This window comes from Carassius gibelio, chromosome A14 (genome assembly GCF_023724105.1).
Source record: "Carassius gibelio isolate Cgi1373 ecotype wild population from Czech Republic chromosome A14, carGib1.2-hapl.c, whole genome shotgun sequence".
Taxonomy (NCBI): domain Eukaryota; kingdom Metazoa; phylum Chordata; class Actinopteri; order Cypriniformes; family Cyprinidae; genus Carassius; species Carassius gibelio.
In genome coordinates this window covers 22622017-22693132 of record NC_068384.1, presented here as the reverse complement: position 1 = coordinate 22693132, position 71116 = coordinate 22622017, and the positions used below count along the sequence as shown (strand labels likewise).

The 71116-nt window shown below is 41.0% G+C and overlaps 6 protein-coding genes and 1 long non-coding RNA gene across 12 annotated transcripts; 2 read left to right on the top strand and 5 right to left on the bottom strand.

The window, feature by feature from the left end:
* Positions 1-10652: 10652 nt before the first annotated feature.
* On the bottom strand, positions 10653-13989 carry LOC128026897 (rho-related GTP-binding protein RhoG). Of its 2 annotated transcripts, none has more exons than XM_052614167.1 (2): positions 13834-13989; positions 10653-12837 (listed from the first exon to the last, which is right to left on the bottom strand). In XM_052614167.1, exon 2 carries the CDS (start codon positions 12811-12813, stop codon positions 12238-12240), a length of 576 nt encoding a protein of 191 aa, XP_052470127.1. In that variant the 5' UTR covers positions 12814-12837; positions 13834-13989; the 3' UTR covers positions 10653-12237. The 2 variants fall into 2 exon arrangements, with proteins under 2 accessions (XP_052470127.1, XP_052470128.1); XM_052614168.1 differs by having other exon boundaries at positions 13656-13846.
* A 685-nt stretch (positions 13990-14674) lies between these two features.
* On the bottom strand, positions 14675-23553 carry hspa9 (heat shock protein 9). Its single transcript, XM_052614118.1, has 17 exons — positions 23318-23553; positions 22565-22614; positions 22371-22458; positions 21602-21783; positions 21388-21512; positions 20766-20839; positions 20559-20665; positions 19990-20152; positions 19571-19663; positions 18227-18436; positions 17908-18135; positions 17648-17752; positions 16829-16946; positions 16380-16474; positions 16203-16295; positions 15983-16123; positions 14675-15648 (listed from the first exon to the last, which is right to left on the bottom strand). Exons 1-17 carry the CDS (start codon positions 23399-23401, stop codon positions 15568-15570), a joined length of 2037 nt encoding a protein of 678 aa, XP_052470078.1. The 5' UTR covers positions 23402-23553; the 3' UTR covers positions 14675-15567.
* Positions 23554-25169: 1616 nt separating this feature from the next.
* Positions 25170-27500, top strand: LOC128026907 (uncharacterized). The gene is made up of 3 exons (XR_008186559.1): positions 25170-25611; positions 25726-25822; positions 27098-27500. It is a non-coding gene; the product is annotated as an uncharacterized LOC128026907 (long non-coding RNA).
* Positions 27501-27639: 139 nt separating this feature from the next.
* LOC128026881 (histone deacetylase 3) lies at positions 27640-33150 on the bottom strand. Its single transcript, XM_052614141.1, has 15 exons — positions 32930-33150; positions 32257-32339; positions 32004-32146; positions 31736-31817; positions 31369-31425; positions 31185-31240; positions 30917-31050; positions 30704-30784; positions 30293-30366; positions 30140-30204; positions 29956-30045; positions 29662-29720; positions 29507-29586; positions 28062-28219; positions 27640-27984 (listed from the first exon to the last, which is right to left on the bottom strand). The coding sequence occupies exons 1-15, from the start codon at positions 32982-32984 to the stop codon at positions 27915-27917; spliced, it is 1287 nt and encodes a 428-aa protein (XP_052470101.1). The 5' UTR covers positions 32985-33150; the 3' UTR covers positions 27640-27914.
* Positions 33151-37916: 4766 nt separating this feature from the next.
* Positions 37917-48702, bottom strand: hdx (highly divergent homeobox). Of its 5 annotated transcripts, none has more exons than XM_052614119.1 (11): positions 48589-48702; positions 46702-46927; positions 45908-46054; positions 43972-44889; positions 43663-43716; positions 43413-43559; positions 42476-42668; positions 42286-42365; positions 42102-42194; positions 38314-38436; positions 37917-38233 (listed from the first exon to the last, which is right to left on the bottom strand). In XM_052614119.1, the coding sequence occupies exons 2-11, from the start codon at positions 46735-46737 to the stop codon at positions 38087-38089; spliced, it is 1938 nt and encodes a 645-aa protein (XP_052470079.1). In that variant the 5' UTR covers positions 46738-46927; positions 48589-48702; the 3' UTR covers positions 37917-38086. The 5 variants fall into 5 exon arrangements, with proteins under 5 accessions (XP_052470079.1, XP_052470080.1, XP_052470081.1 ...); XM_052614120.1 differs by having other exon boundaries at positions 42102-42191; XM_052614121.1 differs by having other exon boundaries at positions 43413-43553.
* LOC128027099 (ras-related GTP-binding protein A-like) lies at positions 47214-52758 on the top strand. Its single transcript, XM_052614408.1, has 4 exons — positions 47214-47228; positions 51834-51933; positions 52348-52414; positions 52506-52758. Exons 1-4 carry the CDS (start codon positions 47214-47216, stop codon positions 52756-52758), a joined length of 435 nt encoding a protein of 144 aa, XP_052470368.1.
* A 5185-nt stretch (positions 52759-57943) lies between these two features.
* Positions 57944-62255, bottom strand: LOC128026893 (gap junction beta-1 protein-like). The gene is made up of 2 exons (XM_052614159.1): positions 62162-62255; positions 57944-60450 (listed from the first exon to the last, which is right to left on the bottom strand). Exon 2 carries the CDS (start codon positions 60434-60436, stop codon positions 59612-59614), a length of 825 nt encoding a protein of 274 aa, XP_052470119.1. The 5' UTR covers positions 60437-60450; positions 62162-62255; the 3' UTR covers positions 57944-59611.
* Positions 62256-71116: the final 8861 nt, after the last annotated feature.

The following is a 71116-nucleotide window of genomic DNA, read 5'->3' as shown; positions in this document are numbered from 1 at the left end:
TATCCTCTTCCAGATTTGATCAAAAATGCAGCAAAATGGTAATATTGTAAAAATAGTATTACACTTTAAAATAACTGTTTTCTATGTTAGTTTAGTTTAGTCAGAAATGTTTCTCGAGCAGTAAATCATCATATTATCATGATTTCTGAAGATCATGTGACACTGAAGACTGGAGGAATGATGCTGAAAATACAGCTGTGCATCACAGAAATAAATTACACTTCCAAAATATATTGACCTAGAAAATGGTTATTTTAAATTGTAATAATATTTCACAAAATTATAATTTTTACTGTATTTTTGAACAAATAAATGCAGTCTTGGTGACCAAAAGAGACTTAGTTATCCCAAACCTTTCAGTATCAGTAGTGTAATTATAATTATGGATATAGATATGGAAATATACCACTGTACCCAGAACCGCTGCACTTATTGTCATCTTCTTTATGCTCTCCTGCCGTGTTGTGTTTAATGTAGATTATGGTTTTCTATTAGTCTCAGCTGTGTCATATTTAGCTCCTAGTTTTCTTTTGTATTTAAAGCCCTTTGTTTCTTCGTCTCCTGGTCCTGTCTTGTTTCATTAATTTGCTTCTATGTTTTGTTTGCTTTTCCCTAGTTTCTAGTTTTCATCATGTTTTTTTTCTTTCTTTTTCTTTGTTTCTGTATGTTCTTAATAAAATAAACCTCTGCTTGCATAAAGCTCCTCGTTCCCCGTCTCCAGAAAAACATCATACTTTCTAACACTCTTTCCTAATGCAGGGGTAACAGTAAGATGACAAGAAAGTGCGTCTGAAACCTTGCTGAAGAAGACCGTAAGATCAGTTCAGATCCTTCAGATGAATTTACATATGTCTGAACAGTGAATTTCTTTGAATGATCGCATGCACCTCACTGCAGATTTTAGGATAGGACAAAGGCAAAGCAGTCCTGCTTCTCTGGATCATGTAACATTATATCCATAAAAACAGAGATTTCTGAAATGAAAATGAACGCTGTAATCACATTTACCATGAAAACCATCGCCGCAGGCAGGTAGCTATGGAGTATTAATTGCTTTCCGCGTGGCCACATTTGCTCAGGCGTCTATTCCTGTGTCTGCGTGGGCAGATCACTTACACAATCTATTTCAGCGGCAGAGCCTTCTGTATAATTACTGACACCTCGCCGAGAGACGGAGAGCTGGATTCATAAAACACAGTAATACTTCCAGAGCAACACTTATCTAGAAATTAATCTAATTCAGTCACCGCATTAAGAGATTAAAACAAAGCAGATAACTTCCAGTGCATGCTGTAAAAAGACCTTTCCTACTGATCACTGCCTCATTTTTCAATTGGCCAAACTGAATTGGTGTGAATTTAATTTTATAAATTCAATTAGACCAATCGAAAAATTTAGATGTAACCAGCCACTAGAAATGTTTGAGTTGGAGAGTTTTTTTTTTTTTTTTAATTTACAGTGCGTGTCTTAATACACTGTATAAAAAGGGAGAGTTCATTTCAAAGCTGAGGAACTGCTAAAGAGACACAAGAGAAATGCATTCTCAAAAAATGTGAGAAGAGAAATAATATCTCAGAGCTTTTGCATGCAAAGACAAAGTTTCTTGGGGAAATGCAATAGTTTTGCAGGAAAATGCTAATGATTTGCAAGCAAACAAAGTTTATCAGGGGAACACAGTAATTAAATGCAAATGTTTTATGAGCAAATACCAAGTTTCTTGAGGGAAGGCAAAACTTTTGCAATAGAACACAAATATTTCTTCATGGGAAATGAGTGAGAACATAAGTGAATAAAGGAGAGAAAACGGCTTAGACTAAGCTAGGATTAGGCCATAGTTCAATTAAAAGTCTTTTATAAACGTTCCTTAGAAATCTTGAGACAAAACAATGGCACTGATGTATTTTAAGATGTGTAAATGCAAGTTTCTTCCAGTTAAAACAGCTCATGCGTTTTAGTCATGCACTTAAGCCCTGTCTGTGAAATGTCATAAATGAAGAATACGTTAGGATCAGTGTCTGGGAAGGTTTGGGATGTCTGCCCAGATACACACAGACCATTAAAAGCATCCGGTCAGACACAACACTGCACAAGACAGTGATACGGTCAGCATTTCCCACAAAGCAGGACACGAATAAACAATCATCACGGAGCTCAGCGTTTTCTTCTCACTGCTGTGGACTAAAAACATAGAGAAGTTCATGAGTGAAACACCAGATCTAGACACACTGAGCACAGATCAAGTCCAACAACAAAATGTATGACAAATATCTGCATTAAGTCTAAAAACCTTTGAATTAATGGAGGAATTAACTGTAGGCTCTGTAGGAGTACTGTACTGTAATCTGTTTTGCCCCTTGGATTATTATTGAGTGCAATGGTTGGAGTGAATGCAAATCAAATTTAAAGGGACAGTTCACTCAAACATGAGCATTATGTCATCATGTTCTTCCAAACCTTTCATTCCTCGGCAGAACACAATGAGATATTTTGAAGCATGTCAGTAACAGAAGCTTGCAATGACTGCACTCTCAACATGATGAGGAGTTTAGTGATGCTCAGGATATCTGTACTGAGATCCAGAGGACGGAGATGTGACAGACGGCTCAGGATCATCTTATTGTTTTAACAGCTTCATATTGCTAATAATCTCACAATTTTTTTTTTAAATTAAGACTGAAAGAGCTGTCAGAAGATGGCCGAAAGATGGTCACACTTAAGTCATGGGACTGTGATCACGCAAAAGAAAACTTAAGATTTTAGTTTTAACAAATCTGAAATAAGGTTGCCTTTACATGACAGAAATTGTACTAAAAACAGAGAAGTTTTTCCTTTGCATTCTTGAAAGGTTTTGTGTACATATGACAGTGTTGTCCAAATGATCTCTATTCGAACAGTTCTACGAAAACTATTGAAAACGCTGCATTATGCACAGATGGAAAGAAACACACATGCTTGTAAACGAAACGCATGACACTCACACACACAGCATCAACATTTTCAGAGTTTTTGCAGTTTACACGGAGACGATAGCGGTCTCCGAAACACCAGCGTTGTTTAAATGAATGTCAGGAATTTTTGTTTAAAACCATGTCGTGTAAACTCCTCCTAAATGTAAATGCTTTATGTCTAAATGGGTGATCCTCGAAGCCCAATAAATACACATTAGAAAAATAAAGTTACAGAGCTGTCACTGGGACATTATGGTACATATGTGTATCTTATTTACACTTACAGGTACATATTAGTAGTTTATAAGTACATATTGGTGCCTGAAGTGTACATATCTGTGCCTTTTGATAGGGTAGCAATTTTTTCTGAGCGTGTTCAGTAACTCTTACAGATTCCCTTGAACTTGTTGAAATGAAAAGGCTCTAAGATTCAGAATAATCTGAATAAACCTGAGGACTGAGAGGTCGACTGCTGTCTGTAGCGGCGTCACACACAGGAGACGTACACTTGTGCAGACCTGATGATTACTCTGAGCTCAGCTATAATGAAGAACAGCTGCTCTCCGTCAGAACGACAGCTGTGCAATGATACAGACACACAATCAGATGCTGATGTGCAGACTTCCTGATTATATAGTAAGTGAAAACAGTATATGAAAAAACTATGATGTTGAAGACACAGCATTAAAAAGTGCAAACAAATGATAAAATATGTTTATTTTTGTATCATTATTGTATTGATCACCCTTCTCCCGACCCAAACTCACAACATGTGCCAGTCACAATGATGTTTAGATTAAACAGAGCAGATAAAACACAAATATATAATAAATAAAAACAGTCAAATAAAAGATTTCAAAATATATGACATAAATTATTAATCAGCTGCAAAACACCATGTAAATCCACACATTACAACATAATAACAATAATGAATGAATTTTATGATCACTGATGTATTTTGAAAAATATAAAAAAAATTATATTCTGCTTTCATGTACATTTTAGATAACCCTTTTTTTTTTTTATATATGTCTATACAGCATGAGTTTTTTTTTTCTTAAATAGTATTTCAGTTTTAGTTATTTAATACATCAAGTTAAACCAAATGAGAAATGTTGCCTTGGAAAGAATTTGAAATAAATATATATTTTTTAATCATCTGTTCTTTTTGTTTGTTTGTTTTTTGCATAAATCTCATTAATGTAGTCGGAAATATTTGACTTGCTAAAAGCTTCCGATTCTGTCTCTCTGTCTCTTCTCATTCTTTTGGATCTTAGTTCAGCCTGTAATACTTCTGATCATTCGTTGTTACTTTAATCTGTATTTGGTTTGTCAGAGACAGTTTTTGGCTGCTTCAGGTCCTATATTTTACTGACTGCAGTCGAGCTGTTTTTATGGGTGGCTATGGATCCAAGGTTGGTCCTGTTCATACAGGTGTCCCACAGGGGTCAGTACTAGGTCCCTTACTTTTTAGTATGTATATTTACCCACTTGGTCAACATGTGGATGTTGTGCATCTCTGATCACGGAGATCAAGAATTGGATGTCTAGTTCTCTGTCTTTAGAACAGAAGTCGTACTCCTCGGCTCTCCTCATCAACTGCTTCTCTTACTTTGTTGTTTATGGTGTTCCCTTGGAGTTTTAAAGCAAACTAAAAATTCTTGGAGTCATCTTTGATGCAGACAAGCTTCAGCAGATATCCCACAGAAATGAACGAGCTGGAGGTTTTGGAGACACCAGATGTGGACTAGAATCAGTTTGTGATATTGTTAAGCATCTTTTATCTGCCATTTAATATTAAATAAATTGTGAAATGGTGCAATAGCATGATTAAAAAGTAGAGACTGTGAATTATAATCGAGGCAAATGCTTCACCAGGTCAAATGAAAAGAGAAAATCCAGCGATTTAAGTATATCTACTCGACACTACATTTCAAATGACAACAGACTTAATTGATTAGATTTCGTAAGGCACACGAGCTGTTTCTGCTGTGGAAGCGGCGATGTCTCCATCTGCAGGAGACTGGAGCTACTGGATCTTGTGTGGTTTTCCTTTAAAAGCACTCGGACTGGTCAACAAGTCCACTGTGTGTGCATTAGCAGCTAGCCGCCAAATCACTGGTGCTTCATATCAGATGAGGACATGGCTTAAATAAAAAAACATTCTGAAATAAATATACATAAATACATGACTTAAGTCTTATTTGCAGAAAAGCTTCAAATTCTCTGATCAACTGAAGAAATATCCAGTGGGGTAAGAAAAAAAAATCTTGTTTTCATTTAAAGATGCCCCCTATTTTAATTATTTATTAATTTTTCTTGGTCTTGATTTTTACATATATTTCCCTTAGTATTTGAGGGCTAGTGCATCTTTGAGCCTGCGTTCAATACAAGCTAAATTTACAATGAGATGAAACTTCAAGTTTTTACTCAAGGTGTATTGAAATAGGTGACTTTACTCTGTTCAGTTTGGACTGGGATGGAGCTCTTGATTTTGCTCCGGATTGATGCAGTGGAGGACTGTAGGATTTTCTCCCTTGAGAGGGTTGGAGCTCCACAGTCTCCTGAGGGAAACCCTGACCTGCAAACATCTTTTGTAGTCAAGATAAAGGCACGTCTCACGCAGCAAGCAACACAATCACAATCAAACATTTATTAATCACTGAATCCACTCTAAGCATTCCAGTTTGTTTTTTAACAACTCATGGTAACTGGAACATTGGAGCATTAATTATGACTGGAATGTTATAGTTTGCTGTGCTGCAGATTGCACTTTGACAGCTTTATTGGCTGTAGCAGGACTGTATCAGTTTCGACTTAGTGCTACAGATTGGGAGAGCTTGAGTTTATTGAGTCAGATTTGGCAGGGCAACTGCGTGTGTTTCTCTCTCTCTCTCTCTGTGTGTGTGTGTGTGTGTGTGTCATATCAGGACACAACTCTGTATAATGACATGGGTATGACACAGGTATTACAAGGAGAGGGTGACTTATGAGGACATAACCCATGTCCCCATTTTTCAAAACGCTTATAAATCATACAGAATGAGTTTTTTTGAGAAAGTAAAAATGCACAAAGTTTCCTGTGAGGGTTAGGGGTAGGGTTGGTGAAGGGCCATAGAATATACAGCTTCTACAGAATAAAAACCATTACACCTATGGGATGAACACACTTTACACAGAAACAAACATGTGTGTGTGTGTGTCTGTGTGTGTGTGTGTGTGTGTGTGAGTGAGTGTGCACAAGTCAAAGCCTAAATTAAATTGACTGGTGAGACTCAAGCCTTCCGTGTGGATCATTATGGGAAATAATAACTGACAACAAACTGCAAAATCTTATTGAGGAAAATTATTTACATTTTTAGGGGAAATATTGTGGAATCACTCCCAGCTTTCACACATGAAATGGTGTGGATGGACGACAACTCGCCTTTGTTTTTATAGAGATATAGAGATTGTTTCTTGCAGCTTCACAGGATTAAACAGGAAAGTACCTGAATCAATAGATATGTTTTACAACCACCTAATTTTAGCAAATTAAGAATATTGTATAAAAATGCTGAATGGAAATGCAAAGATGTGCATCAAAGACATCATGTGACTTCACCTCAACAGACCATGTGATTGGATAACTGGACTAACCAGAGCACCGTTCTCATCACACACCGACTCAAATGTTATTTTATTGATTTTGAAATGTCTGAGCCAAATTCTGTCACCAAAATAATTTGAGAACAGTCTCAAACGATTGCCTTCCCAAACATCAGGCATGTGAACACAAGATGTGAAGACTGCATTTGCTATTGCATTTCCTCTGCTACAAGTCATTTGTACAAGTCAAAGAGCCATGGGATGAAAACAGTGCTTTATTCTCAAAAGTTTTATGTGATATTGTTATTTTGTTCACAAGTTTAAATTCACTACTTTCAGAAATGAGGTAAATCCAAACTCAGCTATAAATACAACCGTATCATCACTCAGTTGCAGTGTTGATTCAGCTCATTTTGATAACATGTTGCAAAACTCATGAATTATGAATGGGTTTGATTCAGCTGAAAAGCAGTTCCACAGAAGACAAGAGTTTCATCATCCAGCTCAATTCAGTTCAAGCTTTGTTTTCATCCAGTGGTGTCAGTGCAGACAAATAATATTGATGAATACTAAGTTTCTTTTAAAAAAATATGAAGACAAAGTGGTAGAAATCTGGAAATCAGTGGCCTTAAACACAAGATCATCCTTCTTTATAAACCTGTGTTTTGGTCCCAGGATGATGCATTCACAACTGGTTGTAGAGATCTGTGCCGAGGACTCGTCCATTCGTTGGGTAATGTGCAGATACTTCATTAGAAGAGAATCATCTCTCACTCCTGCAGTATCTGTCACATTATGTCATTTTATAATTCACACAGTTCATCAAACTTTAACTTGAGCTTCTTTTCTGTCAATAATACTAGAAAAGGCAGTATCCAATTATGTTTATTTTTAGAGAGAAATGGTATATGTGAGGATTTCCAGTCAGGATTTAGACCGTATCATATTACTGAGACTGCTCTCCTTAGAGTTACAAATGATCTGCTCTTATCATCTGATTGTGGGTGTATTTCTCTATTAGTTTTATTGGATCTTAGTGCTGCGTTTGACACAATTGACCACAACATTATTTTAAATAGAATACAAACATTCTGTTGGCATCAGTGGAATTGCATTGTCATCGTACTTATATGACCGCCATCAGTTCGTAGCAGTGAATGAAGATGTATCATATCGATCACAAGTGCAGTATGGAGTACCTCAAGGCTCAGTACTAGGGCCGCTACTCTTCACGCTTTATATGTTACCCTTGGGAGATATCATCAGGAAACATGGTGTTAGATTTCACGGTTATGCTGATGATACTCAGCTCTATATTTCTTCACGGCCCGGTGAAACACACCAATTTGAAAAACTAATGGAATGCATAGTCGATATAAAAAATTGGATGACGAGTAATTTCTTACTGCTAAATTTAGAAAAAACAGAGGTGTTAATCATAGGGCCTAAAAACTCTGCTTGTAATAACCTAGAACACTGTCTAAGACTTGATGGTTGCTCTGTCAATTCTTCATCATCAGTTAGGAACCTAGGTGTGCTGTTTGATCGCAATCTTTCCTTAGAAAGCCATGTATTTATTGGTGCAATTTACTCAATGTTAAAATTTTTCAAGTTTGTAGGTATCCAGGTACAGAAACAAAATAATCAAATATAAAATAGCACTGCATTGTCTTCAATGTAAAAAATTAATAGACAGTCAAACCAAAATTTATTCTGACACCTTCAACATTTCACATATAATCACAGTTTATTTGCTATAGTTTAAAAAACGGTAATATAATATGACAAGAACTCAGAGTTAAACTGTGTCAGGACACATTCATCTTTATAATGTCAGATAACTTTGATAGAAAGGTATGTAATTGATTACCATCAACCAAAAATTCAAAACACTTCCCATAACACCCTATGCATTGCTACATCATTTGAAGAATAGCATCTACACTAATATTAGTCTGTTTCTCTCTTGTTCCGAGGTCACCGTAGCCACCAGATCCAGTCTGTGTCCAGATCAGAGGGTCACTGCAGTCACCCGGATCCAGTACGTATCCAGACCAGATGGTGGATCAGCACCTAGAAAGGACCTCTACATCCCTGAAAGACAGCGGAGACCAGGACAACTAGAGCCCAGATACAGATCCCCTGTAAAGACCTCATCAACTAGACGGCCATCGACACAAGACCACAGGATCCAGCTGAGTCCTCGTCACCTGTGTTACAGGCTGGGATTAAACCACACCATGCTGGTTTCGTCTGGCCTTAGGAGAACTGTCCCCGACTGAGTCTGTTTATTTCTGCATTTCTGTCACCGATGGAGTTTTGGTTCCTTGCTGCTGTCGCAGTGGTCTTGTTTAGTTAGGGACACTTAACTGATTGCACAGACACTATTAGAAGAGAGCTGAACTAGATGATGACATCACTGAATCAATTAACTGACTTCAGCTGAAGTAATGACTCTGTCATTTTAAAATTGTTTTTCACACTTTAGAAGGCTTGAAAAAAAAGGTAGTATAAGTATTCTGTGATCACAATGAATAAAGGATGAAGTTTTTTTTGTTGTTTTTTTTTTTAGTTGTTGAGCAATGCTTTATTATTTCTTTAACACACAGACAGACACACATTAGCTATTTATGCCTGGATTGCCTGTTAGCACAAAGCTGTTACTCTACATTGACTCATGACAAGATCAGTTTGACAGGGTTAGTTATGTGTGGCCTGTATACCATGAAGCTGGTTTAGCTGGCTAGTCAGGTATATTTAAGATTAGTTTGCACCAGGTCTGGGTTTTAGTTACCATAACTTACACAACACAGCTATCCTTGCTCTGGGTAAGAGATCTCAAACTCCAACTGGACCAATCAGCTGTGAGCAAACGGTCTTTGGACAAAGTGTTCAAGTGAGGATGATGATGACCACAAGTGTGTGTCAAACTTTTCATTACCTGATGGGACACACTTATAGTACTGTAAAAATATAAGTGTTTACATAGCTTTATTTTAAGTACATTGCATTTTTAAATCAACTTCTAAATGTCTGTTCAGTAGTCCCTATAACATGACTATATTAATTTGTGGTGCTTCTAATTAAGTGACAGAAAGCAGTTCCAAATGTTGTACAAAATAAATATACTAATCTATGCAGCAATAAAACCTGTAGCACTTTGTTTTACTGCCAAATTATATGTAATATCTAATTATTATTAATATTTAACTCTTGATCTTGGCAAAAAGTCATAACATGATGCATGATGGGATACGCTAAGCCTTGAATACGGCTCTGGAGCAGATTTAGTGTACTGCGGTTTAGTGTTTTTAAGATCAGGACAGTCTCGCTCACTTTCTTCCTGTCGTGCACGCTCTCAAGTGGCCAAGAACACAAGCTGGGTATTTGAACAAGACAATAGGAAGCTCACCTGGCGTGTGATTGGCTGTTCGTTACTGATGTCACAGTCTCTTTGAAAATAAGTGCTATCATGCATTCAAGCTTTAGAGGAAACATGCATGCTCACATTTTAAGTTTAAAAACACTTGTTTACATGACACATGGTTGGTTTATTCTGTCCAGCAGTGCTTCTCATTGAAACAGCTGGCACAGGAGAATATTCTGACTTCCATCTCTTTATTTATTTATTTTAAGTGAACAGAAAACTGTATGAATGAGTCTGCACTGCACAGTATTCAGTAGCAGTAAACCACTTCAGTGCCATCTAGTGGAAACTGACATTAAATATTTACTAAATGATAGAAAGGGCAACATTTTAAAACTCCACTGTGGGGTATAAACACAAACAGGTGATCATTACACATTTAAAATCACTTGAATGCATTCCCCCTAATAAAGGAGATTATAAAGGCCACGCAGGAGGATGTCTGTTTGCAGCTGAAGTGTGAAAACATCAGATGGAGTCGAGCAGGCATCTAGGTTGCCACCACAAAGCAATGCATCCAACTCACGCCTGCGGAGCTGCTTGCAGCCGCTCTCGATATCTATCAGCTCTGTGTTGTGGCTTGTGCACAGCAGCATCAGCGGAAACGTCTCAAGACAGAACATGTGCTGCACTTTAGCAAGTCAGCAGGAACACAAGCCAGTCAAACTCAAACAACAGCACGCAACTTGTGTGTAAAAGTTTATTCAGCATAATTTAAAATAATTTCACGGTTAGTTCATTTATACAATTCATTTTGGTTATAAAAAGGCAATTTTGACAAAAAAAAAATATTGATTTCCCAGTGTATAAATCTAGTACCACACACCACAGACACACAGCCTCTGAAAGATGACACAGAAAGCGGTTCACGGTCACAATCGCTCGTCATTCTCCAGCGTCTGCACAGGATTCATCCCCTCTCTGAGACACTGTCCTGCTTTAACCACAGAAACAAGCAGTGCCAATGTTATCAGCTGTGACTCTAATGATAACACACACACGGCCGGTTACACACCTTCTAATGGGTTTTTCCAAAGGCACTCTTTGGCCAAGTTTGGCAGACAAGTAAGAAAAAGCTAAAAAGTTTCAGTTATTAAAACCTTGGCTGTGCAGTCACAGTTTATCGACCACAACACACTGCCATTCAACGGTGTCAGTTTTGCATAAGGTTTAACCACGACTTCCAGTTCTGAAAGCCCATCACACATCAGCAGAGTAACACATCACATAATGCCCAGATTCACTGCATCCAGAGACGTCTGTGACCACAACAACACTGGAAATCAGCTCGCTTATTAAAGACTGATGACGAGATACTGAAATACTGTGTGTTAGTCCAACATCACGCCTCTTTTCAACACGCAAAACCCAAAATAAAGCTTGTCAGTTAATAAGAACAACAACATAAACCCAAGGAGACGGGTAATGATCCGGTTTGAGCAGTTAGCATGTCTTAGGGCTGGAAACACACATCAGCGTTTTGGTGTTTGTGAGCGTTACACACCGAGGCACTGAAGAGGAACATCCCTACTACACCAGCACCAACACTTGTTCAGCGGCGGGACGCAGCTCTTTAGAAACACACGTAAGGCACGACTCCAGGATGATGAGGGGTTAACTTAACTCCAAGGTCAACATTTAACCCCCAAATCACAAGTAAGAAAATATATTTTGCATTAAAAATATCTGGTTGGGAGCATTAAGACGTTTTGCATTTGTAAAATATAATTTGGAAATGTACAGCTTTACAGTATTTGTCGAACTATAAATATGAAAAAAAAATTAAAAAATCAGTCGTTGTGTCCGAGGGATGAGATTTTCTCTCTTGCACTGTGGGATTTGACTCGAAACCTTATTGCTTATCGATTGCATTTGTTTATGGAATGTATAATTCTTTTGATTTTGGAGTAAAATAATGAAATTCACACTTAAATCAATACAACCCAAACGATCCCTTTCACCTGTCCAAATACTGCTGAACAGCGATGGATAAAACACTATGCAATGGTTTTGAAGGCGCATCAAAGATTTTGAGGGACGTTTATAACCATGAATCTGATTCAGTCTTCATTATCTTATTGCACTTTATCTAAACGCACGGGACGCCGCGAGTCAAGACGAGCTCCTGACGGACACAGACGAAGTGGATCTGGCAACACAATCAACAACAAAGACAGGCAAGCAACTCTAACAGACTGATGCAGAGAGAGAATGAGACGCACAGAAGGCAGCGAAACAGCTCGTTCATCAGTTCATCTCCGTCACGCACCACTATAAGAGCACACACTTCTTGGTGTTCTTCTTGGTAGCGGGGTAGAGCACGGCGCGCACGGCCTCCACGAACACCTCCCTCACGCCCTCCTGCAGCAGCGCAGAGCACTCCAGGTACTTGACCGCTCCGATCTGCTTGGACAGAGCGCCGCCCTGCTGGTGCGAGGTGGGAGCCAGGCCCTGCTCCTTCAGCTTCTTCAGCGTCTCCGCGTCCGAGCGCAGGTCTCTCTTGGTGCCCACCAGCAGGATGGGAGCGCCGGGGCAGTGGTGGGTCACCTCCGGGTGCCACTTGTGCCGCACGTTGGCGAAGGACGAGGGGCTGCCGATGGAGAAGCAGATGATGAAGATGTTGGTCTGTGGGTAGGAGAGCGTGCGCAGACGGTCGTACTCCTCCTGCCCCGCCGTGTCCCACAGGTTGAGGCTCACCGTACGGCCGTCCACGCTCATCTGAGCGCTGTAGTTGTCGAACACGGTGGGGATGTACTCCTCGGGGAAGGCGTTGGTGGTGTAGGAGATGAGGAGGCACGTCTTCCCCACCGCCCCGTCGCCCACCACAACACACTTAATGGTCTGCATCCTGGTTCCTCACGGCAGCGGCACCTGCGGGCAAGAGCACGCTCAGAGACTGGAAACAGACGGATGGGTGCTGTACTCTATGGAGCTTATAACAGGAACATTTTGTCAGATTATAAGCTCCATAAAGGCACAGTTTCTACCAAAACCATGATAAACTAATGACATTTGGTGTCAGTACTGATGCATCTCCACCTTGTTCAGGTCAAAAATGTCCAAACCTCTTCAAATCTCTTTCTGCTGTATTATCGTGAAATATGAGGCTCTATATTTTTGTCAACATGTTTCTTTCAATCAGAACAGGTTTTGTAGTTTTTATATATTTAGTTTTGGACCTAATTGAAAGAAAACTAGCTGACAAAAAGATTAAACCTAATAGTTGATCATTATATCACATGACAATATGTTTATAAGCTATTTTTTGTAATCATTCTAATATGATAATTTATTATCAGAAGAGACGTCATTAAAACAAATCTTAGTCCCTGAAGTTATTTCATCAGACTGCTCTGACTCTCAGGTGAGTTAAAGCGGAAGCTGCTAATGCTAGTCGCTAGATTAACTCAAAACACTTCACAACAATAACAGTATTGTGACTGGGATATAGCTGCTATTAGCAGTGCCTGTCCAAACACCCGTCCACACATCACACGACGATGAAGCACAACTTACCCGCTAAAATATTCAAACTATTATTATAATGGGTAGTGTACAGTGCGCTTTAATCACGGTTCTTATCGATATCACGTGTAATACTGTTTTTAGTTTCACTACTGTAGTGAGTAAGGATGCTTTGCTAATTTAGGTAAAACAGTCTTCTCATATAATAATATTAATAACGTTACTAGTGATCGCAGGCTTCGCGCTTCAGTCAGACGCGCCCTGTGACGAGCATTTCCTGTATTTCTGTCACACCCGTAACATGCGTTTAACACCGCGAACGGACATCAGAACACACACGAGTCGTCGTGTAAGACATAACGCGATGATAAACTCATGAAAAGAGGTTTTAGAAGAGCTCACCGCCTCTGAAGTCCTTGCGACTCTCTGACCAGCGCTCAAAACCGCGTTTGCGCTCGCGCAGACTCTGATCCGCCGGAAGTCGCAGCAGCCCCGCTTCAGAATAAAAGCCTTGTTTGTGACCATTTCAGTGGCTCCGCGTTTGCGATATACCGAATAACACTCATTTACATTATTTATTAAAAGGATTAACCAAACTAAAAATCTAAGTAATAATGAATATCACTGTAAACAGACGTTCCCCTCTTTATTTTCATGTTTAGATGCGAGATATAAACTCGCTAGTCTGAGGAGTTTGATAATACATACATTTTGTGTAAAGATATAAACTGGCGGAAACAACCGTTGCATGAAAGTTGAAAAAGTCTTAATTCTGAGATTATATCCCGCGTTTCTGCCCTTTTCCCCCTCAGAACCGAGAAAAAAAACCTTCATTAGTGAGATATAAACTCAGAATTATGAAATAAAAGTTTATTCCGTGTCAACAAATAAACTGCACTAAAGTCATTTCTACCAGAATCATACTAGCATCATAAAATTATGTTCAAAAATTATAAACAATTATTTTAAAAAGACAGTCGTATTATAACAAAAGTAATATTTTTTTCTTGAGTTACAAATTATACTGGAATGGAAATGTGTTTATATTAAAATATTAACTTGAACCTCAACGAGTCCTCAAAACAGAACATAATATTCCTCAAAAGAGCTTCAGCTGACAAAAAGGATTCATTTAACCCGTGCTTTAAATATCAAACACCAAGTGATTAAAGAGAGCAAATCATTGTGATCATAACCCACTCCTCATGAACTAAAAACAGAGTTTACCTGGAAAATAACACACTTGAGTTCAAACACAATTTTATTATAAAAGACTGCATTGAATATTACTCTTTAAACCTATTAAATCATTCAATTCCAACATTTAACATCATCAGCAGACATCAGCCTTTGTACAGAGAGAAGAGAAAGAGAAAGAAGAGAGATGGGCAGTGTGTTATGAGACAGACAGAGCGTAATCCTTCACAATCACATCACGGACTGATATAAACCAAGCTGAACACTAGTGAAGGCAGACCGGACTGATTCACCTCACACTGTACTTTAAATAAAGACAGCCGTGCTGCTGTAGTCTGCCAAGTTATAATCAGCATTAATGATTCCACATCAGATACTCTTGTTTTCAACATCATCTCAGCTCAAACATGTACACACGCTTACAAACGAGCAACTGATGGACAGAACAGATGATGCCATTTAAATATGAAACATGGGTTTCTCGAAAACAAAGTCCGGCAGAGATAGACATCCTGAAGCCGTTCAGCCACACATTCAGCCTCATTCATCCCCAAAACTCACACACACACACACACACGAAGACACTTTGTAAAGGTGGACACACACACACACACACACACACACACACGGTGTCTGCAGGCAGGAATGCATGTCTGAATGGCTCGAGTCACGTCTGTGATCTTCAGGCTCTCCTCAAACCCCAAACACACACTTGCACAGTTCGCTTCGAGACCCACGCAGATCATTTCCAGCAGACACAATGAATGAATTTGAACTTCTAGACATTAAAGGAGATGGATGAGAGGCCTTGACAATATTGTTTTGTAGAATTTACAGCCAACAACACAGTATGTGTGAGAATAAAGGTGTGTATGCTGCTCGGGGAAACGCGTTCATGCTCCCAAACATTCAGTCCACATCTAACTGGAGCGCGGGGCTTTACTGCTGGCCCTCCTTCTTCTCTCCCGCTTCTCCTCCAGAGCCAGATCCGGAGCCCGAGCCTTCCCTCTCCGACGCCATCTGACACAAACACAAACAAGATTACTCCAGTCATCAGGGCACAGACATCAAGTGGACAAAACATTGCAGGTATTTCCTCTGTTAGGAGTGATTCAGCAGCGATGCACTTATAGACTACAATCGACTATTACCTGCTGAGAAAAACCAAGCTTCACGACAAGAAAAAAAAAAAAGCCATGCTTAGTCGATTGTAAACGTGGCTTTTGGAGTAGTATAATAGAATGAAGAGCACATGAACGGCCCGAGAGTATCAGCGGATCAAAACAAGCTCAAATGCTTCGGCAGCTCTTAATCTGAAAGCAATGATGAGAAGAGGGTTAAAGAGTGAACGCACCTTCTTGTAGGCCATCTCGAAGAGTTTGAGCGAGGCCTGCTGCAGGTTTGTTGCTGCTTGCTTGATGTTTTCTCCCGTCTCCGTGTCCTTCCGTGAGAGCAGATCTCGTACTTTAGTGACCTCCTCCTTCAGTTTGACACACTGCAGAGAGAGATGACAAACATCACACTCAGCTCCTCTGAAACACCGGCGTCTGAGCTCTTCAGACTGATGATCAGACCTCATCGGCGGGCAGCTGGTCCTTAAACTCCTCCATCTTCGACTCGGTGTCGTGAACGATGCCCTCGGCCATGTTAACCGCTTCCACGCGATCCTTTAAACAAGATCGATCCGTTCAGACTCTGCAGCTGGTTATACGGTGTGAGAAAAGAGCAGGTGTAATGTGTATTAACACTACCTTCCTCCTCCGGTCCTCCTCGGCGTACTTCTCAGCGTTCTTGATCATGTTTTCAATGTCGTCTTTGCTGAGTCCACCAGACGACTGGATGACAACTGAAACAAACATGCATTAAATAATATGAGATATGAATGTTTTTCATAAAGACAACTTCGATTCAACACTTTTGGGACTGTTAAAGTGGACAGCTCATACTAGAGAAGGGTCGAGCTGAATGCGAGGTTACAACAGACAAGATCTTTCAAAGATATCGTATTTGCAGTCATTGCTGTGAGTTTTATCAGATGAACTGGACCTGCAGTCACTACTGACCACAGCGGAGGACTAAACCATCTTCTTCTGAGACCTAGTTAACATTACCTCTCAGAACACAGGACAAAGTCACTTCTGAAGTTTTAAAAACTGTTGGAACAACATGCATCATTGATTTTGACTGATTTTTGTCTCACTCTGCTGTTCTCGTCCGGTGCCCTTGTCTTTAGCGGAGACGTGCACGATCCCATTAGCGTCGATGTCAAAGCAGACTTCAATCTGAGGAACACCACGAGGAGCCGGAGGGATGCCGACCTGTTCAGAGCACACAAACACAACATCTGAGCCATGACCAGAGATGAAGGAACATGGTTATGGTCTTCTCTAGCTTGCTTCCTAATCTAGAGGTCTACTAAACCTAGCACTGCGTATCATGAGTGTTGCTGGCTCTTTGACAGACTGCTTTGTCCCTCTTCTGTAAGTCTGGATAAAAGCGTCTGCTAAATGTAAAAGGTGTGCATACATCATAACAGCCTGGTATTGTATACACTGTTGTTCTTAAACTATTTAATACCATTATATTTTGTGTATAATTTCAGTCAGGTTTCAGGTCCCACCATAGCACAGAAACTGCACTTGTTAAAATTACAAATTACCTGCTCCTTGCGTCAGATCAAGGCTGCATCTCATTTCTAGTCTTACTTGATCTTAGTGCTGCGTTTGACACCATAGATCATGACATACTCATAGATCGATTACAAAACTATACAGGTATTCAAGGGCAGGCTCTAAGATGGTTTAGATCCTACCTGTCCGATCACTACCCTTTTGTTTAAATGGGGAGTCATCTCATTTATCACCAGTAAAATATGGAGTGCCACAAGGATCTGTCCTAGGTCCTCTGCTATTTTATATATATATCCATCTATCTCAAGGACATTATACTAGTCTATCTTTCTTGCTGGATTACCTAAATAAAAAAATTAAATGTAAAGGTGCATGCGAATGTTTTGTACCAGGGTGAATTGTCCCAGGGTCTTGTTGTCTGCAGCCATCTCTCGCTCCCCCTGACAAACCTTGATCTCGACCTGAGTCTGTCCATCAGCAGCGGTGGAGAACACCTGAGGAGCACATCAACCAACGTTCACATTGATTCAGAGATTGAAGAGGACCGTGATACTGAAAGCCATGTCTGATAGTGAAGTTCAATTCAGCCGAAACGCTGAGAGGGAAGACAAGGTTTGAGCAAGACGAGTGTTACAGATCATCAGCCCACCTGGCTCTTCTTGGTGGGGATAGTAGTGTTTCGGTTGATGAGTTTGGTGAAGACTCCTCCCAGAGTCTCGATGCCGAGAGACAGAGGAGTGACGTCCAGCAGCAGCACGTCGGTCACATCTCCGGCCAGAACGCCTCCCTGGATGGCCGCTCCGATGGCCACGGCTTCGTCGGGGTTCACAGACTTACTGGGAGCACGACCGAACAGATCCTGCACCGTCTGCTGCACCTGAGGACACACACACACACACACACACACACACGTGAGGATGCTTTACCCAAGGCCCTCCTCACACAGTGCGTGTTCTGACCGTGCTCACCTTGGGCATGCGGCTCATTCCTCCCACCAGCAGCACTTCTCCGATGTCACTCTTGGACACCTCTGCGTCCTGCATGGCCTTCTGACAGGGAGCCACGGTCCTGCGGATCAGATCCGCCACGATGCCCTCGAACTGAGAGCGAGTCAGCTTCATGTTCAGGTGTTTGGGGCCAGAGGCATCCATTGTCAGGTACGGCAGGTTGATGTCCGTCTGTGTGCAGAGATATTACCTATCGGTTTCTTAAACTCACCAGTCATACACACTAATCCATCCCTCCCATTTCAGTCAGGTTTCAGGCCCCACCATAGCACAGAAACTGCACTTGTTAAAATTACAAATGACCTGCTTCTTGCGTCAGATCAAGGCTGCATCTCATTTCTAGTCTTACTTGATCTTAGTGCTGTGTTCGACACCATAGATCATGATATACTCTCTAGATTGCTTACAAAACTATACAGGTATTCAAGGGAAGGCTCTAAGATGGTTTAGATCCTACCTGTCCGGTCACTACCATTTTGTTTAAATGGGGAGTCATCTCATTTATCATCAGTAAAATATGGAGTGCCACAAGGATCTGTACTAGGTCTTCTACTGTTTTCAATATAATGTGTACATTTTAATTTTATACTGCTATATAAAAAAAATGTGTGCCTGGACATTATACTGGTCTATCATTAACCACTTGCTTGCTGGAAAATCAAAATGCATAATCTGTCGCCTACAAATGAAGATTTACTAAGTAAATATGGCCCCTTTCAATCAGGTTACTTGCTCACATTTCATATGTTTGACATTTTTTCCATAAAACAATAAAAGAGGTTTTATTTTTTGTCCATTCAACATTTTTCAGAATATATCTTATGTTCCACACAAGACACTCATACAGGTCTGTAATGTCATAAAGGGCAAATCTCGATTTTGTTCCTCATGCAACGACTTGAGTTGGAATTTAATGTTAAAATACAGATGGCTGTGAATGTGAATTATAACAAAGGGATATGATTTTTACATATACATAAATAGCCTTAAAACCGCAAAATGCCATGTCTTGAAATAGGTTTCACACATTGGCTAGAAGCCTCATCTAGTGGTCATGTGTGGGAAAGCACCTAAGCCACAGTGTGTTACTCTCCAGATACCTGTAATCATTTATTTTTTTATACACCATGCATGTTTGTGAAAATGCAGTACTGCTAAGTGTGCCTAACACAATGCAAAGGTTGCGATGTAATCACATTAATTATGTGAGAAGTGCTCCTGATTTCTGATAGCTCATGCTAATCTCTGTAAAGCCCGGGCGGTTGGGTCACTACAGATCTCTTCATCCCTGTCCCACTCACTGACCTGCAGAGACGAAGACAGCTCACACTTGGCCTTCTCCGCCGCCTCTCTCACTCGCTGCAGGGCCATGGTGTCTTTGGTCAGATCCACGCCCGACTGCAACGACACACAGACCACATCAGACCAGATGCTGCTAATCAATCACGTCTAATGACATGAGCCTACAGCAGCTAACGTTGGAACCTAGATTTTTTTTTTTATATATTCAATTGATATGCAAATGTTCTCCGGTGCATCACTGCAAATTTGATCTCATGCTGTACTTTATCATTTTACAGTCTGGTACATTCTGATGAATAATTAACTTGAGCTGAAAGATGGGGTTTCATGAGGCTTTACAATTAAACATCAAATGACGGTTATCAGCTGATCTTAGTGTTCAGATATATCAGCGATGGCTTCTGAACACTGATAACACACACCTCTCTCTTGAACTCCTTCACTATATGTCTGAGGAGATGCTGGTCGAAGTCTTCTCCGCCAAGGAACGTGTCTCCATTAGTGGACTTCACCTCGAACACACCCTTCTGGATCTCCAGGACAGAGATATCAAACGTCCCCCCGCCGAGATCATACACCGCGATTCTGGGAAGACCACAGGAACACTTCACACTCAACTCAAAGCACACAGGTTCACCTCAAATAACGTTCAACAAGACATGGGACTCGATTCAATATGGATTGTTTTGGATCTACACCAGTTACAGGACATGGACATTTCCTACTAAAAAATATTTCAATATTTTTATAAGGTTCAGATTTGCTGATTTGTACACAAACACATATTACAGTTATAATACGAACTGTGTTATCATAAGTAACAAATCACAAAGCTTTCTGTGATTTATTGGATGGAAGGCTCTATAATGTCCCTTCATTATCTGACAGGCGAGACTAATCAATTCTTGAGATTTATGAATCGATATGGTTTCACACAAATGAGACTCAATCAGAGAAATCGTTATATTTATGCTGAGTATTTAATACTCACATCTTGTCCTGGGTCTTGTCCAGTCCGTAGGCTAAAGCAGCAGCCGTGGGCTCGTTAATGACACGCAGCACATTCAGACCTGCGATCTGTCCGGCGTCCTTGGTGGCCTGTCAACACAGCAGATATTAAAGACAGTCGAAGCTGGTTCACCGTGAGTGAATGAGGCACAGACAGTGAATCTGGTGGAGGGAGAGAGCTTGATCACACCTGTCTCTGAGAGTCGTTGAAGTAAGCAGGGACAGTAATAACAGCGTTCTTCACCGTGTGACCCAGGTAGTTCTCTGAAGAAACAACAAGCAGTGGTGTGATGGAGCGTACGATTGTGGACTATTGCTTCTGTCTCGGTTACACACTCACACGTGACATTAACCAGTCACGAAAACATATCGTTTGCACCTTTCCTTTTTTAGTTATTTTAAACCACTGTAATGCAATCAGCAAGAAAACACGAGTAAGAGTATATTGGACTCTTAAAGTGACAGTAGTCTAATATTCCTGCTGTCTTTTATTCACGTTTTGTTCATTCTTTTGTAACGTTAATAAGAATATGCAGTGTTTTTATTCACTTGATTACTTTATACAATGCATGTAGCATTTCTTACTTGTTCTACTGTATATTTTGTCTTATTTAAATCACTGACTGTTTACTTGTGTTCCTGTGGCTCAGTGGTAGAGCATTGCGTTAGGAGCACAAGGTTGTGGGTTCGATTCCCAGGGAACACATGTTAGGTAAAAACTTTTAGGCTGAATGCACTGAAAGTTGCTTTGGATAAAAGCGTCTGCTAAATGCATTAAATGTAAAAATGTACTCTTCTGGCAGAGGACTGACCTGCGGTCTCCTTCATCTTCATGAGGATGAAGGCTCCGGCCTGACTGGGCGAGTACAGTTTACCGTGGGCCTCCAGCCAGGCGTCTCCGTTAGACGCTCGCACGATCTTATACGGCACGTTCTTCCTGTCGATCACAGCAACGCTCATCACTTACGTAAACTTACTTTACACTTAAATATATACAGGGGCTGGAATTGTGCAATCAGGTCTTACAGATCTTTCTGGACTTCAGCGTCGTCGTAGCGGCGTCCGATCAGGCGTTTGGTGGCGTAGAGCGTGTTGTTGGGGTTGGTGACGGCCTGGCGTTTGGCTGGCATTCCCACGAGTCTCTCTCCGTCCGCTGTGAAGGCCACCACTGACGGCGTGGTCCTTGCTCCCTCGGCGTTCTCCAGCACCTGACACCAGCACACAACTCTTCAGCACAATCTCAAATAGGGTTGCAAGGGGGTGGAACATTTCTGCTAAATTTCCAGAAACTTAAAATAAAATGAATCTCAGGAATATTCCCCCCCAAAAAAATCATGGAACGTTTCGAAATTTCTCTGGATATTTTTGCAACCCTGATCCGTACACACCCAATAATTGTGTTTCTAGGGGTGCACAATACTGGTTAAGATCGATTAGTGTCATTTCCATTTTTTTTTTACATTTCTCCAGAATTTAAATGTTTTCAAAAAAAAAAAAAAAAAAAATACAATTATAAGTTTCCATAAATGCTCCTGCTATTTCAGTTTATCAGCGTGGAGCTGCTTTAAGACGATCAGTACTGTATAAATCACTTCAGTAATAAAGCTGACTTGACTGAATCTTCCCAGAGGCTGAAGGTTCATTCAGGTTTGATCACGCTCTCACAACCAATGATGCTGTGCACTGATCATTCATTTTAAAATGTAAAAGTGTTGCAAATTTCATATTAAGGAGAACATCTGATTCTCCATCTTCCTGGTCTTCAGCCCCTGACTGTGAGGATGCTCCAGCTCACCTTGGCTTGTTTGCCCTCCATCACAGCCACGCAGGAGTTGGTGGTCCCCAGATCAATACCGACGACAGCGCCTCTGATCGCCTCCGACCTGAAACACCATCAGCAGATCTCACACTCGCTCACGGACCTCCACCATCACCAGAGGAGCTCCACACAAACACTGATATACTCCACACAAACACTGATATACTCACGCGTACTGACGTCTGGCCGCAGTCTGGAGACTCCATCCCCTCCAACAAGCCTGAGAAACACACAAAACACACATCAGAGATAATGAATGATGAGGGCTCAGTGTGCCAGGAGTCCCCTCAGAACCCTACAGAGTCGAGTCTGAACATGTGCTTTGATGATGCCATGTTGATGCAAAGAGAATCACGTGGATAAAGGCAACTTTACTACAAACACACCGGGACAATACAGAAGTGCAAAATGATTGGGAAAATAACAAGTTTGTATTTTTTTTGTATATTTATCATGACTAAGTAGTTTAAGAGTAAAGCACACAGATGAAGGGAATGTCCTCGATGCTTCAGGACACACGATGAAGGTCAAACACGCTCTTCCTAAACCTCACACACACACACACACACACACACACACACACACATACACGTGAATGAGCTGCTCCGCTCTTCATACGTTACACAAGCTCTAGATGATATAACATCGGTTCTTTATAATAAACCCTCACTTCTCTTAACGTTACATGACTTCTGTCACGGAGCAGATTAATCACGTGAGCCTTTACAAACACACGGGGCACATCAACCTTTACAGCTTCTCTGCGAAAACTATTATGTTGACAGATTATACATATGATGTATGACTGCACATCATTACATCGGAGTGTCTGACACACACACAACACTGTGCCCTCGCTGATAGAGCCCTCGCACGATATAGAGGGTGCCAGCTCTGTTTAAGGGCCCTCAGTAGTCTCTCACCTTCTGGACGAGCTCGGACACACCGCTGCCGGTCTTCTGAGAGCGAGACACGCTCCTCGCTGCTGTTCTCGCCGCGGACAACATCTTCGACTGATGAACGCTGAGTAACAGATGTGTTCTGAACAGCTGGAGGTCGAGTAAGTGAGCTGTGGGTCAATCTCAGCAGTGCTAGCACTGAAGTCTCACTGACGCGCTTCTAGAATTATCCAACACCACATGGAGTTCAGAAGGACCTCATAGCAGCTCGCCCAGCGCCTGAGCAGAATACGACATTACGCTTTCGTTTAAAATAGCACTGTTGTTTAATGCAATTAGTCACTTTGGGTTATATGCTACTATTGTCTAAAATGATATTTATCTGAGGCAAATATATGAGTAAAATATTATTTAATGATACAAATCTGTAAGGCATATATGTAGACATCATAAGAGTGTAATCCTGAAGGTCATACCAAAATGTTTCGTAGTCATTACATCATACATTCATCATGACTTTTATGCAATATTATATTATTATTATTATTACATTCTCCCAGGCTTCTCAATTAATCTGACAAACATTATTTTAGGGTATTGTGATTTAAGATCCTACTAAAGAAACTATATTTTTATTATTCATTATTTTTTTATTATTAGTACATTTTATATTTACATTCCTCAGCTAATAAAGCATGTTAAACTCAATATCATATATTCTAAAATACTCTATAATATATTGAAACTTTCTTCTTCAACACTCTCATCACGTGACACTGGGTTCAGACATCAAGCGGAGCTGAAGCACATCTGTCACAATCTTCAGGTGACTATCAGACTTCAGTTCGAAGATGTGACGATGAATGAAAGGCAGATTCACTCTCAGACAGTAGGTGTCGCTCCTAGTACTCCGCTGTACCAACCTTTAAACCTGCCACCAAACCTGTATCTAACCTCATCCCTATCACACCTCAGCAGCAGAAGTGTTCTGCATTAACACAAGCTTTTAATCAGTGTTTACTATCTGTCTATCTATGTGTGTGTGTGTGTATGTCTGTGTGTGTGTGTGTGTGTGTGTGTTTTATTTAAACGGTCTACTGTATACCTCCTATTTGTATGTAATGGTTGTGTATTAAAGCTGATTTGTGAGACTTCAAGCACCGATTTCACTAATTCACTGCTACTGCAAGCTGTTATTAGTGTATTAAGACAAAATCTTCCTATGAACAAATGTATTTAAAGGAATGAACATAAAGCAGTCATGCCCTTCTGTTGTCCTTGTCTTCTCCTGCTGGGCTCATCAACACTCTTCAGAGAGACTGACACATCTCAGTAAGAGACAGACAGCACAAACATATCCTGTGCTTTTAAAGAAATATTTCACCCAACAAATAACAACTCTGTCAATATTTACTTACTTTAAACCTGTATGACTTTATTTATTCTGTGGATTACAAACTGTGCAGGTTGCTTTTCTCATACGGTTACAATAAACAAGTTTTAAAGCTTTCATTGCAAGGCATTTCAAGTAGTTCGACAGCCTGTCTCTCGCATATATGCGAAATATGAAAACCTAGGCAAAATACATACCTTTAAGGTACTAAAATGCAATTTAGGGGTAAATAAAGCACAAATGTGTACATTTTGACAGCTTTTGTACCTGGTAACCAGTTTTTTTCTGAGAGTGCACTTAATCAGCTCATCTGAGTCTTCATCTGACTGTGAATGTATGAAATACAGTAGATCATTTTTTTTAAAGCATTCACACACACATCCACTGTTTCACTGGAGCACAGTGAGTTGTGGGCTTTTGTGTGTGTACTTCCAGACTAAACACACACTGTTGATCTGTGTTTGTTCAGGCTCAGAACACAAACCAGGAATTCTGGAGTGTCTCCAACTGATGTGAACGTGATGTGATGATAACACAGTGTAAACGGTGAAGTGACTGGATCAGTATCAGAGCCGCTGTGAGATGAGATTGGTGTGTCAGGGTCCTGATGACGTGAGCACAGTGAAGGGGAAGCTGCACATCTCCTGCTTCAGAGCGAACGAGCAGATCATCGACTCAGAAAGAGTGAGAGCTGGACACAACTACTGTCCACGGTCTCTGTGTGGTCCAGATCACACTTGTGTTAGATATCATGTCTTCTGAACCCATACGATAACTTTGAACAAAACTGAAGTTGTTTCTTTTACATTTAAATACAATACTAATAATAAGACCATCTTGCTAGTTTCTTTACAAACCAATAAACTAAAACTGCTTCTTACTGTATTTTCGTCCCTGTCCGAGGCAAGCTCAGCTTCTGTTCCCGGTGAGTACACATCTATCTGTGACTGGAAAGTGATTGGACTGATTCTTGTTTTGACGGATAAACAAACACATTTGTCAAATATTAGGCTTTTAACCCTTTGTTGTTTGATTGTAGAGGAACTGTGCACCCTCGTGACCCCAGAGGTGTATCAAGACGATTCGGGGATATTCAAACGCACAGCATCAGATCAGTTTGCTAGAAGTACATACAGGTACCTTTCCTGACTGATTTATGCTTAAACAGCAGTAATTAATCTAAATCAATTTATGTATATCTTTAATTGTTAATTTTAATTTAATAACTTCGGTAACACTTTAGATTAATGGTCCATTAGTTAATGTTAGTTAACTACTTTAGTTAACAATCCTTCTACAGCATTTATTCATCTTAGTTCATGTTAATTTCAACATTTACTAATGCATCATTCAAATCAAAAGTTGTGCTTGTTAACATTAGTTAATGAACTGTGAATTAGCATGAACTAACAATGAATAACTCTATTTTCATTAACTAACATTAACGAAGATGAATAAATACAGTAATAAATGTATTGTTCATTGTTTGTTCATGTTAATTAATGAATTAACTCACATTAACTAATGGACCATTATTTTAAAAGTGTTACCATAACTTCATAACATAAGGAATAAAACGCACAAAAATAAAATCATGAAATTGAATTGACTTCACACAACATGGTGATGATTAATGTTCATTAAACACCACGTTTCACAATAATCCCCAAAAATCTGAATTATCTGAACACCTGTAATTTATAAAATTATGGTTTTCCCTAGCATTTGTGTTTGAACATTACATATTTCTCCTCTAATAAAAGCCCATGCTACGTGTACTGTGTTAAGCTAACTGAGACTTGATCACCCAGCCCAACACCAGAAGCCCAAGAACAGCCTCGGTCTCCCTCACCTCAGCCGCTGAATCATGTCCCAGACATCCCCAAAACAACTGCTCCACCTCCACAGCCCCCACCTGTGTCTCACATGAGCTACACACCCAACACATCAGTGTGTCATCGCTGACATATATCTTGAACAATGACTTGTATAGTTATACATTTAGTTAAAAATAACTAAAATGCCAATGTCTCCAGACCTTCAAATTGAATAGTTCACCAAAAAAATTACATTTGTTGAAAACGTCATCACTCTCACACAATTTTCAGTCATGAAAATAAAGAAAACTCTTTGAATGAGAAGGTGTGTCCAAACTTTGGTCTGTCCTGTATATATATATATATATATATATATATATATATATAAGCAACAGGTCAAGAATGGTCAGGTAACATGGTTTCTGAAGATCTGAGCTTTTAAAAAACACATTCCCATGCATTTTAGTTGCACAAAATGTTCATGGTAATAATACTTTAGTTTCTTCCATCAACTTTTTTTAAAAACTGAGTGAACACATTATTGTCTGGAACAGTTGTATAAAGGAAATGTTTTCTTTTCTATGTCTTTCCCAGGACGGTTCAGAAAAGCAGTGTTTGGAGATTGATCCAGTGATAAACTCTGATGCAACCCCAGGCTAGACGTGGACAGCAAGTGCTCACTGAGTTTACTTTAGGTTTGAAAGTTTGTGAAACTGTTTTTTTTTACTTTTGCATTATAAAATTAACTCTTTTATTTATAAACAGTGATATAGTGGAAGTGTAGGAACGTGCAGTCAATTATCATTTCTTTATTTTATCTTTATTCTTTTTATATATATATATATGCTACACAATTATTGAATTATTTTCTGTTAACCTGAATTTGCCTCCCAGCCGTGAATAATAATGTGTGTTTGCTTGTAGCTGGACTGAATAAGTCTCATGTAAAGCTGCATATTTACGACGCACAGTGCAAGAGAATCAAATGTATCTAATAATTTTAGTTTGTTCAGTGTTGTATAAACTAGACTAATGTTTAGATTGCTGATGTTGATGCCATGTGTCCCCTGTGGAAGCTTAATACGTGTGTACTGAGACACTCGGAAACTAAATAATGATCTTATATGTACTGAAAATGACATTTTGCAAATAGTTTATTACAGAAACATTCTATAAACAACTTATGAAAAACCAAGACGAAAATATTCTGTGTATCACAACCATCTGGAGATCAGGCATACAACACAACGCCATCCTTCATCACATGATTCCTGAAGCTTTTCAGTACAGAGCTGCAGAAAATACAGTCCTGACAATAAACACACACGTGGCAGACTACACACACACTCGTCACAATACAGACAGAAGTACTCCAGATATGGCAGGGAATGATCATGGCACGAGCTGATCTTCAGATCTCCACGTCACTCTCTTTATCGTTATCATGGTCACCATCGTAAAACTCGTTCGCAGCTTCAGGCCTGTGATGAAACCGAAGCAGCAGGTCAGTAATCACTGGAGCAGATCACATCTGTGAGGATCTCTGGACACTACTCACCTGGAGAAGTTATCTTCTGATCCTCGCTCGTCAGGGTCGGCCTCGTCTGGACGCTCGTAGCTCAGTAAATCTGAGGGGACGTCATGGATCTGGACGCTTGGTGCGTGATTCAGCATCTTCAGGTTCTCAAACACTGTTTGACGGATCTGCTCCAGATACTAGAAAACACACGTCATGTGCGGAGGACACCGGTCACAAACACTAAGACACTAGACTTACTTTATCTTTCACGTATGTAAAATCAGAAGTGTTTTACGCGTTTTAAAACTATAACTTTAACTTTTTAACCCCATAACTGTCACCGTCCCACCTGTGGGACGCTTGGCACTATTTTTTGTCGTTGTCTTTTTCTCTATCAAATCTTTTAGTAATTATCATAAATCATATATCATTTGAAAGCTTAGAAGCCCAAGATTCATCCTGTGAAAACCATTTTGAAATCGGACATTGCTTTACCATGGAAATGGTACTTTAAAATCTAATGGCGGTCACCTCCCACTTAGTGGGCAGGGCCAAATGTCATAAAACATAATGCATTACGGTCTTCTAGAACCAAAACTTTTTATAATCTTGGCAACAAACATATCACTGGAAAGGTCTGAGGCTCAGGATTTCATATTTGGTGGTTATTTTGAGATAGAAATAAAATTCAGAGAGAAATATTGAGAAAAATGAATTAAGCAAAATTCAAAATAGTTTTGATGACTCCCAGTGGCTGTGTGTGGTATGACGCCCTAAATAAAATCTCACAGGAACCTAATTTTTTTCATATCAACTTCAAATTTATAACATAACTTATGTAGACACAAGGCTTTAATTTTATACCAATTTTAGAGTCAAACCTATTATGTAAAATATTTATAATAAATAAAATATAATAAAATTAATTGCACATATTATTTACAGAACATTTAAACTTCTATAGCTTTTTGATACTTCACTTTTTCGAAAAAATTCCACTTTTGTCAAAATCTGCAATGTTTTTTATTCTGTTTATATTCCAAAGTGTTCATAAATTACAGCAGTTTTAGTTTGGATAGTGCACTTTAATGTCTATTTAAAAAATGGGGGGGTGACAGTTAAGGGGTTTTAAGAACTCTGTCCTAAAATATTCATAAGCCTCTTTGATGTAAAACACCTACAGATCAGAAGAAAACTATTTCTAATTTAGAAATGCTTCGATATTGCCCTTGTCTAATTTAATACAAAGATGAAGTTAAACATTCATAAAAATATGAGAAGGTCTTGGTATTTGATTTGTTTCTTTTTGCTGACGCGAAGTGATTTGACAAGTTGCATTATCAAAATGATTTTTCATTATGCAGCACAACTTGGTTTGACTTTTTTCAAGATCCTCAACTTAGGATTTAAAGAGGTTCTGAATGTGTTAATGCAGGCACAAAAGAAAAAGAAAAAACAGTGTATATGAGGGAAATAATGCATACTTGTCTAGAGTTCTGGTTTTCTATCCTTGTGCTGACATCTGGGTGAAGTGTGAAGTCTGGAGCAAAATATTCAAAGTATTCTGTGCAGAGGAGAGATGAAGTGCGTTAGAGGATTGACACGAGCGCTAGATCACATGATCAGAGAGGTGTCTTACCACTGTACGGCAGCTCGTCACTAATGGACTCCTCAACCAGCAAAGAGGTTTCATACGTCCTAAAATCACATCGGACACCATCAGAAAGAGTCAGAGATAGGATGAATGCTCAAACATTAGAAGCACTTACAGCCCAAACAGCTTAGAAACCCAAAGTTTCAACACATGCAACACATCGACAGAGCTCAGATCACGAGGAGGAAGTGAGAGAAATCCCAGCGTTTGAGCAGAACAGCTGGAACGGTCCTTCATTATCGAACTACTTCCTGTTCTGATGACCTGTGGTGAACGTACCAACATCGAGCAACGTTCCTCACGGTGTATCCTCCTCCTCCCAGGACGAGCAGCGGGATCTTGAAGCTCTTCACGAACTCCACACAATCTCTACAAGTGTTGAAACAAGGTGATCAAGCATTTCTCAGTACAGCGTGCAGCTGAAGAGAAGAGGACGCTGTTAGATTAAGACTCTTTTCTCTACCCATGACCGCGTATGCTGAGATTGAAGCATCCCAATCGATCACAGCCCAGAGAATCAGCTCCACACTGCAGAGAGAGCAGACGCGAGCGTCAGAGACGAGCGTCAGAGACATCCTCCAGACAGACAGAGACGGAGAGAGGAGAGAGATCTCACCTGCAGGACGATGCACGTGGGCTGATAGAAGTCCACCACCTGCTTGATGACCGGCTGAAACAGGTGTCTGTAGCCTGAGGACATCCAACAAACAATCATTCAGCGTCTCACGCTCACTGACCTCAACACAAGTCTCACGCTCAGGGAAATCCAGCAAAAGCATGTCTATAATCATTCAAGTAAAGCAGCTGTTTGGTTTAAGTATTTGAGTAGGATTACGGATGTAGAATAAGGCAATTAGTACTAATAAAAGGCTAATATTCTAGCAGTATGCATGCTAATAAGCAACTTATTCTTGATCTGATGTCTCTGTCCACGTCACAACAGTATATGTCTCAACGATTACAGGAAGATCTGGAAGTGTCATTATAAGACGCTGGTATATGAGCATTTGTCGGTAGCTTGACTCACTCTGGTCGTCGATCCCGTCTCGCAGCGGGACGTTCAGACAGTAATAGCGTCCGCTCTCAGCTCCCACCTCATACATGTCACCTTCACACCAACACAACACCATCATTACCAGCATTCAACAACCGCCTGTACGTCTGTGAACGTATAGCTCCTTCTTTAAAATGATTGCATTATTAGAGTGTACTAGTGCTAGTGTTTGGTTTCTCATCATACCAGTTCCTGGGAAGAAGTAGTTCCCGTATTTGTGGAAGGATACGGTCATGACTCTGTCTGTGAGATAAAAGGCCTCCTGAACACCGTCTCCGTGATGAATATCGATGTCGATGTAGAGCACGCGCGGATGATACCTGACACACACACACACACACACACACACACACACACACACACACACACACACACACACACACAGTCCAGATCAACAGTGCAGTCTACAGGTATTCGGTGTGATGTCACTTCCTCTCCATGATCGCTCACTTACTTCAAAAGTTCAAGAATACTGATGACAATGTCGTTCACGTAGCAAAAGCCAGACGCCTGGAAACAGAAAACAAAGGGTAATATAGAGGCTTTACAGGAAGATGATCTGCTTGTTGAAGTTAAAGTTAATGGTATTTGTTGTTGTTTTTTAATCTTTGAATTGATCCGTGAAAATAAATGCTCACCTCAAACTTTTTAGCGTGATGTAAACCTCCAGCCCAGTTTATGGCAATGTCACATATCTGTGTAATGAACAACTGAATTATCAAAAACAACGCAGGAATTCATTCAGAATTCAACATATACACCCATTTCATTTTTAGTTATAAATCAAAAAAGATTTCAATTTGAAGATTTCAAACTACATTTTGAGATTTTTTTCTTTGTATTTTGTCAATTAAGTAAAAGTTAAAGATAATTAACTAGTCTGATTCTTGATTTCATTGCATTTTCTGATGTTGGGTCATATCAAATGCATTATTTCCAGGAAGCAGAAAATAGGTTTGAGGTTTATTTGTTCTGATTTTGCACAATGCATGTGTGACCTCTGACCTTGTGATTTAACTGAGTGGCTCCTTGCAGAGAGGCACCAGTGTACCTCGAACAAAACTCAAACAGACCCGGAAACACAGGACTGACAACAAAGAGAAGATCCATTATTAGAAAACCATGATTCAATGAAACATTTCAAAGCATAAATGCATGACATTTGCTACTTCAATTCATTAGCATTCATAAACACTTCCCTCAAAATCTCATGCCCATGTTTTAACGCAGATCCTGAGAACAAGAATGATTGTGATAGTTAAGAGAAACTGACCAGTCGTCTCCGACGTTGAAGGCGTTGAGGCTCTTGGTGAAGCCCTGCATGTTGTTAGGACTGACCTTCTGCAAGAAGTCGATGTAATCCTCCGAGTGGAAGCGGCACATGTCGTGCTGAGACGCCTTGTACGGCTTGAACACCTGCACACACAGAGAGAGAGAGAGAGAGAGACAGAGAGACAGAGAGAGAGAGAGAGAGCTCATCAGGACCTGGGTCAGTGAACGGACAGGACTACACAGACGGAGCATACCATCATCTTCTTGTAGAGCCCATAGTGCAGCACCAGACTGTGTGTGAGAGACAGACGGTGAGGCTTCATCGGGTGTCCAGCACCTGGAGATAACAACACATAACACTTATGATCCGTCCCCAATCATCACATGATGTAGCTGTCTATTACTGTGGTCAAACTCTCTGATAACCATCATAAAGTTAACGTTATTAAATCTTACATGGGGTGTCCCGTCACACACACACACACACTAGACATAAGAGATTAAATCAGTGCTGCTCAACTTAACAGTAAAGAACGAGACTTGTATTGACTAAAGCACTCCTCTGATATACTTACACTATTAATAACCTCCTGAATTTGACTTTTACTCCACTAACAACTAAAATCACTCACATAACATTTGGTGTTTTGTTTTTAAACTAGCATTTCCAGAAATATCTGACGTATTTATAGTGAATTCGACCGAGTGTCTCAGCAGCTGCTCGTGTACATCAGTCGTGTATAACGTTAGCTACTTTTGTATTATACTAACTGGTATGCACAATAGACTCATTCCGCTTCTCAGAGTTTAGTTTCCTGCTGTATGGAGCAGTGGTGTGGTCAGTAAAGCCTCTGCTCGAGTCTGGAGATGTAAACATGTAAACAGAGCTGATCTGGAGAGATTAGCCGCAGATGCTAACGGTCTCACCGTAGTGAAAGTTCCCCACGTCCGGATCGTAGAAATACGCCGTTCGGTTCGTCATTTCGTCGCAGTCTGAACAAAAAGTGTTGTTTGTGACACAGTAATGAGAGTAAAGCGTTTATTTATGTTTACTCTCTGCACCTCTGCACTGTTGCCATCTTCATTACAGAACCGGAAGAAACACTTGCTCTTCTTCGTCTCTGCTGCTACTGCTGTGGAGAGCTTCCGGTGCATAGCGCCACCTAACCACTACTACAGCTCATACAGGTTGTTAGGAGCATAAAAAAAGATATTTAAAAACGTTTAATAGTATTATTATTATTATTAAAAAACACATTAACTGCCAAAATGAATTCAATAAATGAAGCTTTATGTCCAAAGAGTTTTGAAATGTTTTTAAAATGTCAATGGTTTGCTATCTGGTGTAATTTAGAATCAAGCAATTAAATATTTTAATGAATTACATCGTGCCAATTAATTAAAGATAATTTAAAGACATTATTGTGTTAAATTAGAAAAGCGCTGAATAGATATTATAAATCGTAGTTTTTAAAATAAATATTTGATTCATTCAACATACAAAAAAACAGAAAAACATCATCAACAACAACAACAATTAAATATATTGAAACATGAAATCATTTTGAAAAGAAAGAAACGATACTCCAATATTTAAACTAAAAGCGCCAGTAGCGGCAAATTGTTGTCTTAATGAGTGAATCATTCAGTCATTCAACAAAAAGGTTAGACCTGAGTTCAACGACGAGATCCTCTTGTCCTCAGGCCGCTAACAGCAGTTCCTGATACTCTCACTGTTCGTCAGGGACTGTGCCCTCTACTAGAGAGCGGTGTTGGACCACTAATGCACATCCAACCCTCTCACTGCAGTCCCCATGCTCTAACACTGACTGTCTCACTGAAAAAGGCGCCTCGAGTAACATTGGATTGAGCTATGACTTCAAGCGCCCCCTCAAACACTCTGCACAATCCAGGCCTCAGAGTTCAAGGGATGGCGCAAGAGGTTGACAAAGACGGCCCGTTTATGACATCCTACACAGCTTACACGTTCTCGAAAGTAGCGGGGCCTGATGTTCATCTTGTTGGATTAAAACCTGCCGTGGATATGCTTCAGGATTTTACACAATGAAACGGAGTGACTTTGACACATGAGCTTCCCTTGCTTACGGACGTCGCAAGCTTTCCATGCTCGGACATTCCAACGCATGTGGAGACGCTGCAGCTACAGGAAGAGGTTTTGAAACCATTACTGTTTTGCCTAGCATTTCGCAGTGTGTGGTACACACAATTCATCATGGATAGACCATTCAGTTTAGAAAATACCCGCCTCCTTTCCATGGAATTAATCCCATGTTTGTGAATTGAAAGGAAATCACAATACTGCTTCAAGATAAGTCATCTCTGCTGATAAAGGAGCTATAGAAGGTTTTTACAGCCGCTATATTTTTGTACCAAAAAAAAGTGGCGGTTTACGACCAATATTGGATTTACGCCGATGTTACCTGTTAATCCAACCAAACAATTGGTTTGTCACGTTTAATCTAAAGGATACATATTTTCATATTCAGATCAACAAGAGACACAGGAAGTTCCTCAAGTTCGCTTTAGAGGGCGAAGCGTATCAATTCTGCGCTCTTCCTTTGGCTGGGCTCACTTCACATGTGCCCTTTTCAGTGGTGGACAAAAAGCCAAAGGATTTCACCCCAATGTTTCCCACATTGAACAATTTCGGTGACATGGAGGATATCAACCATATTCCTTCGGACTGTAGTTTGGTTGGGGATTTGTTTTTGCTGCGACACTGTCACAACGGAGAGACGTCATTGACGTGTTGGGGAGCTGTTTGTCAAGGACGTCCAGCTCAAGGAGTATGGATGGAGACACAACGTTGCTGGCATATGAATTGCTGGCAGTTCCTAGCTCTCCAATATATTTTTCGAAACGGCTAATTGGCCGTTATGTGTTAATCAGGTCAGACAACATAGCGGTTGTGTCATATCTGAATCATCGATGAGAATTACGCTCTCACCCCCCGTGCAGGCTATCAAGGAATATTCTTCTTTGGACAAAGAACAGATTTCTGTCAATCCGGGAGGTTCATGTCCCAGGGCACTTCAACATGTTGAGCCGTATATGGCGAGTGTTTGGAGAAGCGGAAGTGGACTTATTCGTGTCGAGCATGAGTACGCATTGCCCACTATGGTTCTCCCTATGCCCTCCATCACCCCTGGGCTTGGACGTGCTACCACACCATTGGCCCAGGAACAGTTTATATGCTTTTCCTCCGATTCGACTAATTCCAGCGGTGCTATCCAGAATGGGGCTGGACAGAGTGGAGCAGCTGTTGTTGGTGGCTCCGTGGTGGCCCACACAGCTGTGGATCTGGTCAATCTGCTAGTGGGCTAACCGTGGGAGATTCCTCCTCAGACAGGACTTACTATTGCAAGCACGAGGGATGATTCGGCACCCAGGGCCAGACCTATGTAAGCTGTGGGCTTGGCCTCTGAGTGGGGTGAGGTAATATGTCCCGGTCTCTCAGTTGTAAACTACCAAATATATAATGAATTCTAGGGGAGCTTCTACGAGACGCTTATATTCCTTCAAATGTATTGCCTGGTGTGGAATTCTTAACATGGTTACAGTTTACTGCCCTGTGGCTTCAGTACTGGAGTTTCTTCAAGACCGTTTTTCAGATGGAGTAACACCAGCCACTCTTAATGTGTATGTGCTTTTTTATATCTATATGTGGTTTCAGCTAAACACGTATATATAGATAGTACTTCAGTGGGCCGTCATCCTCTGGTCTCACGCTTTATGCAGGCTTTGCGACAGCTTTGGCTTTTCTGCCCTGTGTGAGTTCCATTGTGGAACTCCTTCCATTCCTCTTTTGGCTTTATCCTCCCTCAAGAGAGCTGGGGATTTACAGGCACTTTCCGTTTTGCCCTCGTACGTGGACTTTGCACCAGGATTTGTGAAAGTTTTGCTGCGACCAAGGCCTAATTATGTCCCTTAAGGTTGCCTCGAACCCTTTTCGCTTCCAGCAAGGAGTCTTGGAGGCTTTCGTCCCTGCAGAGGCGGGGCTAGGAGATCCAAGTCTTGTCCTGTTAGAGCGCTGGAGATTTATGTTGATCATACAGCTCCATGGGGTGAGTCCGACCAGATGTTCATCTGTTTTGGACTTAACCGCAGCATCGAATTGACCTATGAAAGGGATTATCTCGGTTACGTTTGTAACCACAGTTCAGACAGGAACCACTTTGGCAAGTTTACTTAAGTTTATTGAACACAATTTATCTTTGGCAGTATGGTCCCTTATGGGGGTTCTTGCTCCCAGAATAATTGAACATACAAGAGTTTTAACATTAACCCCCCGGAACCATGAGTTTAGAAATACATGACAATTAAGACTATTAGTATTGTCTTTAAAGCACCCATAGATAATCATGTACATGTGGCAGTGGTACGTCTATCCTGTAGCCTGGTTATGAAGATGGTTGACTCTCAGCAGTGAGGTCCATACCAGCTAAGATTTTGGAAGCCTTAGTGATCTGAAACAAAGACGACAGCCAGAAGGTGCGCAGTAATGTGCTCATGCATATAATGGGGAGGGAGGGAGGGTTGAGAGTCGTTGAGCATACTTACCGAGCAGTGGTGCCATGTATATATATGTCCCGTGTCTAATAGGAGAGATGTGGTGATTGGAGCGATTTGACAGCTGACCGCATCAGCTGGTCACAGCCTTGCCTCCGTGGCCTGACTGAACTAACGCTGCGCTCGATTTCCCTGAATAGGGAACGAGATGCTGTGGTCCCGGCCGTTCAGTACCTTGATATACATTCCTTAGTTTATGAAATCTAAGCATGCAGGTATACTGTGTACACATGTGTAGGGTGGTGCAAACAGGGGGCAAGGAAGTCGACCGGAAGTTGACGTCATGTGGGGGCTGCCATCTTGTAGCAGAACTTCACTTGCGTTAGCATTCCCATTGACTCCCATTCATTTTGGCGTCACTTTGACAGTGAATAACTTTACATCTGAGGCATTTAAAGACTACGTTTGTCCCTTATTTATTTCTAAAGATACACGACAATGTATAAAGGGCTCCATTACCTTCTATGTTACATTATGGCCCCGTATAAACAGTTTTTGTAAAAAATAGGCTAACGATTGCGTCACAACCACTCGACTCTCTGTCTCATTACCGTACAGACAGGAGGAGAAGCTCGCAGGCAATTAACTTAATATGGCGTACTGGCGTTACATTTTAAAATACTATACAAAATAATTAATCAACGCAGCATTTTGTTTCCTATTCAGGGAACTGTGGTTACATTCGTAACCGAGATGATTCATATAGTAACAAATCACTGGTGTGTGTTTGATGATTAGAGATGCACAACTCTGCTAGGACTTTATGGGTAATATTTCCATTGGTGAAGCTGCTCAAAAACAGACAATATTGCGTCTAAAATGTAACAACATTAACTTATTGTTTACTGAACTGTAAAAAAAAATAGCATTTGCAATCGTGGAGAAATTCAGGGAACAAAAATCTGCTCTCATGCTCGTGTTGTGTGATAGCCACCCCCCACACCCACCCCCCTGTATCGTATTGGCCTGACTAACCAAACTTTACATACAGAAAACAAGTCCTACAGTTTAGTAAAACAACAGTATACAGAAACGTTATTGCTATTAGATGATTTGTTAAATGCATTCAATTGATTGCACTTTAAATAAAACCGATTTGTTTGTAGTTTTGGTTGCATTTACACCATTCTGACCAGCAGCATGTGGCGTTCTGAGCTCTTTTGTGAAGCAATTGGTTCAGTTGATTCAACATTTTGAAAGGCTGCTTCTCCTTTCTCTTCCTGCAGCCGGATCCTAGATGTGCTGACGTATATACCTGCTTAAATATAATCCTAATCCGTGCATTTCATGCTTCAAGTTGTCATAAAAACGAGTAGACCCAATCTTGTGTTAACTTAGTGTTATTTATTTGTTAGTACTGGACCCGTCCAAGGCAGTCTGATATGACATATGCTGTAGAAAATGACCCGTGGGATCCAACAGTTGATTTTTTTCATTTCCACAGGCACTATGTGGCATGTGTGAGGAACAGAAGAGGTGGAAGCTGCCCTGCGTTTACAGTCTCATCTGATCTGTGTCCTCCTCCTCTGATGCAGAGGACTCTCTCTGGATGGTGGCCATCTCTATGCCAGACTCGCTGTGGTTCTCCAGGCCCAGGTCCCAGTCTTCATTCACTCTCTGAGGTAGACTGGCTAACAGCTCCTGGTAACAGACAAACACCGATTACAATCTGATTTCTTCCACCGCTTGACTAAGAGTTTAATCCATTTATGTTTCCTCACCCGCTGTTTCTTTCTGTCTTTGTTTTTCACAGCGATCAGCAGGCTTTTGGTGAAGCTCTTCAGCTTCAAGAACTTCTGTTTCTGACTCTGCAGCTCATTCTCAAGGAACTGCACTTCTTCATTCTGAGGGAACAAATCACCCATTTTTTTAACAATCAAAAAAAACATATTATATTAAGTCAAATGATATGTGTAGTTCTGTATGAAGTATAGTTCATGATTAAAGAGGCTGTGAGCACACAGTGTTATCTCTAATGTGCAGAATAGATGATGATAAGATCGCTTTAAATAATATATCACCTTCACTGCTTCAAATCATTCAGAATTCAGATTTGTTTTCTGCGTAGGCAGTCAGCAGTGCAACCAATAAAATCCATGTAATCTGCAGTTTGAGCTTAGCTGGTTTGGAAACATGACAGCTGCTCCAATGAGACCCTAGCAGTCTCTGAATTTGATTAACTGTGATAATCTTGGCCTAGTCTGATGCTGTCCATACCAACAAAGTTTGAATCTTCACATGCAGGAAACCGCTGTCTGCATTGTGGTCGAATCCTATATTACCTCTAGAAAAGGATTCTCTGTCTCTGAGATAGCACACTTTTCTTGAGGTTCAGTCTCAAAACCAAGGACCCTCTGTGGGCAAGAATCACATCTAGATGTCAAGCGTCAAGCTCTTCTAACCAGGCTTGCATCAGCCAGACGACAATATAATTCAGTACACGGAGGCCCTGGACTCACAAAGAAGCCAGTGTGTAAAGGTGTGCGGTGATAAGGCAAGACCGAAAGGAAGAACTCAATATTGGTATGCATTAACCCTGAAAGCAAACATGAAATGCTTTCTGTGTTGGAAGAACATAATCTCAATGTGAAACTATGCGTCCTTTAGATTTTCCAAACCAATCCTAAAATTGGAATTGTGACATGATGGGTTTGAACCTTTTGCATCTTAAACCTGTATATCCTTAGAGCACATTCAGGGATGAAGATGAAGATGTAATACTGGAAGCAGTACAAGTACACATTCAAAGTGTGGGTGACGAGGCAAACTGTAACCCTTTTTAATGGTGTTCAAGACCCACAGCAATGCACTTGGCTGTAGTTGCCACACTACCAAATGACCTGAAATAGTAATTTTATTTATATTTGAGGGAGGATCAGGCTGTTTGGTTCACTGGCAGGGATTGACTGAGAGATCGCTAATGAGTGAAGATGGCACAGAAAAAATACTGGGGATTCTACTTCCCAAAAAGCACCAGAGGCGGAGGAGTAACCTCAGAGTCAGTTCCTTATCTTTGACGCCTTGCTACTCACTCATACAAACAATGCACATCCCATGCAAGTCGTCCCTGTTATAAAGATTAGAAAAAGCATCCCACACCTTAATGCCAAAGTCATATCGCGAAGGTTATTTATTTATATAAACAAAAATACCTAGGCACTGCAGTTATCAGAGTGAAATGGGTAATGTGTATGAGTGCAGCCCATGACAAGCAGAGCTTCACTCTGAAACATGCATATCTGCAGGCAAACCGCCACAATAATAGCAGTTTAATATTTAAATTTGAGCAGAGATGCAGAGGGGAAATGACTGTCTTAAAGAGTTTAGATGGCATTTTCATCTTGCCTCTGTTTAATGCATTTAGCATTTACAGTGGTGATCAAGGAAACAATGCATTACTGCTGTTCCTTAAGCGCCACCTGCTGTCAGAGAGGGAATTTGCATTTTCATTCAGCCCATCTGCTGTTTGGTGCGTCTTATGTAGCCTAATTTCACCCAGTTAAATTCAGACCATTCTGTTTTTGCTTCAGGTTTTGAAATTATACCCTCTAATTAAGATCAAAATATAGTAAATATTATATATAAAGTATATATTATAAAGTAACTTAACATCTTCTTCATGGACTGGATATTTTCATTCTTTCTTGTCTTTTGTTTAAAATTAAATTACATTAAAAGAAAAAAATATATATATATATTATTAGATTCTGCCATGAAAAGAACAATGCTACATCAACTGACTTCACGATGGCCAATGAGACTGACATGTTTTCACAATTGCTTCATAGGAGCCTAATCAACCACTTGGCAAATTAACTACAAGTGGGTTGAACAGTCTTCTGGGCCTCGTCGCATGAAAACATTTAAGTGGTTTAACTCAAGGGAATCCCTGAAAGTACTTATTTTAGATCACTGCAACAATAATAATCTTAACCATGACCTATACCAAAGTATTTATAATAAACATTTTACAGATAATGTCTTGCAAAACATGGCAAACGAGAAGTGGTGCCTATAGTTACAAAATCTCTCACAACAATCAGAAGTTCAAAGCATCACAGGTCTTTGACTTTTAAACACGTTTATCATTTACTACAACTACACAGATGTACTAGAGTTAAAAAGGTGTTTAAATAAGCTGTAATAGCAGCTAATAACTTCAGAATCTAAGAAATAGTTCCACCAAATATTCTGTCATCATTTACTCACTCACCCTTGTGTCGTTTGGGACCAGTATGAAGCCTTTATTTGGGGACAGCGAAGGATTCAGAGGTGTAATAATTCTTGTTCCTGTCCTTGCAGTTCCAATCCAAACCCAAATGACTTTCTTTCTTCTACGGAACACAAAATGTGATAATTGAATGAATATCCAGTTGGATGGATTCATTACAACGACAGCACATTGCAACTCACTTTAAAGCTCAATAAAGCACGAAACTGCACCTTTTACATTTCTGCAATGACAGAAGAAGCATGGAAACAATGTACTGGAGTGTGAAGAAATAAGATGGTTGGGCTGTTCTTCACCAGTCAGAACACCTTTCAAATGAGCAGTGAGCTGCATGGACTTTGTTAGGTGCTTTATTAGGCATTAAAGTGAGTCAATATACCACCATGTTTTGCAGAAGATAATAAGTCATTTAGGTTTGGACTGGAACCTCTTTTACCTCTGAATCCATCACTGCCCCAAAACAGTGAGTCAAACAGACAAATTGATTTTCACTTCCACAACAGGAAAAAAAAGTACCAATCTGAATTCATACACTTAAATTTTTGCCATAGATCATTTCCACAATTCACTCAAGTCTGGTATATATAATACAGAGATAAAAATAAACAAAATTTCCAAATTTAGCAACACTTGATATACATGGACTTTCTTAAAACACACACCACACTGAATCAATTTAATAATGAGTTTCTGATGCAAGGGATGCTATAACACCGATCAAAGGAGTTTAAATACCAACACAGCATCCAGAGGAGTAGCTCTGTCAAATTTGTGCTTTTCCCCAAATACAATTACAAAGTGCAAATAACAGAGTGTATAAATAAATATAGAATATGTGTATATACATGAAGCTTTATATAATGCAAGTTCTGAGGTAGGAGATGCAACTCAACTGTATTGGGCTCCAAAGCTGCAAAAGTACACAAACTAAAAAAAAGTGGTTTAACTCAAGTGAATCCCTGAGAGTAATCCCTGGCAGATGTGTACAATTCAACACAGAATCTCTGATTAACATGGAAAGCTGTTTTTATTGTGTGCTTGTGGTACTGCATAACGGTCTGTTAGGACATAAGGGAGATATGAAGGCTATTAAAGGGATAATCTACACAAAAATGAAATGTGATATTCTTCTTTTGTGTTCTGGAAAAGAAGTGCATACAGGTTTTGAAAGAGACTCTTTTGGGGTGAAACATCCCGTTAAGCTGTTAGGAGATGAAGACAGAGACCTGGTTATTAACAGATGAGAGCGTCTGTCCTGGTCTTTGGCTCTCTGCTTACCTTGAACTCTAACAGGTTTTGCATCTGTTCCATCTCTGAGGACAAAATGTCATCATCATCGTCCTCATCTTCTTCTTCGACGATTTCAATCTTCTAGAAGAAAGTTTCATGTTTGAGTTACAGGCAAATACTGGATCAGAGTTCACAGTAAACTCAATAAAGGTTCGTGAATCTGTGCTCATACCACATGTTTAGCAGGAGTGGCGCCATCTGATTCATCGTTCACATCATCATCTTCCTTCAGATATAAATCACTGGCTCCATCTTCAAAATAAGGCAATTACTACACATTAAAATGGCTTGAGCTGATATATGAACAATGTAAATAAAGAAGTGAACAGTGTCATCATCAGCAGTATGAGTATCCTCCCCACCGTCAGACAAACAGAGCGACACCACACCATTGTGTTCGCTGGCCTCTCCGAGCTCCGGAGTCAGACCGTCCTCTTCCAGGATGTGAGGGGAGTGAGGATCGCACTGATTCGGGAACACGACCGGCCCTCCTTTAGGCGGAGGGATCTCAATGCCCATCAAACGGTACTTACGTCTGCGGTTACCAATCCACGTCTGTCGAACAGAGTTTAGAAAGGATTTAAGACTTGATTGATGCCGTCAAAAAAAAAATATATTGTGTGATGATGATGATGATGAACCATTTTTAGTTTACAAAATTTGGTAACTCTTTAGTATAGGGACCAAATCTCACTATTAACTAGTTAGTTAATAACATGCCTATTATAAACCTATTGACTGTTTATTAGTGCTTATAAAGCACATATTCTACATCCCTCAATTTAACAACTACCTGCCTATTAATAACAAGCCAATTAGCAGTTTATTGAGGTAAAAGTCAAAGTTAATGCCATTTACTATGGGTTGTTATTAGCAAGAACTGACTGAAAATTTTCTTACATTTCAAATTGATAAAAAAAAAGTATATATATTTTAGAAATAAATAATAATGTTGAATTTAACCAGTTTTTACTCATTTTGAACTCAAGTCGCTTAAAAACTACACTTAAAAAGAAAATTAAAAAAAAATCATTTGCATAGGATGGACAAATATTTGTGTTGAGATTATATGTTTTCCCTTAAGCTAAATGTTTTACTAAAACAGCAATTAGACAGTCTTACTGAAAACCACTGGGAGTCATCATTTCACATGTGGTGTTATATTTTGTCACATTTTTGTATCAATACTAAAATAACACAAATTATTTTCTCAACAGTGTGACATTCTTTTCATCTAAAGTCAGAAATGTTATCCTTTATTTATTTTATAAGGTGATGAAATCTGCCCGGACTGCAGACCTTGATGATCTCTGAGTCCACTCGGAGCTCGCTGGCGGCCGCTGAGATCTTCTCTCTGCACAGAGAGCCCAGGCTGGTCATGCCTTTATCCCAGTAGCGCTTCAGCGTGAACACGTCTCTGTCGCTGAACTGCGTCCTGTCCTGCAGCTTAACACACACTACACCTTTTATTAAAGCCATCATCAGAAGCTGACAGTACAGTGATCTCTGACGCGCCGGAGAAGAGCAGCAGCACATCTCAGACACTCACCGTTCTCTTCCGTGAGTTACCGTGAAGCCAGGGAGCCGACAGGTTGCTTGTTACCTGAAGAAACACAAGGGAAGAGATGCAGAGGAAACTGCATTCAAATATCACAACTCATAAAAATATCACTAATAACTGCTTTAAAGGGATAGTTCACCCAAAGGATGAAAATTGTGTCATCAAGATATTCTGTATGATTGATTCTCTTTCGATTCTGAGTCTTACACACGCCAATTGAATCTTCAATAAAATAGTCAGCATTCGGATAAGCCTCTGAAAGCCAAACTGTGTGTAATGGTCAAATGTAAAGCTAACCTGGAGACAGGGGGCTCTGGAAGCTGTCTGCGAGAGCAGGTTTAACGGGACGCTGCCGGGGGACGATGTTCTGGTGTGACACCCCTTCTCTCCAGAGACAGCAGGCCGGCTCCTCTCGGTGAGTCCTGGGCTGTCAGTCAAGGAAGAGGAAGCAGCGCTGGAGCTCCGCCCACCGTCCACACTGCCTTTACTGCACTGCATCTGCGCCGCCATGTTGGCCAGCTCCTCTTCTCTGGCGTACTCATCCTCAGCGTCGCCCGTCTCCATCGCGATCGAGAAGACCTCGGCCGCCTCGCCCGGCCTCGTCTTCCTCCCCGCAGGGTCTGGAGGCCGCTGGGACGGCTCGCCTGGAGGGAAAACATGCTGACTCTGAGCCGGGGCTGGCTTCTGGGGGGACGTCTGAGGCCAGGACGGCTGCTGCGTGGCCCAACTGGGAGCGATTCCAGCCGAGTCTCTGGAGGAGAAGGGCTTGAGCGTCTGACTGCACTTGAGCGCACTGGAGCCGGGGATGATGGGAGCTTTCCGATGCATGCCGACTGCAATAGCGCCGCGATACACCGCTGCGTCCGCAGAATCATGAGCGGCAGGCTCCGTCTCTGAGTGAGTGGGAAACGACTTCATCCCTGTCCTGCTGTGAGCAGAAGCATTGAAGCAGTTGGCGTAAATGCCAGTCAGAATCACGTCGCTGAGCGGGGAGGAAGAGGATGGAGAAGAGGAGGATGAGGAGGACGAGGCCTGCGGAGGGAGGAGGTGGGTCACCGGGGGGGCGTGCCGAATGCTCCTCATGGCTGCCATCTCAGCCGTCAGCAGCGAGCCGGCCACAGACGCACAAGAAACATGCTGATGGGACACAGCTGGAGCAGCACCGTTCTGATCGGCCTTAGACGCCAGCTTCCGACGCTTGTTCCCTACCCAGGTCTGAGACAGAAGCAGAGGGACGCACGCCATGAGAGGACGATCCATTCCACCACACAAGAGGACTTTTAAACAATGGCCTGTTTTTCTATACGACTAAGGAATCGTGAAAGTACAAACCATTGAAACACAGGGTTTGCATGACGAACAGATTGAATAGATTCGTTTCTCTTAGCACAAACTTGAAGATAATATAAAAATAAGATTTTTTAACATCTCAAACTCAAGTCAGCGTGCCATGCCAGTGTGATTCTTTACTTAGCCTTTATATCTACACTGAGTAATCGTGTAGTAAGCGGGAGGACTTTAAAACATCCCTTACTAACAGGTTTGCTTCTTTGGACTTGTTTGTTGAACTAGACTAAAAGGAGCTTACCAGGAACTGTTACAAGTGAGGTAATAAAATATTAATAAGCTACTAAAAGTCAAATCAAAACTGTGTTATTAGCCATGTAATATACAGGATAATGTACAGCCAGTCTGCTGTCATCGCTAACAAATGGACATTATCCCTCACTTATCTTCAAAAAGTGTATTCTGTCAGAGTTTAGAAATAAACTAGTTTAAAGATGACCTTTATGATATTAACACAGACTAAAAAGACTCGTTTTAATGTCATAATTCACTGGAAATGTCCCCCAAATCCAAAGTGCTGCCACCGAGGGACTTACACAGAAGAATTCAATACTAATGAAATATGAAGCGTACATTAAACAAGCTGTAAAATGCTTTAATTCTCATTTTTGAAACTGTTTTAGGGTTTTAACCAAAAGACCTCAGTTCACATCTGGCTCATGATCGTTCCTCTTAATGCATCCCTGTTTTTTTGTCTACATGCCACCATCCTAAAAGAGACATACCATCAATAACACAGACACACCACAGAAGTTTAAAAGCTTAAGAAGTTTAAAGTTTCGGTCTGAAACAGTTTAAAGTAAAGCAGATGGATGGATGGATGGATGGATGGGTAGCTCAAGGCATGTGAAATGAAATGCTTCATGAATGAAAGGAGCAGGCTTACTCTGACGACGCTGAAGTCGAGTTTGGTCTCCTGTGCACACTGCAGGATGAGCTGGAAGCAGCTCTTGCTCTGATTGGTCATGCCGTTCTCATAATAGCGCTCCAGGATCCTCTGCTGCTCGGCGGTGAACACAGACCGCAGGTTCATCTGATAGATCAGAAATGAAATAACAGCACTGCACAGTTAGAAACATCTCATTATCATCCGAGGCATGATGCTTTGTTAAAGAGCTTGCATGAATGATCTGGTAAACCACATCTACTATCACAGGCTGTAGTGATGGGTGATGAATGTTATGCTGACATGAGATTCTGCTTGCCCCACCAGCCTCATCTCACCATTAAATCATGACACATGTTGTGTGTCTATACTCTTGAAACAGTGGCTGGGTCTCCATCGAACTCTTCTGATGTGTTTTTGAATGTTTCACCCAGAGCTGAGTGTGTGTGATATCAGCCCTTGTTATGTGAGCTGCTGTACTCACTCCACACACTTTTAATAACTGCTTTCGAACATCAAATATACGAAGCATTCAGTCATTCAGCAATCATGTGACACACAAATAAGACACGCTTCACAACTTAGACTTTATTCACATTTTGAAACACAGAGATGACTCAATTGCATTCACTTATATCACGTCAGACACCACTGAACCCAGAACAGTCCTTCAGGTGCACAGCTGTGAAACTGTACTTCTTTATTAATAATAGAAACCCAATCGGAGTGCTATAGATCTAGCCCTGATCTAACCCTGTTAATGACTTAGAGCCGGTCTGATAATGCACACTCACCGTGTGAATGCTCCTCTTTTCCAGCCATTTTTCCATCCCTCTGATGGGTGCGCTGAGAGACCCCAGGAATCAGCTTCAGATACACTTAATCTCAGCATACAGCAGAAACACTCACTCACTCACACCAGCATCCAGCCATCGTGACACGTTCACCTGCTCTTACGCTGTGTTTGGAGGATGTTAGAAACACACACGCTCTGCTCGCTCCAGGTCAGACTCCACAGAGCTGAAAAACACAGAATGGAAAGGTCGCTCTTTAAAACAATAATTAAATTACTAGCATTATTAGAAGTAGGGGAGTAACAATGCTTTAATGTCAAACTATGATTATAAACTGTATTTATTCTTATTATTTTAATAGGGCTCTGTTTAAATGTGTTAATTTGCTTAGGTCTTATTATTTTAGCTATATTAACATAAAGTCAAAAGTCAAGTCCATTTTAATTATGGAACCGATTTTACAACTGTGTGCTTGCAGTTGTTATACAGTGGCAGTAAATCACAAAGAACAAATGACTGTTAACAAGGTATGAGGAAAAGGAGATAGGGCCCAGTACAGGACCTTGAGGTGTCTCACTGATAATGTGTGTAGACGAATGGTAGCTGTTCACTATTCTAACAGCTCTGTTAAAATACAGAGCTGTTAGAATGTCAATACTGTTTTACTATGTCAATACATAGTAAAAACAGAGAGAGAGAGAGAGAGAGAGAGAGATTCATAGGCTTGGACTTGGTGCAGGACAATGGTGATTCTAAGGCTGAAAATACTGAATTAATCTAGATGAATATGCTCGAACTCTGTCACTGACCATATATATTTAAATTAATGAAGGCCACTTTTTACTGGTAGCTTACCAGGACACACAAATATTCCCCCACGCATTATTACACGTCATATTCAACATTACATACAGTAGTTTAATGTAGTTCGACTACTGACACTAAAACTCTGTAAACTTGATTTTTTTTTTCTCTCACAGTAATTTTCATTTTGGGTGAATTGTTCACAAAAAAGATTTTGCCACTTATCCACAACACATATTTTTGTTTTTTTTTTGTATTGTAATCTATTCAAACCTTTATCCATTACTAGACATGACTGAGCTCTGACTCAAAAAGCACTGAGAAAAATAAAAACGAATTATTTGTGTCTGATATATTAAAAGTTTTCCACAAAAAGGTTTAACATTTGCTTATTTAAAAAATAATAATAATAATAATAAAGAAAAAAAACATTAAATCACTGGTCATAATCCCTGCCATATTTACTACAGCTGATGTTGTTGTTATAATAAATGTTGGTATGGTCATTCACAGATGACAGAAACATGACAGATTCTGTGAGAAACCGAGCCTCTCATCACAACATGTAGTGAAAGTACATTTCGTCAGTCTGCTGTAATTCCATGAATAGAGTTTGTTGTTTGTTGTAGCGGTGCTGCTGATGCGGTTTAGCCGCGCTGCTAGTCTCCATCCCGCGCCATTACTGACACAAACACGGGCTCGACCATCAGCTGCTCGGACCCATCGGGGCACAGATGAATGTGCAGAAATACGTGCTCGTTCTCGATTACACACTCTGCGCTCGGGCATGAAATCATAATAATAGAGATATCTCGAGCAGCTAAACCCTCATCGAGGGATACAACGCTGTCCGTTGCGGTTACAAACTCAATAAAAGGCGTCACGAAGCTGAAGTGAAGCAGTAAACAAAAGGAGAGGATTCCTGAGGCGACGAGAAAGGCCCGCGAGCCAAAGCCACCGCGCGAAACTTTTATTATTATCATTATTATTAACGTTATTATTATGTTATAAGCGATGCTGGTCTAAATGTGTGGCATTAGCCGTTCGTATAATACTACTGAGGAGATGAAACGGGAGAGATACCTTTGGTAGAGTAGAGAAATCAACGAACCCCTCAAATTCAGCAGATTTCTTTACCAATCCCCTCACTAGACAATGAAATCAAAACGTCCGATCATCAATTCTAATCATGATCGTGACGTCAGGGCTGACACGGGCCAATGGAGGCGCAGAATCATCACCGTGACACACTCGGCCCCGCCCACCGCCGCTGCTGCTGATGATGATCAGAGGAGACGAGGGTAGTGTTATTAATCTTAGCTCTGATGTTGCAATTAATCCTTTTATGCTGTGCATTATGTTCTAACCATGGAATACATACATATATATATATATTTTTTTTTTTCTTCTTCAAATAAGATTTTATTACATGAAATAGCTACAATCATACAAATCAAAACAGATAAAAAAATTATATATATATATGAAGTCTAACTCAGTCTGATCCTCGCTCTCATCACATGTAAGAGATAACTCTGCCCTCTTCCTATTGGCCCATCCGTAAAACGACTGTATTCATTTTCTGAAAAGAAGAAATAATTTTGTTGTTTCTACATAAATACAATAAAAACTTCAAATAAATAAATAAATGAAATCATATTATTGATGCTACTATCTTTAAAAAAAAAAAAAATCCCATTGGGGAAACACATTACTGTAATTCCACAGTGGTACAGCATTGCCACATGAGAACATTGATTACTTTCTTAAGCTATTGTAAAACTATTTTAGACAAAGTTATATTGTACATAAAATGTCAAATCTACTTTACAATAAATAAATAAATAAATCCCCCTTGGTAAAAATGTTTAGAGTAATTTCTGGCGGGTGACATGGGGAAAAGGTATTTGGATGGAGATTCAAATGTCATGTGACTTAAAAACTACACATGATTGGCTTCCTTAAGACCTGCCCTTTTAATTCCTTTTTTCTTTTCTTTTTTTCAGAATAATAAGGGAATGATTAAAAATGTATTCTTTCCATATTATCCATGCCATAGAGAGTCAGAGACAGAATAACTACTTTATTAGGAATTAACTCACAGAATACAGCCCAATATCTTCTGAAACATTATCATTCTAAAATTGAGTGCATTGAGTGGAAATATGCATGGTTGCTGCCTAAAAAATATTGCATAACAAATAAGGTGATTTAAATCCATTTTTTGGATCCTCAGTCTTTGTGTTCATGTGCAGATCGTGACAGTCATCAGCAACAGTCTGACACTTTCAGCATCACAGAAACACTTTGAGACCTTCATATGCATTTTATTAAACAGAGGTTAGTTTCACAAGTTTAGGGTATTAATTGTGAGGCAGTGTTCTAAGAGTGTATTTTACAGTTAATGGGTTACAAAGAAAGTGTTGTGTCTGAAAGATATTGTCACTATAGCCACCAGATGGCAGAAACAAGAGAAGGAGGAAAGAAGAGACAGAATACACACTCATACCTGTGACTAAATCTTTATTTTATTAGCTAGAAAATATGCAAAACCGAGAGTTTAATTTTGTGTAATATTTTTATTTCAGGTAGGTTTGTTTACACAAAAAAATAATTTATTAAAGTTGCTAAGTTATTAAAATTATGTACTTGACTTCCTGACTACCAGAAGAAAAGAAAAGGTTTATTTATTTTATTTATTTAATTTACCAAACCTTACGTAAAAATGATTCTCAACTACGTTATGAAAAGAGAATGATTCGATATAGCATTTGACTTTATGCAACGTGTGTAAAATGGCCATAAACGGAATTATATCTATGCCATGATTTAAAATGTTCTTCTCCAATAAAACTAGGAAATGTTAAAGTTTTCTCTCAGAACAGCTCTGGTAATGTTCATGTTTATGTAGAGACAAACTTTTAGCATCATATAAAAGTGCCACTCATCCTGTGTTCCAACCCTAAAAAATAAAAAGTGTCACAAATGCTGCTTTTTGGGTAAGAGTGACTGCAGCTCAAACACAGTCAGTCCTTGACCAAATTATTAATTTTTTAATTTTGGTGTGAATGAGCACTAAAACACATTTGAGCTTGCATCTGAAATTGGACTAGGCAAGAGTTGAGTGCTTTGCATTGTACACATTTTAATTACACATTTTATCGACATGAAATTTAGATTGACGAACATCTGTACTCCTCTTTTCTGATTTCATCAATTATAAAAAATCAAATTCTTTACATCAGTGCTTTGCTGAATGAGAATCTATACACACTATAATCACACACACACACACACACACACTTTCTCTCACTCAGTCTCACTCTTTCACTCTCACCCACTCACACACACACACACTCACTCACTCACTCACTCACTCACTCACTCACTCACTCACTCACTCACTCTCACTCATTCATTCATTCACTCTCTCTCTCTCTCTCTCACACACACACACACACACTCTCACTTACTCACTCACTCCCTCCCTCACTCTCACTCATTCATTCATTCATTCACTCTCTCACTCTCTCACTCTCACCCACTCACACACACACACACACACACACACTCTCTCACTCACTCACTCACTCACTCACTCACTCACTCACTCACTCACTCTCATTCATTCATTCATTCATTCATTCTCTCTCTCTCTCTCTCTCTCACACACACACACACACACACACACACACGATTGTTTTTGTGTAAAGTGTGTTCATCCCATAGGTGTAATGGTTTTTATAATGTACAAAACTGTATATCGCCCTTCACCAACCCTACACCTAACCCTAACCCTCACAGGAAACTTTGTGCATTTTTACTTTTTTCCAAAAAACTCATTCTGTATGATTTATAAGCGTTTTGAAAAATGGGGACATGGGTTATGTCCTCATAAGTCACCCTCTCCTTGTAATACCTGTGTCATACCCATGACATTATACAGAGTTGTGTCCTGATATGATACAAAAACATGCCCACACACACACACACACTCTCTCTCTCTCTCACACACACACACACACACACACTCTCACTCACTTACTCACTCACTCACACTCTCTCTCTCTCACACACACACACACACACACACACTATGTGATCTGTGGTTTCATACTCACACTGTTTAAACTGAGATCATTCTAAATATTTGTGCTGTTGTCAGAAGTATCTCAGTTCTGTGGAGTTCATCAGAAACAGAACAGACATCTGTTTGCTGACCAGCATCAATTAAGCTTTGAATTTGTTATTAATGTGAATTTGCTGCAGAGACGTCACGTCACTGCCATGAAGTTGGTGCAGAAATATCCCTTGGCTCTTTTCTGCAGGTGCTGTTGATGGGTAAAAGTGGATCAGGAAAGACCAGCATGAGTTCGATCAAATTTGCCAATTACATCGCCAGAGACACTCGCCGCCTCGGAGCCACAAGTATAACTTTGTCAAAAAACACAAATTGTGTCATCTTTTATACTACCACACTTCTTTCCAAACCTGCAAGACACCTCAGTGAAGCCAGGCTCCTGATCTTATGTGTCTTGTTCATGTTTGAATGCAGAGGAGGGCAAGATTTCCCAAATATGTGCTGGTCCTATGCTGATTATTTTGCTCAATGCAAATGAATCCTATTTTGTTGCACAATTTTCTGCATTGGGAATTTTCTTTTTAATGTTTTAAATCATCATTTGGTGCAGTTCTCTTTTTTTTTTATTATGTTTTATACTTCCGTAAGATATAAATAATTTTCCTCCTGTTACCATTGCCTAATGTCTCATTTTCAGATGTTAATATGTCAAAATCTGTTAAGAATCGGTTGAAAGGTTAAATTCTTTTTTTTTTCATCAGTTGATGTGGAGCACTGCCACGTGAGGTTTCTGGGTAATCTGGTGCTAAACCTGTGGGACTGCGGAGGGTGAGTGTCTCCTGGAGCAAGGTGTTTTGTTGGATGGCTTTTGGAGAGACACTTTTGTTTTCTCATCTTTACGTAAATGTGAATGGCACAGACAGGACACATTCATGGAGAACTGCTTCACGAGTCAGAGAGACAACATCTTTCGTAATGTGGAGGTGCTGATCTACCTGTTTGATGTGAAGAGCCGCGAGCTGGAGAAGGATATGCATTACTATCAGTCGTGTCTGGAAGCCATCCTGCAGAACTCCCCTGACGCCAAGATCTTCTGCCTGGTGCACAAGATGGACCTGGTGCAGGAAGACCAGAGAGACCTGGTGAGACACGCCAGGAATATCCATGTTTGAGGTCGGGTTTTTGTTTTTTTTCTTCAAAAAAATCTGCTTGAAAAAAAAGAACGAAAAAAAAAAACATGTCCAGATCACATTTAAACCTGAAAATCAATAGATTGATTGAGAGAAGGAAAAAAAATTAGTTGAACCTGTTTTTTGGATCATTCAATTCATTAAGTTCACCCAAAAATGAAAGTTACCCCATGATTTACTCACCTTCAAGCCATCCTTATTCTGTATGACTTCCTTCTTTCAGCCGAATCCAATCAGAGTTATATTTAAAAATATCCTGACTCTTTTAAGTGTTATAATGGTTTCAAAAAGAAGTCCAATAAAGTGAATCCACCCATCATAAAAAGTACCTCACAAGGCTCCCGGGGTGAATAAAGGCCTCCTGTATCGAATCGATGTGTTTGTATAAGAAAAAGATTGATATTTATAACTTTATAAACCGTAATCTCCAGCTTCTACTGTCACGCTGTCAGTCTCTGTTTCCCTGGGTGTCCACTAGTGAGCTCACTTCCCCTTAGGCACTTCACCATAGGCACTATAATTCCTCTAGTCTGGTCCTGTCTTCACAGTCATTGCACTCCAGTTAATTGCACCTGGTGCAGGAAATCTATTGTCATTAGTCTCCTTATAAATACCTGTCTTTCCCTGTTGTTTGTATGGAATCCTTACCCTTTGTATGACCAGTCTTCTCGTCTCCCGAGATTTACCCTCACCTTCTCGTCCTCCGAGTTCCTGTTCCTTTCCTTCCTGTTCCCTCTTTTGTTTTGTTTGTTTTATTGGACTGTTTATTTGGATTACCCTTATTGATCAGTAAATCTTACCTGCATTTGGATCTCTCCCTGTGTCTCTGGTCGCGAAACGTCATAGAAGGACTCCATCAAAGAAAAGATCCAGCGGTATGTCTGCTCCAATTTCCTCCCCAGCCATCAAGCGGGAGAGGAATGGCTTTGAGGGTACTCGCCTGGTAGTGTTCTGTGGAACCAGGGGAGGTCGCTCAGGAGTTAGTGATCGTGAGGAGGTCCGGCAGCGATCTCCACTGTGGCCTCCCGTTGATCCGGGGTTCGGATGGGAGCCGCCGTTTCCCCATTATGGACAGAGATGGGAGAGGAGGCAGTGCCGCTGTGCATGATGGCCGCCAACCCAGCGCCGCTGTGCAGCATGGCCGCCAACCCAGCACCACGAGGCAAGATGGAAGCCAGCCCCACACCACAGCACAAGATGGCCGCCAGCTCAGCGCCACAAGGCAAGATGACCGCCAGCCCAGCGCCACAGCACAAAATGGCCGCCAACCCAGCGCAACGAGGCAAGATGGACATCAGCACAGCACCACTGTACAAAGTTGTCACCAGTCCAGCGCCACGGTGGAAGATGGCCGCCAGCTCAGCGCCAACGCTCAAGATGGCCGCAGAGACATTTTTGGATTATTTCTCCATGTTTTCAAAGATCCTAGCGATTCCCAAAACTGTTCACATCACGTCTGCTGAGCCAGTACCACAGTACAAGATGGCCACCAACCCAACGACACTGTACAAGATGGCCGCCAGCCCGGAGTCACTGCAGAGGATGGCAACTACAGTGGACCTTCCAGAGTCGAGTCAGGTGCCCGTTGACTTTCCAGAGTTGAGTCAGGTTCCGGTTGACCCTCCAGAGTCGAGTCAGGTGTTCATGGACCCTCCAGAGTCAGGGTTAGTCACCGTCGACCTTCCAGAGTCAGGGTTAGTTACTGTTGACCTTCCATAGTCAGGGGTAGTTCCTGTCGATCTTCCAGAGTCGAGTCAAACTCCAGTTGACTGTCCAGGGTCGAGTCAGGCTCCTGTTGACCATCCAGAGTCGAGTCAGGCTCCTGTTGACCATCCAGAGTCGAATCACGTTCCAGTTGATTCCCCAGAATCAAGTCAGATTCCTGTTGACCTTCCAGAGTCGAGTCAGATGCCCATTGACTTTCCAGAGTTGAGTCAGGTTTCCGGTTGACCCTCCAAAGTCGAGTCAGGTGCTCATGGACCCTCCAGAGTCAGGGTTACTCACCGTCGACCTTCCAGAGTCAGGGTTAGTCACCGTCGACCTTCCAGAGTCAGGGTTAGTCACCGTTGACCTTCCAGAGTCAGGGCTAGTTCCTGTTGACCTTCCAGAGTCGAGTCACGTTCCAGTTGATTCCCCAGAATCAAGTCAGTTTCCTGTTGACCTTCCAGAGTCGAGTCACATGCCCATTGACTTTCCAGAGTTGAGTCAGGTTTCCGGTTGACCCTCCAAAGTCGAGTCAGGTGCTCGTGGACCCTCCAAAGTCGAGTCAGGTGCTCATGGACCCTCCAGAGTCAGGGTTACTCACCGTCGACCTTCCAGAGTCAGGGTTAGTCACCGTCGACCTTCCAGAGTCAGGGTTAGTCACCGTTGACCTTCCAGAGTCAGGGCTAGTTCCTGTTGACCTTCCAGAGTCGAGTCACGTTCCAGTTGATTCCCCAGAATCAAGTCAGATTCCTGTTGACCTTCCAGAGTCGAGTCACATGCCCAATGACTTTCCAGAGTTGAGTCAGGTTTCCGGTTGACCCTCCAAAGTCGAGTCAGGTGCTCGTGGACCCTCCAAAGTCGAGTCAGGTGCTCATGGACCCTCCAGAGTCAGGGTTACTCACCGTCGACCTTCCAGAGTCAGGGTTAGTCACCGTTGACCTTCCAGAGTCAGGGTTAGTCACCGTTGACCTTCCAGAGTCGAGTCACGTTCCAGTTGATTCCCCAGAATCAAGTCAGATTCCGGTTGACCTTCCAGAGTCGGGTCAGGTGCCCATTGACTTTCCAGAGTTGAGTCAGGTTCCGGTTGACCCTCCAGAGTTGAGTCAGGTGCTCGTGGACCCTCCAAAGTCGAGTCAGGTGCTCATGGACCCTTCAGAGTCAGGGTTAGTCGCCATCGACCTTCCAGAGTCAGGGTTAGTCACCGTTGACTCTCCAAAGTCAGGGCTAGTTCCTCTGGACCTTCCAGAGTCGAGTCAGGTGACCGTTGAATGTTCAGAGTTGAGTCAGGTTCCGGTTGAACCTCTAGAGTCTAGTTAGGTGCTCGTGGACCCTCCGGAGTCAGGGTTAGTCACCGTTGACCTTCCGGAGTCAGGGTTAGTCACCATTGACCTTCCAGAGTCAGGATTAGTCACCTTTGACCTTCCAGAGTCAGGACTAGTCACCATGGACTTTCCAGAAACAAGGCTAGTCACCGTTGACCTTTCAGAGTCAAGTCAAGTCACTGGTGATCTTCAAAGACAGAGTCAAGTCACTGGTGATCTTCAAGGACTGAGTCAAGTCACTGGTGATTTTCAAGGACAGAGTCAAGTCACTGGTGATCTTCAAGGACTGAGTCAAGTCACTGGTGATTTTCAAGGACTGAGTCAAGTCACCGGGGATCTTCATGAACAAATGCAAGTCACCAATAATCTTCATGAGCTGAGTCAAGTCAACACCGATCTTCTGGAATCCAGTAGAAACACCATAGGATTACCAGAGTTTCGTCCTCCCGTTGGTCTGACCACACGGTTGTGGTGGTCTTCTGCTCCACCCTGGGGGACCCCGGCATCGACCACAAGGACATGGTGTTCTTCTGTTCTGCCCTGTGGGGCGTCCGTCCCGACCACATGGAGGTGGTGGTCTTCTGCTCTGCCCTGGGGGGCTTCCACCCTGACCACAAGGATGTGGTGGTCTTCTGCTCTGCCCTGGGGGGCTTCCGCCCTGACCACACGGTGGTGGTGGTTTTCTGCTCCGTCCTTGGAGGCTTCTGCCTTGACCACACGATGGTGGTGGTCTTCTGCTCGGCCCTGGGGTGCTTCCGCCCTGACCACAAGGATGTGGTGGTCTTCTGCTCTGCCCTGGGGGGCTTCCGCCCTGACCACACGGTGGTGGTGGTTTTCTGCTCCGTCCTGGGGGACTCCGGCCTCGACCACAAGGAAGTTGTGGTCTTCTGCTCCGCCCTGGGGGGCTTCCGCCCTGACCACACAGTTGTGGTGGTCTTCCGCTCCGCCCTGGTGGGCATCACGTGAGGTCCTTCAAGGACGTATGTTTTTGTTTTCTTTAGTTTTTTCTGTCTGTTTCCTCCTTTGGACCTGGCCCTCCGTCCCTCCCCCTGATCCTCCGCCGGTCCACCTCCCTCCTGGGTTTCTAGTCTGTGTCTGTTGTTCTTTCCTCTAGGACCTGGCCCTCCGTCCCTTCCCCTTATCCTCCGCCGGTCCACCACCTTCCTGGACTCCTTGTTTTGTGTTGTACTTCTCTTGTCTCTGTCTCCCCATTTTACCTGGTTGTCTTGTCACTGTCTCCCCATTCTACCTGGTCCTCTTGTCTTTGCGTACCATGTTATCTGGCCCTCAAACACTTTGAGAAGCTGGAGCGTGGGGACGGGCCCAAGCACAGTCTGCACATGCGCATGCACTAGACGCACAGCACACAGCGTGAGTGTCTGAAGCACACCTTTACCTGAGCTGCTGATCTCTGAATCACATCCACACGGCATAGAACAGTGTCTTAAAACTTTGAATTCTTGCTGTTGCAAGGTTAGAGTAAAAACGATGTAGTGAATACGTGAAGCTCATCATGCAATGACTCACTAGAGAATCACAATAGAGATTTGTGTGTCATACGGTGACTTATTTGTTACTCATATTTAGGAACGCTAGATCATAAAGTCTGCATTCTTTCTGTGTGTGTCTATTATGTTAAGCATTATCAGCTTGCTGGAACTTGTTGAAAACCAGAGCAGGAATCTGTGATCTAGTAATTCTTGTATTATAATTATTCTCAATAAATACAGATTGTTGCAGTGAAAGCAGTCTTCTGTTTCAAATACAGGGATGACATATCTTTAAAACCCTGAAATGTGTTTTAATACCATGCCATGTGATTTTATTTAAAGGACACACTAAATGATAATTATTCACATCTTCTAAGCATCAATTCCATAATCCCTCATTTCTTTGATCAAACATTTCAACTTCTTTGACTTAAGATCAAACGAAAGCTTACAGGCCCTACATTTAGCTATAAAGTGTGTTATAGCGATATTATAAGTGGAAAAATTAGCAGCTTGTGTCAGAAAAGGCTAAATGTCTAATTCAGATTTTGTTGGGTTAAAGTAAAAGTCAAAAGTTTTGATGTTAGAAGAAAACTGCATTTTGATTGGCTTAGAGTGTAAAATCAATCTCTTTAATTACTGTTATGAAAAACTTTATTTTATTAAACATTGGTACTTTGTAACGGGTTACATATGGGTAGTCATAATCAGTTATCATTTGGGCACATCTCCAGTGGTGCGACAAAAACCGAGCCCAAATGGCTTACATTTAGAATTATTCCTAAAAAAGAAACCTTACAAGACGATGGTTTGGACTCTCTCTGCATGGACGCACTAACGCACATGTACAGTGTGTGAAGCCTTCAGAAAAGATTTAAAATAACTAACCTCTCTATTGAAATGGTGAAAAAAAATCATGATTGAAATACATGGACATATGGAGAAATTAAAATGATTCAATATTGTGTTATGGTATGTGCAATATAATGCATTTCTTTAATGACAACATTGCAAAAAAAAAAAAAAAAAATGCTGCATCAAATATTCAACAAAGTCCTGCAAGTACAATATTATTTCCCAAACACACGAGAGCAGGACAGCGGGTCAGTGGTATGTGATTGTGTGGCTCCTGAAAGTGCGTTAGATAAAGCTGTGATTCAACATCTGCACATTGTGAGAACAAAAAGACATTTACAGTCAAAAAAAAAAAAACATTGTGGCCTGAAGTCTGTTTGTTTTGTCTTTTTAACAAACGTGAGTTTGCAGAGTTTTACAAGGCAGAAAAGATGAAGAAAATGCCCTTTCACTAAATGTGACACATCTAATTAAAATAAAACTACAAATGAAGACAATTCAAACTGAAAGTCAAGATCAATTTCGAACCACCATATTAACAAATTAACAACAAGCCAAAGCAAAACGAATAAGAAACTTAAAAGATACTAAAAGGGGTATTGTCAGGCCAGAAAATCGTTGCAAATTTGTAGCCCAATTTTAAAAATGCCTATTTTGTCAACGTAACATTAAAATCACACCACACTCTTTACTGCAATAATAATAATATCAATAATAACAATATCAGATGCTCAAAATATCAGTTATATCATCAAGTATGGGCGACAGGATATGATGTCATACTCTAGGGCTGTTTTCATCCATCCACTTCTCTTATGCTGGAGGGTTTCTGTTTCAATAAATTATTTTAAATAACAATACATTAGAAAGGTTAAACATAACGTACTCCACCTTCATTCAACACAGCAAACCATGGCAGTTTTTATCTTTATATTGAGACAAAAGCTCAATTTGTATGGAAGCCCGTTTCTGCCACTGAAATAAAAAAGGCTATTGCGACTTTTTTTTCCACAGAATTGTGAGCTAAAAACATACACTTCTGACTTTTTCTTGCAATTCTGAGAAAAAAAGTCCGAATTGTGAGATAAAAAGTCGAAATTATTATTATTTTTTTATTCAGTGGTGGAAACAAGCTTTCATAAATGTGTGATGTATGGACCCTGTATTGGTCAAACATTTATTTATTTTTGGTCAGAGTTCACCAAACTTCAGGACAGAAGCGGGTGACTACCTCTTTACTCTTTCCAGTGTTTGTTTAGATATGATTATTCCTCCCATCTAAACCATTTTGGGACAAGATGGACACTTGTGCCATATTAATTGTGTAATAGCTGATGGTTCTCCAGCATATTTCTCCCTATGGGGCCATTAAACTAAAGAAACAAGTAAATCAATGACAACTGATTAATATGATTACAGACATCCACCTTCCATTGAAGACTGATAGTTGGTAGAAGACTCCGTCTAGAAAGCAGAGCAGCGTTCGCTCTTATCCGCAGGCTTTCGCCCAACATTGAATCTCGGCTTGAACGAATGCTCTGTGATCAGCTGATTTATTTCGTTCTGTTTGTAAGTCGCCAGTTTTTGAGGGAGCCAGGGTGCTCTGGGTTCACCCTTAGCTCCTTGAAAATGTCTCATACACGCCCGACTTATTAAATACAAAACCTCTGCGATGTTCAACAAGACACAGACTCCAGACACGGCCAGCATGAAGACAGTGAAGACGGTCTTCTCTGTGGGACGCGACACGAAACAGTCCACTGTATTGGGACAGGGGTAAGAGTCACACTTCACAAGACGCACCATCTTGATGTCCGGATAGATCGAGTAAAAAATGTACAAGAAAACCACCTCGAAAATGATGCGGAAGATGATGCTGATTATGTAAGTCCACCACAGAGCACCGGTGATCTTGAACCTCTGGCTCTTGATGTTCTCCAGGTCCTTGGCGTTCCCTCTGCCGGAGATCTTGAGGATCTTCTTCTCGATGTGCCGGCGGTGAGCGATGTGCATGGCCACCAGCAGGGCCGGCGTGGACACCAGGATGAGCTGCAGAGCCCAGAGGCGGATGTGAGAGATGGGGAAGAACTGGTCGTAGCACACGCTGTTGCAGCCGGGCTGCTGGGTGTTACAGGTGAAGCCCGACTTCTCATCGCCCCACACGCTCTCGGCCGCCACCACCAGCACCATGATCCTGAAGATGAAGATGACCGACAGCCAGATGCGGCCGATGCCTGTCGAGTGTCTGTTCACACCGCTGATCACCGCGTAAAACGACGCCCAGTTCATGCTGGATACGAGGACTAAAGAGAATAAGAAGCAAAGCACAAGGACTTTAATCAATGTGTTCTTGACCGCTTCAACTCCGCATTAACTCTTATTAACCAGTCAGGTTTGTATACACTTGGAAAAAATAAAGCTTCTTTGTATATATATATATCAGTTTTGGGTACATTCACACAGAGACCAGTCACTAATCAGGTGACTATACTGTAATTACACACACTACTGAGAAGCCATACAGCATTTGAGCATTTAATTTACAAAAATCATTTGTAAAAAGAAGTGTTTTCTCAACATTTTAACATTTTAACAATATTTTAGTGTTTTATTTTGACTGATGCTAATTTAAAAATATTTTTTATCTGATGTAACGTTTAATGTCCTTCATGTTAATAACAAAAAATGTAATACATTTTCTTTGCATTTTTATATCAATATTTTACAAGATTTAATTACAAGAAATTTAATCACAGTTACTTCTGATGGAATTACATTAAATACTGGGTAACACTTTATTTTAAAGGGTCCTTGTTACACGTTACATGTACTTACCATTATAAGAACAATTAATTATGCATAATTACATGCAAGTAACCCTAAACCAAACCCTGATCCTAACCCTAACCATATATTAAGTATATCTAGTTAATAAATATTACTCAGTACTTAAATATATAATTACACTGTAACAAGGAAACCTTAAAATGAACCAAATACGTTATAGTCTGTAAAACAATAACCTTCTCCCTTTAAATGGTTTGGTCAGTTCAACAATAATTTATGCAATTTTACATTATTCATTTGAAAGAAAATCAGTTTCATGTCTATCAGTATATTGTTCAAATACAGAATTTAGAAAAGTAATTAGTATGTTAATTAATGCAATACTTTTTACAGAGAGTAATTAGTACATTAATCTAAATACACAAATGTAATTAGCTATAAATTAAATTTTTTTTAGACTAAATTAGCACACACACACACACACACACACACACTCTGTGTATGTATATATACATGGTTTGGATTTCTTTAATCCCATTTATCCATTTGTATTTTAAAATGTAATTCCTTTACTATTATGTAATTATATGTACTTATACAGAAAATGTCACAATAAAGGGTAAAACATTGAAGCCTTTTGATTGGCAATATGTGTAGTTCGGATGTCGCACACAACATGGCTAAACACGTCAACCTTTAAACTTCCAATAACACAAAATTCAAGATTAACGTAATCCCAACAAATAAAACAATACAACGCTAAATAACAGATCTTTTCTGACACTAAATTCTGAATCTGAAGAGTAATTTACCAGGTTCAGCCCGTGAGAAAGCAGCTTATGCTACCAGCTCCAAACATGAAGAACAACAGACAGGGGTCTTGGCATTTGGACACTTGGTTGACTGAAATCACAATGAGTTGTGGTTAATCTGGAGCTGGTTAAGAGCTTGGGCGATGGTCTAGCACCGCATGTCGTCACCTGACACAACACAACCTGGCCAATAGCAAGCTTTCGCTTGGCCCACACAACAACTCCACATATGCACGAATACTAACTGTGATCAGAGCAATTCAGGACATCTGTATAAACTATATGATATATCTTAAGTCCAACTTGCAACAAGGATTTAAATTTTATGATGTGCTCCAAAAATAACTGAACGAATACTGAGCAGTCAAATGAATGTTTCCATGTTTGATAATGGTATATGAAAAGAGTGATTTACCTTCAGCTGAGATAATATAGAGACATTTCCAGGAAACAGCTAATGGCCTCGCTAAAGATCAGCATGCCCTTTGCAAATGCAAAGGATTTACGCGCTACTAGCCACAACCCTGCACCATGGCTGTCATATGCACTCGTATAACCCATTTATAAACAATGCTGCTCTTTATGGAGGCTAACAAGACTCTTCAGAATTCAGATCAAATGCCTTGATTTCCACCCACCCGGGGCAGAAGAAAGAATCTGTGTGGACACAATGAGCAGCAACATTATTCATTGTGCCTGGCAGGGAGAGGAAATGAGGGGCGTTACTGAACCGCGCTCACTTTATCAAACACAGCACAATTTATCAAAGAAGGGCGAGCTGTCAAGAAATTACACTGTCAGGGTTTTGTGTATTTCCAGGTTCAAACTCTGGTGAAATCTTTCAGTTTATGTAAACACAAGATCTGAAGATGGGACACCAGTAAAACAATTATTTGAGCCTTTCTGCATACTGTTGAATAGCTCTAACACTAGCAGGTGAATTCAGGAGAAAATAATCATTTCACAAGGTGGCGATTTCATATGAATTTGAACATTGCGAATCATATAAAAATGCATTTATTTATTCATTTTTTAGAGAAAGTTACGCATGAAGGTCCTCCCCTAAACTGGGTTGCAGGTCTTGCAGAGGTCTTAAAAAGTCTGTATTCAACCTTCTACAAATTAAGTCCTTAAAAACGTCTTAAAACGTCTTTTCTGAGCAGAAAATATTTATATAATTTATATAATCATGGAATTAAATGTCATGATCCTGACTTTTTCCTTCTTCCTCTCTTTATCACACATACACACACACACACACACACACACTCACTCACTCTCCTATTAGGCAAAAACCTTTCCCTCTGTTCCCCCTGCTTCCTAGATTAGCTCTCCTACTTCTTTCCTCCTCCTTTCCCCCTTCTTTGCCAGATTATTCCACGATTCTCATGAACATCAGATGTCTTCGAGGGACTGGTTGAAAACGTATTCTGCTCCTCCATCCTGGATACTTTGGACCCTCTTCAGTTTGATAATCACCCCAACAGATCTACTGATGACGCCATGTCTCACATCCTACACACTTCCCTCACACACATTGATTAGCAATAACAGGCACTATGTAAGGCTGCTATTTATTGACTATAGCTCAGCTTTCAATACTATAGTCCCCATCAAGCTGGCTTCTAGACTCATGTACCTCGGCCTGAATTCTTCACTCTGCAACTGGATTCTTGATTTCCTCACCGGCAGACCTCAAGTGATGAAAATAGGCCAGTACACCTACACCTCCAGCTCCATCACCCTGAACATAGGAGCCCCACAGGGCTGTGTCCTGAGTCCACTGCTCTACTCTCTCTACACACATGACTGCGTGTCTTCCCACAGCTCCACATCTATTATCAAATTTTCGGATGATTCTGTTGTTCTTGGCCTCATTCACAACAATAATTAGACTGCATACTTGGATGAGGTAGAGAAATGAATATCATGGTGCCAAGACAACTGTCTCTCTCTGAATGTGAGCAAAACTAAAGAGCTGATTGTGGACTTCAGGAAGAGACAACAGGAGCCCTATGCACCTCTTATGATCAGTGGGATCCCTGTGGAGAGGGTGAGCAGCTTCAAGTACCTTGGTGTAAACATCTCAGAGGACCTGACTTGGACTACACACATTCAAACTCAGCCAGACAAAGAATACCATCTGCGACAGCTGAGAAAATTCAGGGTCTCCCCAGCAATCCTGAAAACTGTCTATTCAGAAGCCATAGAACATGTATTGACTCAGTGTATATATGTGTGGTATGGGAACAGCTCCAGTCAAGACTTCAAAGCCCTGCAGAGAGTTGTGCGCTAAGCTGAGCGCATCTTCAGGTCAGTTCTCTGCTCTCTATAGGACATCTACCTCAAACACTGCAAAAGCAGAGCTGTTAAAATCATCAAGGACTCTATCCACCCCAGTAACTAACTTTTCGCATTGCTGCCATCTGGTAAACGCTGCCGTAGTCTGATGGCAAAAACCGAGAGACACAGGAGGAGTTAGTTTCCCTACCCCAGGTCATCAGGCTCCTAAACTCAAAACCAGCCTCTTAACATCTTTATGTCTCCACTAATACTCACTTTATTAGTAAGACATTCATCATTCACTACCTAACATTGACATACTGACAGTGTCAACCTGTTTGCACATTTGCCTCTTGTACATCCCTGGGTATCTTAATATTTAAGAATACAGTGTACTTTCATGCACATTATTTTCCATTCTATATTTAATTCTACAGTATACATCTTTTTTATATTTTATTCTTATATTTTTGTTTACTTTTATTTCATTCTTTCATAGCTATATTTATGTTTATTTTCATCTATGTTGTATCCTTTAATAATTGCACTGTCCATGAAGCGGACTTGACTCACATTTCACTGCTGGATATATATGCTTTATATAATTGTGTGTGTGACAAATAAAAATCTTGAATCTTGAACGTCTTTCCTAGTCGTGTCCTAGTCCTGTCTGGTTGGGTATTGCTGCTTAGCTGGTTTTCTTATCTGTATTTATCCTTTTGTAAGCCCTGTGCCCACCTAGCCGGTTTCTCGAGGCTGCAAGCACCAGTGTCCCTACGGTGTGTCTGAGAGTGAACTGAGAGTACCGAAGTTTGCCACTGCTTGTCCACGGATTCATCTATCTGCCCCCTCTGTGCCGCTGTGGAGCTGTCGACTGCACTGCTTATCACCCGGGCGGCCTGCGCTTTTGGTTTCACTATTGAACAAGTGAATGTTTTAGCTCCAGCTTTTTCCCTACATTAAGATTTTAATTTTTTTATTGAACTCTCAGACAAACTCCTATGTTTTCATGAAAAAAAAAAAATGCTTCCCAATTGTTCTTTGGTCCTCTTACCTCATAACAGAATAATCTGGCGATTTATGGACCCAGCCAGAGAGAATCCGATCCAATGGCCGTCGAGATCCAAGGGGTGATGCTGGGCAAGCACGAGAAGGAATTGTCGGCTGTGAGGCACACCTTGGAGATCCTGGCTGCACAAATGATGGATCTTGCCAAACAGCTCCATCAGTTTTGTCTCGACCCGCCAACCTCCTCCAGGACTATTGACTCTACAGAACCAAGGATAAATAATCTGCCCATTGTCACTCCTTTTTGACCCAATGCAAGGTTGTGTTCTCTCTCCAACCATCAACCTATTCTGGGGACTGGGCGATGATCGGCTATGTCATCTCTCTTCTTTATGGATGAGCTCGAGAGTGGGGTATGGCAGTCTGGGAGGCCAAGGCCGAGTGCACCGACCAGTTCTTCCTCTTCAAGGAGGATACATGTCTTTGACCATTCAGTCTATGGTGAGGAGGCTTCCCGCCTCGTCTTCTCTTCGCCAGGGTAAGGGCTCAGTAACAGACATTTCTATTGAATTCCACCTGTGGCTGGAATAAGCCTGCGCTGCTCGCTCGCTTTTTGGAGGGGCCCATGGCGAAGTAAGGAATGAGATTCTGTCCAGGGAGGTTCCCACGCGTCTGGATTCTCTGGTTGAACTCGCCTTACTCATCGAGAAGCGGTTCGACTTCCGCCGATGCACTCGAGGTCTGGAACCCGCCGATCCCTTCCACACTCTTCCTCCAACTCAGAGACCGAGGCCATGCAGCTGGGAGGCATCCGCATCTCTGTGAGGGAGAGAGCGCGGAGAATCGTCAATCTTCTCTGCTTATACTGCGCTTCACGTTCCCATTTTGTTTCCGCATGTCCATGAAAAGCCAGAGCTTGCCAGTAAGGGGAGGGCTACTACTCTGGTCTCTCCTCCTAACTCCTGTACCACCTTGTCGATTCATCTTTGCTGGCCGGGTTCCTCAACCTCCTGCATGATATTCTATCATGGAATGTGTCTTGTCATGTTGAGTGCTTAACCTCTGCTATTCCCCCCTGTGTCCTCTGTCTCTGTTTATCAGGAAGAGCCATGTGATTTGTCTGGGGTGCCGGAGGAGTATCACGATCTGTGGATGGTCTTTAGCCGATCTCGGGCCACTTCTCTCCCCCCTCACTGTCCCTATGACTGTAGCATCAACCTTCTTCCTGGTATTACGCCACCTCGTGGGAGATTGTATTCTCTGTCAGGTCCCGAATGCAACAGGTACCATTGTTCTTTCATACTCTCCCGCCAGCGTAGGGTTCTTCTTTTTGAATAAGAAAGAGGGTTCTTTGCGTCCCTGCATAGACTATCTGGGCCTTAATGACATAACTATTAAGAACCGTTACCCATTATGTTAGCCATTACCCCTTATGTTATCAGCCTTTGAAGTCCTGCAGGGAGCAAAGGCTTTCACGAAGTTGGACCTTCGCAATGCCTACCATTTGATTGCATAAAGGAGGGTGATGAATGGAAGACCGCATTTAACACGCCCCTTGGGCACTTTGAATATCGTGTTCTTCCGTTCCGTTTTGTAAACGCCCTTGCTGTCTTTCAGGCTTTGGTCAATGATGTCCTCCTAGATATGCTCAATAGTTTTTTTTTTTGTTTACCTCGATGATATTCTTATTTTTTCCCCCTCCATCCAGGTGCACGTCCAGCATGTTCGTCGCATTCTTCAAAGGATTCTCAAGAATCAGCTGTTCGTTAAGGCTGAGAAATGCACTTTCCATGCACAGTCAGTCACTTTTCTGGGCTCTGTCATTTCAGTGGAGGGCATTAGCATGGACCCAGCAAAGGTAAAAGCGGTTATTAATTGGCCATTCCCTGACTCTCGTGTCACCCTGCAGTGTTTCTTGGGGTTTGCAAATTTTTTTCGACACTTTATTTTAGGGCTGTGCAAAAAATCGAATGCGATTTTCATGCACATCACATCAGTAAAGATGCTCCTGTGATTAGAAGTATATCTCCAGCACGTGCGTTCAGATCAGGGTTGCCAGGTTTTCACAACGAATCCTTCCCAGTTGCTTCTCAAAACTAGTTCAAAACTAGCTCAATCGCGTTTCCAGAAGGTTCCCTGATAAAAAAATTGCTTCCCGGGGTTAAAATATATGATTTTTAGCAGGGTTGCCTTCAGATTAGCATTTTAGGGGCTAAATATCACGTTATTTGTATTGGGGTCGCTTTGACCCGCGGACATGAGAAACCACCACAGACTTGGAAACGACATCTAACACATTTACTACACCGAGCCGTAATTCACTGACAATCTACACAAAATCGATGTTAAAACTGCAGGCAATTCTTTGTCGATTTTGAAAACGATTTTCTGTTAGATGTCGGTAGACTACGGCTCTCTGTAGTAACTGCCGCTCCACCTGAACAAGTATTGCCAAGTTTGCGATTGTTTTTCATGTCCGCGGTTTAAAGCAACCCCAATACCAATAACGTGATATTTAGCCCCTAAAATGCGAATTTTACCAGGGCAACCCTTCCAAAAAAATTATATTGTAACCCCGGGAAGCTATTTTTATCGGGGAACCTCCCGGAAACGCGATTGGGCTAGTTTTGGACTTGTTTTAAGAAGCAACTGGGCAGGATTTGTTGTGAAAACCTGGCAACCGTGATCTGAACGCATGTGCTGGAGATATACTTCTAATTACAGGAGCATCTTTACTGATGAGATGCGCATGAAAATCGCATTCGAATTTTTGCACAGCCCTACTTTATTTGTAACTTCAGCCAGGTCGCCATGCATTTAACTGCCCTTACTTCTGTCAAGACCAGTTTTTTTTTTTGACAGAGTCTGCCCAGAGAGCTTTCGACCGTCTCAAGACTCTTTTCACTTCAGCACCCATCCTTATGACCCCCTTATGACTTCCAGTTCATTGTCGAGGTTGACGCGTCCGATGTAGGCATTATATAAATAAATATATATATACAGTATTGTTCAAAATAATAGCAGTACAATGTGACTAACCAGAATAATCAAGGTTTTTCGTATATTTTTTATTGCTACGTGGCAAACAAGTTACCAGTAGGTTCAGTAGATTCTCAGAAAACAAATGAGACCCAGCATTCATGATATGCATGCTCTTAAGGCTGTGCAATTGGGCAATTAGTTGAATTAGTTGAAAGGGGTGTGTTCAAAAAAATAGCAGTGTGGCATTCAATCACTGAGGTCATCAATTTTGTGAAGAAACAGGTGTGAATCAGGTGGCCCCTATTTAAGGATGAAGCCAACACTTGTTGAACATGCATTTGAAAGCTGAGGAAAATGGGTCGTTCAAGACATTGTTCAGAAGAACAGCGTACTTTGATTAAAAAGTTGATTAGAGAGGGGAAAACCTATAAAGAGGTGCAAAAAATGATAGGCTGTTCAGCTAAAATGATCTCCAATGCCTTAAAATGGAGAGCAAAACCAGAGAGACGTGGAAGAAAACGGAAGACAACCATCAAAATGGATAGAAGAATAACCAGAATGGCAAAGGCTCAGCCAATGATCACCTCCAGGATGATCAAAGACAGTCTGGAGTTACCTGTAAGTACTGTGACAGTTAGAAGACGTCTGTGTGAAGCTAATCTATTTTCAAGAATCCCCCGCAAAGTCCCTCTGTTAAAAAAAAGGCATGTGCAGAAGAGGTTACAATTTGCCAAAGAACACATCAACTGGCCTAAAGAGAAATGGAGGAACATTTTGTGGACTGATGAGAGTAAAATTGTTCTTTTTGGGTCCAAGGGCCACAGGCAGTTTGTGAGACGACCCCCAAACTCTGAATTCAAGCCACAGTACACAGTGAAGACAGTGAAGCATGGAGGTGCAAGCATCATGATATGGGCATGTTTCTCCTACTATGGTGTTGGGCCTATTTATCGCATACCAGGGATCATGGATCAGTTTGCATATGTTAAAATACTTGAAGAGGTCATGTTGCCCTATGCTGAAGAGGACATGCCCTTGAAATGGTTGTTTCAACAAGACAATGACCCAAAACACACTAGTAAACGGGCAAAGTCTTGGTTCCAAACCAACAAAATTAATGTTATGGAGTGGCCAGCCCAATCTCCAGACCTTAATCCAATTGAGAACTTGTGGGGTGATATCAAAAATGCTGTTTCTGAAGCAAAACCAAGAAATGTGAATGAATTGTGGAATGTTGTTAAAGAATCATGGAGTGGAATAACAGCTGAGAGGTGCCACAAGTTGGTTGACTCCATGCCACACAGATGTCAAGCAGTTTTAAAAAACTGTGGTCATACAACTAAATATTAGTTTAGTGATTCACAGGATTGCTAAATCCCAGAAAATTTTTTTTTTGTACAAAATAGTTTTGAGTTTGTACAGTCAAAGGTAGACACTGCTATTTTTTTGAACACACCCCTTTCAACTAATTGCCCAATTGCACAGCCTTAAGAGCGAGCATATCATGAATGCTGGGTCTTGTTTGTTTTCTGACAATCTACTGAACCTACTGGTAACTTGTTTGCCACGTAGCAATAAAAAATATACTAAAAACCTTGATTATTCTGGTTAGTCACATTGTACTGCTATTATTTTGAACAATACTGTATATATAGAACAGCCTGTTTTTTGTTCTTAGTTCAACTGAAGACAGTTCAGTTTTGCCTCTTGGTGTATCTTAATTTTAATATAAATTTGCACTGGAAAATGTATTGTTGCTATTGTAATTAAATTTATGGTTGTTATTTAATTATCAACCAAGGAAACTATCAATGCCTGGGAACTAAGGCATAAAGAGCACAGGAAACCAAATCCAAAACACTATGCATGTTACAGCTGTCGGGTCTCTGGGCTAATCACGTGCCTTTTGGGTTTGAGTGTTTTTGTGTGTGTTGTGAGTTTGGATGGTTTGACAGCTCATCGCGTGTGACTGTTTGATTGATTCCCCGCCCTCTTTGTTTCTCCGCTTGTTACCTAGATTGTTTGCCACCTGGTCCCCATTACCTCTAATATCTTCCCTTTGTGGTTTCCCGTGTTTCTCTGTCAGACTGTTGTTACTTGTATCAATAGCTCAAATCTTCTAGCTGGTCAGTGTACTTACCTTGTTGTGTCGTATGGTCATAGGATTCCTTCAACAAAAACAAGGGACCCCTCACATCGTGCCCATAAATCAAGTGAAAGTGTGAAAAACCTTTGGAGGCTTGAGGAACTTCTCTGTATGCAAACAGTATGTTAGGTACCACTGGTCCCAATCAGATAGCCTGGTAATACCAGACTCTGCTACTTCACTTTGCTTCGTAGTCAGAGTCTGGAATGGAATAATAGAGAAGTGTTTTCTCTCTCGCTAGGGGGCGCTTGTCTGAAGTTTAAAATCATTGGTTACCCGTAAGCCAATCAGATACGTTTAGTTATGACGTATGTTATGCGCCTGTACAGCCGCATCGAAGCACAGACATCATGCATCAAACTCAAATCTATGATTGAAATTCCACTGTAAACCTGTTGTTCAACACTCTTCTTGTTCTGGCTTGAGTTTGAAAAAGAGTTGAATGTTCTCCATAACACAGCGAATTGCATCCCGTGTCTCGTTTCCCATTTCCGCGGTCGTTTGGGTTTTCGATTTCTCTAACCTACAATGTAAAACTCGGCGCTTAGCATCTACGTCACAGCTCTCAGCCCGCCCTCTGTTCGTTGATTGGCCCGGCTGTTTCCAGACCGGTGGCAAACAGAAAGCTCTTACGCTGTATCAGACTGAGTACAGAAGCGAAATGAAATTGAGCGGAAGTAGGAAGTCTGACGTAGTCAGGCTACCAATCAGACCCTGTATCACACACAAATTTACGGAGCATTTGAACAAGAGTTTGATTAAATCTTTTGACAAGACCATCTGTTTCTGGATATCGGCTTGCATAGTCACAAATTACCAACATATATTTGTAACCAGCTTTGCTTTTCTCTATAGGGCCTACAATGTCCATGCCCAGCCATTGGAAAGGCACCTCAATTACTAGCAAAGACATCAAAGGGGTTTTTGGGGGACCCTGAGGGGCAGTTCTTT

Excerpts from the sequence above, each read along its gene's own strand:
- LOC128027099 (XM_052614408.1), top strand. Across the intron at positions 51,934-52,347 it reads TCGCCGCCTCGGAGCCACAA|TTGATGTGGAGCACTGCCAC; the intron begins GTATAACTTTGT and ends TTTTTTCATCAG. Across the intron at positions 52,415-52,505 it reads AACCTGTGGGACTGCGGAGG|ACAGGACACATTCATGGAGA; the intron begins GTGAGTGTCTCC and ends TGAATGGCACAG.
- LOC128026893 (XM_052614159.1), bottom strand. The coding sequence starts at position 60,436 with ATGAACTGGGCGTCGTTTTACGCGGTGATCAGCGGTGTGAACAGACAC.
- hspa9 (XM_052614118.1), bottom strand. The coding sequence starts at position 23,401 with ATGTTGTCCGCGGCGAGAACAGCAGCGAGGAGCGTGTCTCGCTCTCAG. Across the intron at positions 17,753-17,907 it reads TCCCCACCAAGAAGAGCCAG|GTGTTCTCCACCGCTGCTGA; the intron begins GTGGGCTGATGA and ends TGTGCTCCTCAG. Across the intron at positions 16,296-16,379 it reads AGGAGGACCGGAGGAGGAAG|GATCGCGTGGAAGCGGTTAA; the intron begins GTAGTGTTAATA and ends TCTTGTTTAAAG.
- LOC128026881 (XM_052614141.1), bottom strand. The coding sequence starts at position 32,984 with ATGACGAACCGAACGGCGTATTTCTACGATCCGGACGTGGGGAACTTT. Across the intron at positions 31,051-31,184 it reads AGTATTCTTGAACTTTTGAA|GTATCATCCGCGCGTGCTCT; the intron begins GTAAGTGAGCGA and ends TGTGTGTGTCAG. Across the intron at positions 30,046-30,139 it reads CTCAGCATACGCGGTCATGG|AGATTGTGTGGAGTTCGTGA; the intron begins GTAGAGAAAAGA and ends CAACACTTGTAG.
- LOC128026897 (XM_052614167.1), bottom strand. The coding sequence starts at position 12,813 with ATGCAGACCATTAAGTGTGTTGTGGTGGGCGACGGGGCGGTGGGGAAG.
- hdx (XM_052614119.1), bottom strand. The coding sequence starts at position 46,737 with ATGGAAAAATGGCTGGAAAAGAGGAGCATTCACACG. Across the intron at positions 42,669-43,412 it reads TGGACTCAGAGATCATCAAG|ACGTGGATTGGTAACCGCAG; the intron begins GTCTGCAGTCCG and ends TCTGTTCGACAG. Across the intron at positions 38,234-38,313 it reads AAGACAGAAAGAAACAGCGG|GAGCTGTTAGCCAGTCTACC; the intron begins GTGAGGAAACAT and ends GTCTGTTACCAG.